A 62,962-nucleotide genomic window follows, 5' to 3' on the forward strand; every position below is an offset into this window, starting at 1 on the left:
TACTCCTCCTCCTCCTCCTCCTCCTCCTCCTCCTCCTCCTCCTCCTCCTCCTCCTGCAGAAACAAATGTGCCTCCCGGGTTCAAAAAGTGCTCTTAATAAGACGCAGTTAAATATAGATGGCGAGCCGCGCAGTGAGTGAGACCAGGATGTGAACAGAGAGCTCGTGGTGGGTGTTTGCGCATAACTGGAGACTTCGCGCTCTGCTGCCACCTGAGCCTGGAAATAACCTCCTCCTCTGCGCGCGCCTCTGCGCACATCCAAAACCTCTGCGCACATCCAAAACCTCTGCGCGCGCCTCTGCGCACATCCAAAACCTCTGCGCACATCCAAAACCTCTGCGCACATCCAAAACCTCTGCGCACATCCAAAACCTCTGCGCACATCCAAAACCTCTGCGCGCGCCTCTGCGCACATCCAAAACCTCTGCGCACATCCAAAACCTCTGCGCACATCCAAAACCTCTGCGCACATCCAAAACCTCTGCGCACATCCAAAACCTCTGCGCGCGCCTCCGCATATTCTATAAGTGCCTTTTACATCCTATAAGTGCCCTTTACATCCTATAAGTGCCTTTACATCCTATAAGTGCCTTTACATCCTACAAGTGCCCTTTACATCCTATAAGTGCCTTTACATCCTATAAGTGCCTTTACATCCTACAAGTGCCCTTTACATCCTATAAGTGCCTTTACATCCTACAAGTGCCTTTACATCCTACAAGTGCCTTTACATCCTATAAGTGCCTTTACATCCTACAAGTGCCCTTTACATCCTATAAGTGCCTTTACATCCTATAAGTGCCTTTACATCCTACAAGTGCCCTTTACATCCTATAAGTGCCTTTACATCCTATAAGTGCCTTTACATCCTACAAGTGCGTTTACATCCTACAAGTGCCCTTTACATCCTATAAGTGCCTTTACATCCTACAAGTGCCCTTTACATCCTATAAGTGCCTTTACATCCTATAAGTGCCTTTACATCCTACAAGTGCCCTTTACATCCTATAAGTGCCTTTACATCCTATAAGTGCCTTTACATCCTACAAGTGCGTTTACATCCTACAAGTGCCTTTACATCCTATAAGTGCCTTTACATCCTACAAGTGCCCTTTACATCCTATAAGTGCCTTTACATCCTACAAGTGCCCTTTACATCCTATAAGTGCCTTTACATCCTACAAGTGCCCTTTACATCCTACAAGTGCCTTTACATCCTATAAGTGCCTTTACATCCTACAAGTGCCCTTTACATCCTATAAGTGCCTTTACATCCTACAAGTGCCTTTACATCCTACAAGTGCCCTTTACATCCTACAAGTGCCCTTTACATCCTGTAAATGAGGCGTTGGGAAGGAGACCCAATCTTGCGACCTCTGAAGGACTGTATAATTTCTGGATATATATTTCCCCAATCTTCCCAGGTTGTCCGGCCAGAACAAAGGAGGACGTCAGCTTTGCTTATCACTCTTTATTTTGCTTGATGTTTGGGGTTAGGTTTATTCTCAAGGACCAAACACACAGGAAAAGCACACGACGAACGGGAAGCAGACGGAGGCACCGTGCCATACGAAGGGGGAAAAACAACACAACAACTTTGCTAAACACACAGAAGTCCCGTCAGGTGCTGAACTATGATTGGTGGAGAGTAAGAAGACGTGATTGGCTGGACTATAGGTGGAGATCAGGTTACAACTAGTAAATAGAAACGTAAAGGAATAGCACTAATAATAAACTAATAACTAAACCGGAGTGACTAACTAAATGATGAACAAATCAAACACTATATTTACATGCAAACACTAGATCCTTGTTAACACATCCTATATGTGCCCTTTACATCCTTCTCTTTACATCCTATAAATTACTGAAAGCAGTAGAAATAACCCAAAATGATTAAACTACAGATAAAAAGATGTAACAAAAACAACCACATTTAATGAGGAAATAAATGATTGTGAACATTACAACATGGGCCTATTTGACATTTGCATAAATATACTTTTATAAATATACTCTTCTTTTTTAGTGCAACTGTTTAAACTTCATAATCAACAAGAATACTTTTGGTAAAGAACTTTCCGAGAGTACATTTACACATTTTGTAAACAACAGAAACATAAACGTATGAAAGAAAGGCCAAACACGTGTAGCACTCAGAGCGGACAGCAGGGGGCGCCAGTGGATTTGAATACGCGGCTTGTAGCGTGGTTCTTGTGGTTTTTGTGGGTAAAGTTGATATTTCCAGACTCAGATGTGATCGGGGACCGTCTTTAGAGCATCCTCTGGGTCTCTGTCCACATCCACGTTCTGGAAAACACAAAGTCATCACACGTCAGTTCATTCAGCTGCTGATATGATATAATAATGACTTTAGCTCAAGTTTGAGAAGTTTCCCAAAGCGTAATTTGTTGGCACTTTTTCCACTTCTAGAAAGAAACAAAAACTTTATGTTGATTAGAAAAAAAGTTTGCGCAGAACCGAAGTGTATTAGAAACAAATATGTGAACAGCTGTGTAAACTTTTTGAGAAACAGATTTAAAGGGAATCTGGCTTTGCTTCGTTGCAAATATTAATAAATTACTACAGAATATTAATAAAAAACTATCTAAAAACGCCAATGTAAGATGAGCTTTTCTCGTTTTCTTATCAACACTGGTGGAATGAACTGTTATACTTCCCAAAATATGACTTATTCTCCAAAGATACATAAATGAATGTCAAACACTGCAATTTGATGATTCATTGTGTTTGTTTGTTTGTTTGTTTGTTTCTGTGTCTTTGTATTGTGCTTTCATATACAAGTCCCACATCGTTATAACTGGATAAAAGTTGCAGGTTGAAGGTTGTCTTTATTATGCTAAATAAGAAAACAACAGTATAGTACAACAGTAAAACACAGTACAACACAACACAGTGCAACACAAAACTGGCAAACTCCTGGTTAGTGGGCGGTTGAGCTGCCGGTGTAATACTCACCCCGGGCCTGTCTCGGTGCGTGTTGACGGCCTCGATGTTCAGGAAAAAGGACTCCACTTTGCAGCCTGTGATTAAAGCGAGCGGTCAGAACAAAAGGACACTCATGTTTTATTCAGTGTAATACCCACCGTAGGCTATAGGGGTCAGCTTCAGGGCCGTGTGCAGAGGACACCTCAGGTACGGAAGCTCGCCTGGACAAACATAAGCACATGAGACATGCTTTGACATCACGTTCACACTGACCCCATAACGATTGTAATGTTTTAAACCTGTTACCACCCACCTGTCCGCCGGCGAACATTTTCTATATCTCAAATATTCTCTTACATCATCACTTTTATTTCCGTGGTCAATACCAGCAAGTCATACATAATTTTAAAGCTTATTTTCTCAACAAAACGAATATGTCATTGATTTACATTGAATAATATGCCCCAAGAAGCAATTGCCAATAGTTTGTGAGAAAGTCTCAACTTTTACAAACGCATGTCCTACCTGTTTGCTGTTAATGACGGACGAAACGGCTTTAATTCTGTACATCCTTGTACTCAGTCTGTCCGTAAGGAATCATTGAAAAACAATATCCACTTGTATTTTTCCTGAAGTTATCCAATTTCGAGATATTGTCAAGTAAACAAACTTTTCTTCGTTTCTCGCCGGACGAGAATGCGCTTGTCCGGCGCATTTCTCCGTCCATAACAAATGACCTGTTTGACTTATACAATAGTGTTTGACATCGATCTCTTCCTTAGACTGTTACCTACAGAATGAGACCATCCACGATTTTTTCTGTCACTGGGTTTGTTTGCTACAGCCTCCGGAGGAAAAAAATTCGGCGCTTCCGAAGCGTGCGTCCATCTTTGTTTTTAGCCCTTAGCTTCTGCTAACAGGCACGCAGGAGACTTTGAGTGACATATTATTGTAGCCAATGAGGAGACCTTTCTCCTGGTAGGCGGGATAAAGGGCTTATTGACACAGAATCTTCTGTATTCTCGTGCGTAAGGCTCCGGGAAGGCTGTAAAGAGACAGATTTCTCGGCAGGATTTTGCGCATAACGTTTTCTGAGTTTATTAGCCTTTTGGACGTGCATTTTGTTAGATATATGTATTATTATACCAATACAAAAATAAAATAAAAATATTATTATTTTTTTTTTTTTTTAACCTCTATATGGGAAATTCATGGGTAAACTCATATTTACACATTTTCACATATTTTTTTTTTAGCGGTTATAATTGCTATTAGTGGCCTACAAAACATCAAAATGTATGTTTTATGATCATAGAGGAGCTAAAATTGTAATAAAACAGTTTGGCACAGTTGGCACATATTTGGATAACTTGTTCCGAATATACTTTTTGATACAAAAAGGTCAACAGCACCAAAATGCCTGTTCCTAGAGATCTGAAACTTTACACAGTTGTTGTCAACAAGATAAACATCATGTACAGTGAACAGCATATGCACACAATGAAGTATGTCCTGCTCAGGACCATTACAAATTGATAATATTCAGGCGAGACTAAAAAAGGATGTTTTGTTTATGTTTGGGCCTCTGTAGTGTAAGTTCTGAAGCCCTGACAGTGTTCATGTGCACATCTGCAGAAACTAGAAGGCCTAAGCTTTCTAATAATGCATCACACTTGCATGTGGAACATAAGATCCTCTTTTAATAAGCAATGCCATTTGGGTCCGACCATTGTGCACAGGGCAAAAATAGGTGGGTGGTAACAGGTTAATGTATGTGCATTTTACATATAAGATTTTTTAAAAGTCAGATGCCCAGGAAGGTTGTACTTCGGTTGAGACAATTTGGCCGACAAAACTCATAATAATACTCTTTTTTTTATTTGAAACCAAGATCTCGACCAAACCGAGATCTCGACCAAACCGAGATCTCGACCGGACCAAGATCTCGACCAACCAAGATCTTGACCAAACCAGGATCTCAACCGGATCAAGATCTCGACCAGACCAAGATCTCGACCAAACCAAAATCTCGACCAGACCAAGATCTCGACCAAATCAAGATCTCGACCAGCCCGAGATTTCGACCAAACCAGGATCTCGACCAGACCAAGATCTCTCGACCGGACCAAGATCTCAACCAAACCAAGATCTCGACCAAACCAAGATCTCGACCAGACCAAGATCTCAATCAAACCAAGATCTCGACCAAACCAAGATCTCGACCGAACCAAGATCTCGACCAAACCGAGATCTCGACCGGACCGAGATCTCGACCGGACCGAGATCTCGACCGAACCAAGATCTCGACCAACCAAGATCTCGACCAAACCAGGATCTCAACCGGATCAAGATCTCGACCAGACCAAGATCTCGACCAAACCAAAATCTCGACAAGACCAAGATCTCGACCAAATCAAGATCTCGACCAGCCCGAGATTTCGACCAAACCAGGATCTCGACCAGACCAAGATATCTCAACCAAACCAAGATCTCGACCAAACCAAGATCTCGACCAGACCAAGATCTCGACCAGACCAAGATCTCAATCAAACCAAGATCTCGACCAAACCAAGATCTCGACCGAACCAAGATCTCGACCGAACCAAGATCTCGACCGGACCAAGATCTCGACCGGACCAAGATCTCGACCGGTCCAAGATCTCGACCAAACCAAGATCCCGACCAGACCGAGATCTCAGCCAGACTGAGATCTCGACCGGACCAAGATCTCGACCAACCAAGATCTCGACCAAACCAGGATCTCAACCGGATCAAGATCTTGACTGGACCAAGATCTCAACCAAACCTAGATCTCAACCAGACCAAAATCTCGACCAGACCAAGATCTCGACCAAATCAAGATCTCGACCAGCCCGAGACTTCGACCGAACCAGGATCTCGACCAGACCAAGATCTCTCGACCGGACCAAGATCTCAACCAAACCAAGATCTCGACCAAACCAAAATCTCGACCAGACCAAGATCTTGACCAAATTAAGATCTCGACCAGCCCGAGATTTCGACCGAACCAGGATCTCGACCAGACCAAGATCTCTCGACCGGACCAAGATCTCAACCAAACCAAGATCTCGACCAAACCAAGATCTCGACCAGATCAAGATCTCGACCAGACCAAGATCTCAATCAAACCAAGATCTCGACCAAACCAAGATCTCGACCGAACCAAGATCTTGACCGAACCAAGATCTCGACCGGACCAAGATCTCGACCGGACCAAAATCTCGAACAGTCCAAGATCTCGACCAGACCAAGATCTCGACCAAACCAAGATCCCGACCAGACCGAGATCTCAACCAGACTGAGATCTCGACCGGACCAAGATCTCGACCAACCAAGATCTCGACCAAACCAGGATCTCAACCGGATCAAGATCTTGACCGGACCAAGATCTCAACCAAACCTAGATCTCGACCAAACCAAAATCTCGACCAGACCAAGATCTCGACCAAATCAAGATCTCGACCAGCCCGAGATTTCGACCAAACCAGGATCTCGACCAGACCAAGATCTCTCGACCGGACCAAGATCTCAATCAAACCAAGATCTCGACCAAACCAAGATCTCGACCAAACCAAGACCTCGACCAGACCAAGATCTCGACCAAACCAAGATCTCGACCGAACCAAGATCTCGACCGAACCAAGAGCTCGACCGAACCAAGATCTCGACCGGACCAAGATCTCGACCGGTCCAAGATCTCAACCAGACCAAAATCTCGACCGGACCAAGATCACCAAATCAAGATCTCGACCAGGCCGAGATTTCGACCAAACCAGGATCTCGACCAGACCAAGATCTCTTGACCGGACCAAGATCTCAACCAAACCAAGCTCTCGACCAAACCAAGATCTCGACCGGACCAAGATCTCAACCAAACCAAGATCTCGACCAGGCCAAGATCTCGACCAGACCAAGATCTCAATCAAACCAAGATCTCGACCAAACCAAGATCTCGACCGAACCAAGATCTCGACCGAACCAAGACCTTGACCGAACCAAGACCTCGACCGAACCAAGATCTCGACCGAACTAAGACCTCGACCGAACCAAGATCTCGACCGGACCAAGATCTCGACCGGACCAAGATCTCGACCAGTCCAAGATCTCGACCAGACCAAGATCTCGACCAAACCAAGATCCTGACCAGACCAAGATCTCGACCAGACCCAGATCTCGACCAAACCAAGATCTCGACCAAACCAAGATCCCGACCAGACCAAGATCTCGACCAGACCCAGATCTCGACCAAACCAAGATCTCGACCAGACCAAGATCTAGACCGAACTAAGATCTCGACCAAACCAAGATCTCGACCGGACCAAGATCTCGACCGGACCAAGATCTCGACCAGTCCAAGATCTCGACCAGAACAAGATCTCGACCAAACCAAGATCCCGACCAGACCGAGATCTCAACCAGACTGAGATCTCGACCAGACTGAGTTCTTGACCGGACCAAGATCTCGACCAAACCAGGATCTCAACCGGATCAAGATCTCGACCGAACCAAGATCTCGACCGGACCAAGATCTCGACCGGACCAAGATCTCGACCAGTCCAAGATCTCGACCAGACCAAGATCTCGACCAAACCAAGATCCCGACCAGACCGAGATCTCAACCAGACTGAGATCTCGACCGGACCAAGATCTCGACCAACCAAGATCTCGACCAAACCAGGATCTCAACCGGATCAAGATCTTGACCGGACCAAGATCTCAACCAAACCTAGATCTTGACCAAACCAAAATCTCGACCAGACCAAGATCTCGACCAAATCAAGATCTCGACCAGCCCGAGATTTCGACCAAACCAGGATCTCGACCAGACCAAGATCTCTCGACCGGACCAAGATCTCAATCAAACCAAGATCTCGACCAAACCAAGATCTCGACCAAACCAAGATCTCGACCAGACCAAGATCTCGACCAAACCAAGATCTCGACCGAACCAAGATCTCGACCGAACCAAGATCTCGACCGAACCAAGAGCTCGACCGAACCAAGATCTCGACCGGACCAAGATCTCGACCGGTCCAAGATCTCAACCAGACCAAGATCTCGACCGGACCAAGATTTCAACCAAACCAAGATCTCGACCAAACCAAAATCTCGACCGGACCAAGATCTCCACCAAATCAAGATCTCGACCAGGCCGAGATTTCGACCAAACCAGGATCTCGACCAGACCAAGATCTCTTGACCGGACCAAGATCTCAACCAAACCAAGCTCTCGACCAAACCAAGATCTCAACCGGACCAAGATCTCGACCAAACCCAGATCTCGACCAGACAAAGATCTCGACCGAACCAAGATCTCGACCGAACCAAGATCTCGACCGGACCAAGATCTCGACCGGACCAAGATCTCGACCGGACCAAGATCTCGACCAGTCCAAGATCTCGACCAGACCAAGATCTCGACCAAACCAAGATCCCGACCAGACCGAGATCTCCACCAAATCAAGATCTCGACCAGGCCGAGATTTCGACCAAACCAGGATCTCGACCAGACCAAGATCTCTTGACCGGACCAAGATCTCAACCAAACCAAGCTCTCGACCAAACCAAGATCTCGACCGGACCAAGATCTCAACCAAACCAAGATCTCGACCAGGCCAAGATCTCGACCAAACCAAGATCTCAATCAAACCAAGATCTCGACCAAACCAAGATCTCGACCGAACCAAGATCTTGACCAAACCAAGACCTCGACCGAACCAAGACCTCGACCGAACCAAGATCTCGACCGAACTAAGACCTCGACCGAACCAAGATCTCGACCGGACCAAGATCTCAACCGGACCAAGATCTCGACCAGTCCAAGATCTCGACCAGACCAAGATCTCGACCAAACCAAGATCCCGACCAGACCAAGATCTCAACCAGACTGAGATCTCAACCAGACTGAGTTCTTGACCGGACCAAGATCTCGACCAAACCAGGATCTCAACCGGATCAAGATCTCGACCGAACCAAGAGCTCGACCGGACCTAGATCTCGACCAGTCCAAGATCTCGACCAGACCAAGATCTCGACCAAACCAAGATCTAGACTAAACCAAGATGTCGACCAAACCAGGATCTTGACCAAACCAAGATCTCGACCAGACCAAGATCTAGACCAGACCAAGATCTATACCGAACCAAGATCTCGACCAGAGCGAGATCTCGACCGGACCGAGATCTCGACCGAACCGAGATCTCGACCAAACCAAGATCTCGACCAAACCCAGATCTCGACCAGACCAAGATCTCGACCAAACCAAGATCCCGACCAGACCAAGATCTCGACCAGACCGAGATCTCGACTGGACCGAGATCTCGACCGAACCGAGATCTCGACCAAACCAAGATCCCGACCAGACCAAGATCTCGACCAGACCCAGATCTCGACCAAACCAAGATCTCGACCAGACCAAGATCTCGACCAGACCAAGATCTAGACCGAACTAAGATCTCGACCAAACCAAGATCTCGACCAGACCAAGATCTCGACTGAACCAAGATCTAGACCGAACCAAGATCTCGACCAGACCAAGATCTCGACCAGACCAAGATCTCGACCGGACCAAGATCTCGACCGGACCAAGATCTCGACCAGACCAAGATCTAGACCAATCCCAGATCTCGACCAGACCCAGATCTCGACCAGACAAAGATCTCGACCGAACCAAGATCTCGACCGAACCAAGATCTTGACCGGACCAAGATCTCGACCGGACCAAGATCTCGACCGGACCAAGATCTCGACCAAACCCAGATCTCGACCAGACAAAGATCTCGACCAGACCAAGATCCAGACAGAACTAAGATCTCGACCAAACCAAGATGTCGACCAAACCAAGATCTCAACCAGACCAAGATCTCGACCAGACCAACTTTTGTCCATTTAATTATTTCATGTTTATCAGTGATGTGCGGATCAATACCAAATATTGATACACCAACACTGACTGAGGTACTAAAAATCATCAAACTCATAATATTCTTTCTTTCTTTGAAGCAAAATGCAAACTGATTTTCACGAGGAGCAAAACGTTCCACCGTGTTTGGAATATTAAAAATGCTGTGCGCCACCTGCAGGTTTGTCCAGGAAGTACGCGAGCAGACACCGCATCACGGCCTGATGACACACCACCAGAACGTTCTCCTGCCGCTCCAGCTCCATGATCACGGGCTCCAGACGGTGCACCAGGTCCTCGTACGACTGTAGTACACACGACACGCATGCTAGTACTGCTGTATCACAAGTACACGGACACGAGGAGGTCCCGAGTTCTGTTCCCGGCTCAGGTAAGGTTTTCTCTGCGTCTAAATGAGCCTTTGGTTGTAGTTTTAGTCGCGGTTTCGTCCGTCAGAGAAGGTACAGTCTCAAGGTACAGTCTCACCTCTCCTTTGGGATATCGGTATCGATACTTGTCCTGGTCCCTCAGAGCGAACTCCTCCGGGTGGTGCTCCTGGATCTCCTCGTACGTCATCTCCTCGCACACGCCCTGTGACACGACACGATGATGAGCACGACGCAACGGTGAACTGCAACGGCAGCACTCACGGCGTCGATCTCGTTGAGCGCCTTCCACTGCTCGTAGGGCATGCCCAGCGTCTCCGCCGTCTGGATGGTCCTCTTCATGTGGCTGGTCCAGACCTTCAGCTCGTGGATGTTCTGGTCTCTGATGAAGGTCTCCAGCGCGTTCGCATACTGCACAGAGAAACGTACATCGTGAAGCGGCGGGAGGTGGCGCTACTGCAAATGATTTTCTTGTAATGTCAAAAGTCTCAACAGTTTGATCGTGAACGTGAGAGTTTTATTGCTGCAGAAAGTTCTATATAATATAAGAGAGGGAACTAAATAGATCTTTTTGTTTGCTGAACGACTGTTATTGAACACTCGTCCTTCTCCGTCTCTGAGGTTAAGCCTGGCATGAGTGTGAGGCAATGCACACCAGGAGGATTAACAGTTGAGAGGAGACAGGAATATAAATATAAATCCTATGCTTGTAGAAGCCTTAAAGGACAAATATTGCATTATTTGTATTGTAATTAGCCTTTAGACATGCTCTCGAGGGCCTTCAGTTTGGCTTCTCATGTTTAAGAATAAAAATAAATAGTTTATAACAATTAAAATTACATTTGCTCTAAAATTAAAATTGCTCTGCTGTTTGCCACAGGACTAACTAAGTTTTGACACCATCTACTGGCTGCAGAGGGAATTACACACAATGTAAGATAAACATGATTTCAGTGCATTTTAAACGAGTCTGGAAATGATTTATGGAGTTAAAAACAGCAGAGGATTATCAGAGCCACGTCACAGATGGAGAGAAAATGTCCCTGATGAAGAAAACGTCACAGATGAACAGAAAACGTCAAAGATGGAGAGAAAACGTCACAGATGAAGAAAAGAAAACGTCACAGATGAAGAGAAAATGTCACAGATGAAGAAAACGTCACAGATGAACAGAAAACGTCAAAGATGGAGAGAAAACATCACAGATGAAGAAAAGAAAACGTCACAGATGAAGAGAAAATGTCAGAGACTGAGAGAAAATGTCATAGATGGAGAGAAAATGTCACAGATGGAGAGAAAACGTCACAGATGGAGAGAAAACATTGCAGATGGAGATGAAGAGAAAACGTCACAGATGGAGACAACATCAGTGTTTCTGAGGCTTGGCGGGAGAGGACTTTCTAATCAGGATTCCTCAAACTAGTGTGATTGAAGCTAAATGCTACTCCAGCTGTGTTTGTGATGAGGAAAAATGTTAGAACAGGGTTAAAAGAGAGAGAAAAAGTACATTTAGCAAAATATGTGTCCTTTAACAACAGGATTAGCATCTTTTATACAAATATGACTCGCCTCACAAAAAACAATGTTCCAAATTTCCCTCGGTCCATAAATCATCTCCGGACTCGTTCTGAGCGTTTCTCCCTCGAATCGCCTTCATTGCGACTGCGTGTTGATATTAGCGTGTCCGGGCAAGCTAGCTTTTGTTACTAAAAGTAAAGGTGCCAGAGCCAGGTCCCTTAACTCTCCGTCACGGCGTTACCTTCTGCCCTCGTGGAGACAGCCCCGAGTCTCCCCCGATGCGCCCGAGCAGGTTGAGCTCGCTCTCGCCGTGGCGGCTGAGGTAGATGGAGCGCGGCGTCACGTGGATGTTCATCAGGTAGTACACGATCCGGCTCTGGAGGTGGTCCTGGACGCGGTTCACCAGGTACCGGCTGCCCACGTCGTAGATCTTTATGTACGACAGGATTCTGACGGGTGGACAAACCGTGAGAAGATTAAACATTTCACAACGGCGCTGACTCGACGGCGAAGCGAAGGAGCACGTCAAGACTGAGACTAGAACCAGATCTCGACCAAACCAAGACCGAGACTAGGCCCAGATCTCGACCAAACCAAGACCGAGACTAGGCCCAGATCTCGACCAAACCAAGACCGACACTAGGCCCAGATCTCGACCAAACCAAGATCTCAACCAATTCATTGAATTATTTCATGTTGTTGGCCCTGCGACAAGTTGGCCACTGTCCAGGATGTACCCCGCCTAAGGCCCGAAGTCACTGGGATAGGCGCCAGTCATCCGCGACCCCGAAAGGGAAAAGCGGTAGAAAATGGATGGATGGATGTTGATTAGTGATGTGAGGATCAATACCAAATATTGACACACCGATACTGATTGAGGTATTAAAAATCATCGGTTCTCATGTAAAAAATAAAAGAAAATACAGTGACTACAAATACAAAATTGTATTTTCCAAAACCCAAACCAAGACTAATCATACCCAAACCAGACCCAAACCAAGACCCAAACCAAGACTAACCAGACCCAAACCAGACTCAAACCAGACCCAAACCAAGACTAACCAGACCCAAACCAGACCCAAACTAAGACCCAAACCAAGACTAACCAGACCCAAACCAAGACCCAAACCAAGTCTACACCAAGACTAACCAAACATAAAATAATAATAATAAGTCATTAAATATAGCCGCAAGCGGCAATGATCGGCCCTCGCCACGCCGCCGCCACACCGCCGCCACGCCGCAAGAGGAGGGGGCGCTAACGCGCCCCAATTGTCCTTTTATTACGCCTACTGCTGAATCTGAATCTTCTCCCCTTTGTTTTACCATCAAAAAGCTATTTTATTTTGAATTCTTGGCAAAATGTGCGGCTTTGCCGCACAGACACCGTGACTCTTTGAATGAAAATGTGGATAACTTTTGATGGTCCACACCTGAAGATGAGTCTCACCAAATTTCAGGTTAATAGGGCTGACGCCCTGGGAGGAGTTTGTGAAAGTCTAAAGTGTAAACATGTTCTGGCGATTTCCCCATTGGAATAACATGGAAGGTTTCGGTCATCGTTATGGCAACGCCATAACAATTATGACATGGGTCTCTTTGACTTTTTTGATGGGGATGCTAAAATTGAGTTGTGAGTCAAATTTCATATAATTTCGCAAAACTAAACATTTAACCTCCATATAAAATCTGTAGGGGGCGCTGTGGCGCCAAATGAATTTATTTCACTTCAAGTAGGTTTAGGGCAAAGAGTTTAACAACTGATTCTAATTTGACGCAATTCGGACTTTATCCGCGCAAACGGCAGAAATTTTAAATATGGGAGATTTCTGAAATTCTAGCTACAGTTTGCGGCTTCGCCGCACAGAGACCGTGAGAGGTATCAATGTAATTTGGATAACTTTTGATGTCCCACTCCTCAGTAGCATTTTCACCAAATTTCAGCTTTTTAGGGCCAACGCCCTGGGAGGAGTTCGTAAAAGTACGACGTTTGGAAAAACTCCGAAGTCATGTTTAGCCATTTTTGAAGCAATATGGCCGACATTTGGTTGGGCGGACGGCGTTGCCGTAATAATATTTTTTACTTCTCTTGTCACCATCTACCTCTGCGCCAAATTTTCATGATTCTACGATCAGATTTTTTTTGGGTCATTTCCCATCTCTCAATGCATTTTTGGTACATTTGGGGGCGCTGACGCGCCAATTTTTTTATTTTAGAAAAGGGAAATAGCCAGAATGTAGAGAGGCACGATTTTTAGAGGTGTGAACATTTTTGTGACTTTTCGTCAATGTTCACTGGGTGAAAAATAGGGGGGTTGGTCCCGAGAAGAAGAAGAAGAAGAAGAAGAAGAAGAATTAAAGCCGCAAGCGGCATCCAACGGCCCTCGCGGGCCGCCGGCCTTCCGACTCTGCGCTTTCGACTTGATAAAGATGGCGCCCTTATTGTGTTGAATTAAAAAAGAATTTGACAGACGGCGACACAATTGACATGGCAAATCCAGTGCAAATGAACACAAATGTCGGTCAAATGTGCGGGTCCGCCACACAGAGACCGTGACACTTGGAATAAAAATATGGATAAGTTTTGATGCTCCGCTTGTGTAGATGATTTTCCCCAAATATGAGCTTGATCGAGCTATTGCCCTTAGAGGAGTTTGTTAAAGTGTGAAGCGTAAATGTGAAAATTTCAGAGATTTCGCTGTTTTCCCATTTCTGACATATATTTGCGGGTCCGCCACACAGAGACCGTAGCACTTAGAATCAAAATATGGATAAGTTTTGATGCCCCGCTTGTGTAGATGATTTCCCCCAAATATGAGTTTGATCGAGCAATTGCCCTAGGAGGAGTTCGTTAAAGTGTGAAGCGTAAAAATGTGGCGATTTGAGCGATTCTACGATTTTCCCATAAGGATAACATGGGATGTTTCTGTCATCGCTACGGTTACGCCGTACAAAATATGACTTTGGCTCTCATACTTTTATGATCAGGATGGCAAATTAGAATTTTGTTCAAAATATCATGTCATTTGGAAAAACTCTATTGTTTATAGGCCACTCTGAAGGCCAAATAGTCAGAATTCTGGGAAACGTTTGCGGCTCCGTCGCACAGAGACCGTAAAAGTTATCCTTAAAATTTGGATAACTTTAGATGCCCCACTTGTCTAGAGGACGTACACCGATTTTGAAGTCGGTGGGCAAAACGCACTAGGAGGAGTTCGTTAAAGTGTGAAACATAAAAATGTGGATATTCGAGAGATTTAGCGGTTTTCCCATAGGGATAACATGGGAGGTTTCTGTCATCGCTACGACTACGCCGTAAAAATTAAGGCATTTGTCTGATAAGCTTTTTTGATCGGGACGGCAAAATAGAATTTTGGGTAAAGTTCAGAACATTTTGGTAAAACTAATTTTTGACCTTCAATGTTAATTTAAAGGTCACTCTGTAGGGGGCGCTATCACGCCCATTTCAATTTTGTCATCCTAAACTGGTCCAAACTAGAAAGTTTAACAACTGATTCAAATTTGGTCATAATCGGACTGGTTTTGATCAAATGGGAGCAATTTTTAGATCTGTAATATTCCAAAATAAGTTGTCCAACTTTGCGGCTGCGCCGCACACAGACCGTAAAAGGTATCTAAAAAAATTGGATAACTTTAGATGCCCCACTTGTCCAGAGGACGTCCGCCGATTTTGAAGTCGGTGGGCAAAACGCCCTAGGAGGAGTTCGTCAAAGTTTCACGTGAACAAAATGGCTAACACAGCGTGTTTTCATTTTCAAAGGAAGATGGCGGCCATAGGGTAAGTCTGGGGGCGTGGCCACAATAATAATTTTTTTTTGTCCTCACGAGAGGAATGCGTGTCCCGAATTTCGTAGCTTTACGCCAAAGTTGACCTCGGGGCGTCTCCCATAGGCGCAATGTATTTTGACTTTTGTCGGTGGCGCTGTCGCGCCATTTTTTAACAAAAAAAAAAATGGCCCAGAATTTTTTTTTTTTTCGCCGATTCTGAATTTTGGGCAAAGTTTGGTGAGTTTTTGAGCATGTTCAGGGGGTCAAATTAGAGATCAAAAAGCAGAAGAACAAGAAAAATAATAATAAAAATAATAATATTTTTAGCAAAAACAATATAGCCGTTTCCACTATAACAACAAATTATACATTGTTTGAAAGCTCTAAGCCTTCCCGATGCCGCCATGGGGTGGAATCATCATTACGAGCGCTTACGCGCTCGTCACTCCCTTTCCCGTCGGGGTGCCCCGCCCACTCCCCATAGACTTCCATTGATTTGAGCAGATACAAGCATGGCCCATGCCTGCGGCATGGATTCTCGCGTACAGGACGATGCCAGGAGGGTTTTTGGACGAATGCAGCGCTTCGCGCTGCTGTTGTCAACAATGAGTGAATGGGCTACGCCCATTCACTCATTGTTGACTGTTTCTGTCATAGCAGGAGTAAGTATGCATGATCCATGCCTTTGGCATGGGCTAGTTCACTGTACTTGCCAGGGGCGACGGGGCACCAAACATGCGGGCTGCGCCCGCATGTTTGGTGCCCCGTTGCAACGGGAGCAATAGGCCCTCCGCCCTGCTGGGGCTCGGGCCTAATAATATTCCGATGCGAAAACAATGTTTCCCATTTTTCAAATATCATAAACTATACATTTTCGGAAAGCGCTCGCGCTTTCCTACCTCATGGTGTGGGTCCCTGGTCACTGACGGGTACTTTCGTTAATTTTGAGTGGGCTCCGCCCACTTTGTGTTTTTGGCCCTCTATACAGTAATAATGTTCAATTTTTGCATTACATGCTTATATGCACGGAACATGCAAGAGATGGGGAACGTATTCGTGAGCTACTTAGCGCAAATGAGTGCTTTATATGGGGATGACGACCGCTTCGCGGTCGTCATCTCAATGTAAAGTGCTCGTTTAGTGCGCACTTTTGCACGGGCTTCGCCCGTTTACAACGGTAATGTTCCATTTTCCTACTACTAATTAGTATGCACGGGGCGTGCATGAGTGAAGGAGTGCGTTAGTGAGTGTTTGGAAGTGGGCGAGTGCTTCGCGCTCGATTTCGTGCGCACTACGTGCGCACTTTCGCAGCCGTGCTTCGCACGGCCTTACGAGATTAATAGGCCTCTCGCCAGCTTGTGGCGCTCGGGCCTAATAACAATGACTCTATCATGTACTGCTAAACTCAAATATGTCTACATCAACTTCAAACCCACTCAAAAATACAAAAACACATTAAAGGACCAGAATGTCTCCAAACCCTTTACAATATATTCAAAGTTATAATATTTGTCCGATGTGAGTGAAAGTAAAGCCTCGTTGTGTCACCTGTCCTTCTCGTCGTCGATGGGCGTGTAGCTGGCTCTGTAGCAGTCGATCCTCTGAACAAAGTCCTCCAGCGCCTCGTCGTATCCGCGATCCGCGTAATCCGGACTCCCAAATTTCACTTGCTGTGACGAGGAATCGACAAAAGTGACCTTTTTTTTTCAACAACGGTTTCATGATCGAGAAAGTGACATAAAAGCACATCACCTTTATGTTCTCCGCAATGATTTCAGGGTCTTCGCAAATCGATTCGACAAAAAAGACCTGTTCAACGCACAACGTTACGATATAATCAGATAAAGATCATATTTACGTTTAAAGTCCACGTGAAACATTCTTTTTTTTTTTTTTTATAATTCTGACTTAGTTTTGTGATGTAGAACCTGTGCTACATATTTATCACAGTTTTACTTCTGTTAAGTTGCAGTTTGTGAAGACATTTTGAAGAGTTTAAAATGGCAGGAAGTGGAGCTGAATCCCTTTGTGATGTCATCAGAGTGCGACACAGAGACAGTTTTACACTGACACACCTTTCTGACAGTTTAAACCATCGTTGGACTAAATAAAGGTGTTTTATGGTATTATTGTGTGTCAGGTCAGAACTGTTGTGTCGTTTATGTGGAGTTTGGCTCTTGTTTACAGCCTGGTTGCTAGGTAACAACTGCGGAATCACCTCTACCTGCTTCATATTTGTGCTCACGTCCAACCAGGAAGTACAATTATAAACTTTACAGCAAATGGATCAAACTGGGGACAAACGGGCAAAACGTGGAGTCAAATGTGAAATATGATTGTGTTTAATGCGTTTGAGTGACATGTGTCGTCCGAACCGTCGCGTCACTTTTAGACGTTTAACACTCGTTTAATACTCGCCTTGTATCCTCTCTCTTTGGCGAAGTTTAAAATGATGGACCGTCTTTCTCTGGTGGTGTTTGTCGCGTCGAACACCTGAAAACACAAAGGTTCAGTTTAGCATCGTGGAATACAAGAGTCGATAATAGTAATAATATTTTAAGTGAGTACAACAGGATTTTGACAGTTATCAGATGTCGCCCTTTAATCCTTATATTTGTAAAAAACGAACTAACCCTGGAATAAGCTCCGGAGCATTGACCAGAGGAAACTGTGATGTGCAAAAAGCAGGACTAAATTTAGCCAAACGGTGGCGTCCTGTAACGTCTCAGATTTGTGGACGTATCATGTGTCTGTGTCTGTGTCTGTCAGCTTTAATGATTAATAATAATAAGTAGTTTGTTGTGTGAGTGTTTTTACCTGCTTGAGGATGAAATGGATTAAAGTGAGCTTTGTGCAAACTCTGGTATATTTATGTAGAAGCTGTTGCTGACACTGTCCTAATATATACATTTTAACTGAATAAATGACAAATAAAAAACAAAATTAAATTAAATAAAAATAATACAAGTAATAATAATAATAAATAATTCAACAAAATAAATAGATAAATAATCCTACTAATCATAAAAAAATGAAATAGATCAAAATAAATAATAATAATACACCAAAAATAAATAATAAATAGATGGATAAGCATATTAATAATAAAAAATAATGAAATAAAAGAAAATAAAGAAAATAAAGAATACAAAGAAAAACAAACAGGAGATGGACTGTGTTCTGACTCACAGCTGCTTGTCCCTGCTCTTTGGAGAAGTAGATGGCGACGTCTTTGAGAGCGGCTGCTGCACAGGCCCTGGAGACAGTCAGGGTCATGTCAAAGGTCAAAGGTCAACACCGTAAATCACATCCAACTGGACAATAACGGCGTGGGGAAGAATACGCTCGAGACGGTCGTCAGTTACAGAACGCCAAACGCCTCAAACGTTCTGCTGTGAACGGAGAGTCTCGAGTCACTTTCTTTAAACGCCGTTATATTCTTATTAATTCATTCATCACTGATTATAGGAAAAAAACTCACTACAGGAGAGAGACTTTTCACTTTTTTCCTCACTAATGCCGTGCAGTTTGACGCCTCAGTTGTTTGATGAAATACAGTTTGATTTCAATTAAATAACTCTGGCAACTGCCCCAGAATGCACTTTTCGATACATATATTTAGTTTAATATCATACTGTGAAATGCTCCTCTTCATTTAATGTTGTTTTTTTAAAGGAGAAACATTAGAGCGGCCTCAGAAGACAATAGACGTGTAAAGGAAGAACACAGCAGCTAAAAGTCTGCTCAGATGTCTGCTTGTGTTTTTCAGATCGTTCCCTCGACACTGGGGAAGAACGAGCCCCGCCCGAGCTCCGCCCGAGGCTCAGGCCGTGTTCTGTGATCGTGTTACAGCCGCCACACGCTCATGTTTGATCTGAAAGTAAAACCAGATGGACAAGCTCTTCACATGTCCTTTTACTTGTCTCATTGGTTTTCTTGTTGTCGAAAGGCTTGGAGGTTGAAATTCTGCCACGCGTTAACGTTGTTTTAGATGATGTTTTTTTATTAAAGTTTTATTTATCTTGGTCGATTGAGAGCCACCGCAGCACAGTTCTATTTTTCTTGGGCAAGGCGCTGATGTCGATCGCAAATAACTTTTTGCATGTGTTTTAGACCATATATAAGTCAATTATTACGATTACACACAGTTTTCATAGTCGACCTATGACGATTAGTCCCTTAGATTACTGTCTTTTCTGCATTATAAGGCGCACTGGATTGTAAGGCACAATGTCGTTTTTGGGGAAAATGAAAGGCTTTTAAGTGCGCCTTATAGTCCGGAAAATACTCGTAGTCTCTCTTGATCTTTATGCATTCGTGCCCAAGAGCAAACAGTTTTGTCCGTGTCATGTTTTTTGAGACCTTTCTTTTTGTGATATCATAAAACCAGCATAATTCAGAATTCAAAGGAGACATACTGTGCTTTTTGTATTAGCATAAAAAACTGATCCAAAATGTCTTCATAATAGAAATGGGACTTTTGACTTCCTTTTCATATCTTATCATATCATATCTTTCATACCTTTTCATTGACTTGGTTTTATTGGTTGAAAAATGAACCTCACGACCCGGAGTCTACATATATATATATATATTTGTATATATTTAATCAAAGAAGGTATGTATGGGGAAGGGGGCGGGGAAAGGGGATAGGTGAGATGTTCTGAGCACTAAAGCTTCAAACGCAGGACAAAAAAACATGCTATAAGCTAACGCAGAGACCAGTGTTTCTCACAGATTCTGGTGGAAACGACGACACCGTTTCTATTTTACACAAATGTAGGATTATAAATGTCACTTAGTATTCTCCATTCAATCTTTAAACAGCTCATTTGTGAAATGTAGATTATTTTACGCTTTTTACAACAAAAGATGGTTGATTGATTGTTTGGTTTGTTTTGGCTACATTAGCCCACCAGAGTCTCCTGCATGAATGGGACACACTGAGTGAACACTGCTCGAACATAAAGGTTGAATGTGTCGCACTTGCGGATCCTCATGGCCTCTTCGTTGTCTGGCTTGAAGAACTCGTAGTTCTTGTAGGTCTTGACCGCCTCCCTCCGGTACTGCCCCACGTTAAACACTGCGAGAGGAGAAACGACACCATCAGCAACGGGGCCCTTTTCCCCGCTCGCGTTGGCGTCGGCGAGGGAGACGGACCTTTCGTCGGGACCCCGATCCAGTTGAGGTAGCGCGTGAGCTTCTTGGAGATGTAGGTCTTTCCCCGCGCGGGCAAACCCACCATCACGATCATGGTCGGCGAGTTGCAGAACTGAGGCACCGAGGCTGGAAGATGAGATGACGGTCGAATAGGGCGGGGCCAGAAAGTGCACACGTTTAAAGACAGAGAATTTAGCAAAATAATAATAATCATGACAATTTAAAAAGCAAAATTAGACTTCCAATTAGACAATCCATCGTCCAAAAAATAGACTTAAATGTCAATAACCTTTTTTATCAGGCTGTTTATGTCTAATTCTACTGTATTTTGTCTTACATTTTGTTAAACTTGAGGAACAGTCACGCGAAAATGAGAGAAAATTCAAGATTTCACTGTCGTTTGGTCTCAATAATCGTGAATAATCGTTAAATCGTGATGTTTTTCTCACAATAATCGTAACACCAACATTTGATATTGTGACGTGATGATGAGAAAGACATCGTGAAAGAGTTTCAACGGGCTAAACAACAAATATTAATGTCAAAAACGTAATATTTAGTTTGTACCTGATCTAAAAAATAATAATGATAAATAAAAAGTGAAAACATTGCACATTTATCACTGACACAGACTGTGTGTGGAGGATATTCATTGTTGTGTAGAGTTGAAGTGTCCTTTATCTCCCCCTGATGTTTAATCCAGATGAACTCTCCACAACAGAAACTACTTTCAAGTTCATTTGAGAAAAACAGATGCAGCACGGGCAAAAAAAGAGCAAAGAAACACATTTTTTCAGTTCAATAAAAACAATGTCATTGCACAACCTCAGCCACAGTTCAAAATGAAATGGGAAACGGGTTCACAGAAGGTCAAGATGTGGTTCTGTCTCTTTGTTTGTCATGGTCACGTGGACGGATCACATTCCAAAGGGATTATATTTAGTTTTGAATTGTCCTCATTTCTCAGCATTCTGAAACACGTGGATAAGTGATTCAAGTGATTTAAGTGATTCAAGTGATTCAAGTGATTCAAGTGATTCAAGTGATTCAAGTGATTTAAGTGATTTAATTGTCCTCTGCCTTTTCATTTTAACCATCAGACGGTGGCTTTAAATAGTCTGTGTGGATGATCGTAACTGTTTTTTACTTTTATTTGTATTTTAGTATTATTTGTCTCCATTTTAGTTGTATTTTTTAAATCTGTATTTAGTTGTATTTTCTATCTTCTTTGTTTATTTTATCTGTAGTTTATTTGCATTTTATTTGTGTTTTTAAATCCATAGTTTATTTGTATTTTTTATCTGTATTTTTTCTGTATTTTAGTTGTATTTTTTATCCGCATTTTAGTTGGGCTCAGTGAAACACAGAGTGACAGCTGTGACGCGACTTAGTCTGCGTCTAAGTCCGAAACACAAGCCTCGGGTGGAGCTCGGGTGGAGCTCGGGTGGAGCCCAAACGTGGATCGACTGAACATGATCTGAATCTTAATTAAAGACAAACAGAGCTCCTCATCCGTCCATTTAATTATATTTTTTGGGCTGTAAAATATACAGCATGTTGTTCATGTTGTTTGTGCTTCGCTTCTTATCACGTCTGCACTCGATTTGTCCTCCACAAAAACTGAATTTAGATGTTCTTTTTCTCTTTTAATCAGGGGAAAAGCACAAAAACAAAGTTCCAGGAGCTAAATTAAAGGTCCTGGAGCAGAACTAAAGGTCCTGGAGCGGCTGAAGTGGAGCAGAACGACCTGCTTTCCTCTCACGGTCTCGTTTCCTTCAGGCGAGTGCTGTTCGCTCGCCGCAGCTTTGGCAGCTTCGCTCTGGGTCACGGCGACCTGGCGGCTCTTACGCTTCTCACACTTTCTCTTCCTCGTTTTCCCCCATCGCTCCCCCGTTTATTTTCCATCTCTCTCTCGACTCTCACCACAGGAGAAGGAAACAGACGTGTGAAGTCCACTCTAAAGTCAGATGTTAATATTTGGAGGAGAAAAGAGATTTGATTTATAACGCATCATGTCTTCATTATTATCTCAGAACGTTTATTTCACGCCGTAGCAACAAAGGATTTCAGCCAATTCACTCCATTTCTATGGAACAAAACCATTTTTTTTTTTAAAATGGGATGATCTTTTTCTGAAATCAGGAGCCAAGCAGGAGCCAAACAAGACTCTCAGGAGGTCAAGGTTAGAGGTTTCCCCCATCGACCCAAAACATGCACAAAAGGTTACGTCCTCCAGTGAAGGTCCAGACCAAGCCAAAGGTCCTGACCAAGCCAAAGGTCCTGACCAAGACGAAGGTCCTAAGCCGAAGGTCCTGACCAAGCCAAAGGTCCTGACCAAGCCAAGGTCCTGACCAAGCCAAAGGTCCTGACCAAGCCAAGGTCCTGACCAAGCCGAAGGTCCTGACCAAGCCAAAGGTCCTGACCAAGCCAAAGGTTCTGACCAAGCCGAAGGTCCTGACCAAGCCGAAGGTCCTGACCAAGATGAAGGTCCTAAGCCGAAGGTCCTGACCAAGCCAAAGGTCCTGACCAAGCCAAGGTCCTGACCAAGCCGAAGGTCCTGACCAAGCCGAAGGTCCTGACCAAGATGAAGGTCCTAAGCCGAAGGTCCTGACCAAGCCAAATGTCCTGACCAAGCCAAGGTCCTGACCAAGCCGAAGGTCCTGACCAAGCCAAAGGTCCTGACCAAGCCAAAGGTCCTAAGCCGAAGGTCCTGACCAAGCCAAAGGTCCTGACCAAGCCAAGGTCCTGACCAAGCCGAAGGTCCTGACCAAGCCGAAGGTCCTGACCAAGATGAAGGTCCTAAGCCGAAGGTCCTGACCAAGCCAAAGGTCCTGACCAAGACAAGGTCCTGACCAAGCCAAAGGTCCTGACCAAGCTGAAGGTCCTGACTAATCCGAAGGTCCAGATGTAGTGGAGCTCAAAGATCTGGAGTTGGGTCTGTGGATGGTCAGAGCAGGTGCTGATCCGAGTGTTTCCTTTATACGTCCTCCAAGCATCTCCTCAGAATCGTCTCTTGTGAACCTGATGTTCGGGTTCAATCAATCAAACCAGAAAGCAGAACGTGCTCCTCACCTCCAGATCATTCAAACCAGTCGGAAATAAACCCAACTAAATCGTTTGACTCCAGGTAAAATGACTATTATTGCATTCATATTTTGTGCTCTCTAATATCTCTGCTGTTTTAGGCTGAAAAGTGTGTTAGAGCTGTAAATTCTCAGGTTAAATCATAAACATGCAGTTGTTTTTTTTCAATACATTGTTACATTAAGATGATAAAATGTTGATAAAATGTTTGGATTGAATTAATTTCTTGACATTTCATGAACACACAAAGCTCAATAATGTGAAGATCATCATTATCATCATTTTACCCAACGCGAGGAAAGTTATTCTGCAAAATGTCAAATTAAATGATGCAATATTTCTCACATGAGTAAATCTAAACCGAACGCGCTGGTTCTGACACTCACACCCGCGGCGCCGGCTCAGGTTGCAGCTCATCCACGGGACCCAGATCTTGAGCAGGGGCGTCTGCGTGAGCCCCGGTTTCTCCTCCGCGCCGGTGTCGCTGACCTCGGCCATGATCCCCGGTGTGTGGACGGGCCCCGGTGTGTGGACGGGCCCCGGTGTAAGCACGGGACACTGCTGGGTCCGGTCCGGTCAGAGAGACACCGAAGACGTGCTCTGAGTGAGGCGGGAGCAGCGGGAGCAAAGCCTGACCGCGCGTGCACTGCGAAACCTGGCGCTCCGTTTGGTCAGGGCTCTGCCGCGTGATTGGCCTAATTAAGACGCCAAATGTCCAGGAGCATTTACTCAGTTACATCCAGATTAACTTTAAATTCTTTAATCTCAGGGAGCGGATCACACCAGAAGCCAATGAACATTCTATACTTTTACAGAAAGAAACCAGTGCATTTGGTTGAGGTTCAGGTAAAAGTAGAATAAAAAAAAAATCTACCAATAGTAAGTAGTGAACGTGTTCAAATATGCCTTTGAAAGTGTAATTTAAGAGTAAAAAGTACAGGTAATTCTTTTGGATGGTTTGAGAATGATTAAAGCATCAAATTGTAATAAATCTTGATAAGGAATTCTGTTGATTTTTGGTGATTTTAGCAACTTTCCCAGGTTATTTAAAGCTCTTTTATTTGTTAAAAAGGAACTTTAAAAAATGCAGCCAAACGTCTCCATAAATGTGCTAAAAAACAAACCCTTCAGCCATTTCAGCAGCTCTAAAAACACAATTTTCTTTTACTTTTCAGTCCAGTTCAGTTCCTAGTGGAGGAGAAAGTACAGATACTTTACGTTACTACTCTGAAGTGCAGTAACTTAAGAGTGAGAAGTACCCACTGGAAAAGGATGTAAATTACAGAAGTTTTCTTTAGTACAGTACTACTTTCTACCACATGAAGTATACAGTATGTAACTTGATCAATTTCTCTGCAGCTTTTCCTCCTGAATACAATATTCAGTGTGCACATTTGCATAAATGCAAAAACACCCAGACTGTTTCTTTAATATAGCTTTATTCTGTTTTTTATATTATACATTATATTATATTTTTTATTTTAACTATGATAAATTGCATTGCTTCATGTCTGTTTTTTACACTCAACTTGTTCCTTTCATTAATTTATGTAAAATGTTTATTATGATAAAAATATCAGTATTTTATGTCGACTCCATTGAGCCATAATAACTATAATGTCATTTGTAGTTTTAGGCATTATTACTTTTCATTACGTTTTATTCTAAATGTGACACTGCAGAGCCTTTCCAGCTTTTGGATCCCGCGTTTAACTGGGTTTCAGTGCAGAATATCACACGACTGCAAACTTAACATTTGAATATTTATTTCATTACAAAGGTGATTCCTCCTCTCACCAATAGTGGGCAGTATCATAAATTCCTGACTGGCATTTAGTAAAACCTTTGAAATATAAAAGATAATGTCTGACTTACAGCATCATTTACACTGTACAATTATTTTATCTATTTCTTTATTATTTTTAAATATATTCATGTATTTATGCATTATATATATATTTTTTTATTTGATTTTAATCATATTTATTTGTGGTTAAGTGGCATGGACAATATTTACAATATTAAATACCATTTTTTTACTCTTAAGAGATTTCTCAAGATTTCATTTTATTTTAATTTTTGTCCTTTTTTAACATACAGAACAACACATGTACATGAGCAGACGAGCGATTTAAATAGTCCTAAAACAAATAAAATCACAAACGGTGAACCTGACAAAGTACATCGTTCTGCTCTTACAATGACATCACAACATCTGAACATTAAATGAAATGAATGAAACAAATAAAATTAATGAAATAGATTAAATTAAAAACAGACACAAGAAACAAAAACAAACAGGGCGAGACCAGAAGAAAAGTAAAAAAAACTAAATACGTTTTAAGAAAAATAAGGCACCCTAGGAAAATAAACGTGAATCCACACAAGGTCCAAAATAAAATTTAAACCGTATTTTTTCCATATTTGTCCATTTCCTCGTTGAGTCAATGTGTAACTTCATAGAGCCAGTTCTGGTGTCGGTGTCAGTTTGTGTCATCCATTTTATTAAGAGGTGATTGCCTTTTTCCCAGTAATACTTTCCAAAGTATCCATCTGTTGTCCATGGCAGGGGTTTTCAGGCCCAAATACATAGTTCTGAAATCAAGCGGGACGGCCATGTCAGAAACAGGACGGTCCCAGAACACGTGATAATGATGTTCCTCCTGCACATTCAGCCCTGAGCGATGAGAACTTTGACATGTTCTTCCCTCCAAACATGAGATTTTTGCAGTTTTCCATTGTGAAGTACGTGTATTTTCCCGCACCGGAGTTGGGTCCGGAGTTGGGTCCGGAGTTGGGTCCGGAGTTGGGTCCGGAGTTGGGTCCGGAGTTGGGTCCGGAGTTGGGTCCGGAGTTGGGTCTGGAGTTGGGATCTGGAGTTTGGATCTGGAGTTGACGAGCAGCCCGATTGGCGCTGTGTGTTTCAGCCGTGTCCAGAAATAGACGTTGACACATCAAATGGCCGAATGCGCTCAAACCAAATGTCATAAGTTCAGTCTATTTATAAAGACGCGAGTGAGATGGACACGAGAGATGCCACTAGAACAAGTTATTCCAAGGAACTCCAATTATTATACCACAGCAAAAGTATCTCCAATGCAAAAAGTGACCGGAATTCATTTTGTATTGATTAGTTTCGATTTGTTTAGTTTGTGCGCATTTTAGTTTCCGTGAATATTTTTTTTCAGTATAATAAAGAATTAAGTTTCATAAATGGTCATTAAATATATTCTTTATTGTATTGTTTTGGTTCTCTATGCACTTAATTACTGTACAATAACTCATCATATTATAACTTAGTTAACATGTAGGTGCATGTATGAAAACCAGTTCAAATATAAAATGTAGGTCTAAACTATTTAAGTTTTAATGTTTAAATTACTCAAAAAAATTTGATTAAAATCTACATCTAAAGCAAAATGTTTGTGCATGTTTTCTACGTTTAGTTATTTTTATTTCTTGCAGTTTTTAAAGAGTCATTTTTGTACCTCAATTTGTCTTAAAGTCAAATAAAATCAGTCATATTAAAGCAAGTAAAATAATTCAAGCCTAATATCTAAAAACAACTACTTAAATTGAGATACTATTCTGATTATACTACTCATCTGAATTATATATATATATATATTATTATTTTGAAAAATGCGATGGATTCGTGACCTGACATTTTGATCTCATTATAATTGACAATGTTAATGTTGAACTGCTCATATTTGACCGGCCCGAGCTCTGACCAGGTCAAGTCAATAAGAGAGTTCACTCCAGAGTTCAGTCGCATGCAGCACTCGCTCGTTACGCTCAGAGGACGCTCGCTCGTTACGCTCAGAGGACTCACCCAAACTCTCCAGTCGGTGCCTCATGCGCTGCTCCGGCTGCAGAGGCTCCATTGTACTGGCCAAGAGTCACGTTCAGTGTAAACTCAATCAAAACACAGCGATAACAGTAGCAGACGGAGAGCACTAACCCCAGCCCTTCGCGACCCCTCAGACATGCCTCCCCCACGCAGACATATGAGAACGCTGCACCCGGCCTGTCCTTTAATGTTTGCCAGAGTTCACTAAAGGCAGTATATGAAGGTCAGCGAAGCGCTGTTGTGGCACTATAGAAACCATATATGCTTCATATATGCTTCAGTCACTGTAGCCATCCACTGTGTGCATTAAACTCTGTCACTGTGATGCCTAATCCATTCTCTCAGTCTCTTTTTGAAGCCCAGCCCACAGATGAAGAATAATATTCAGACTAATTATTCATTTTTTGATGTTTCTGCTGTGTTCCCAAACAGCCTGCTGCTCGCTGCATCTGCTGCTCTTTGAGAAGGAGCAGCAGCTCTCCACTAAGCTCCTCCCGTGTGACTGAGCTTATTATCTGGTTGGTTCACCATTACTATTCGGTCTCTCTGTATCTGGAAGTCCCAGAGGACCTTGGCTCGGTCGTTCTCCACCTTTGGAGGTGTTTCCCACTTTGTCCTTGGGCCCGTACTCTGCACAGATGTTTCTGTATGTTATGACGCTCCATGTATGCTGTCCCTGCTAGCATCTTGCACCCTGCAGTTATGAGTGGGATGGTCTCAGGGCCCCTTTGCACAGCCTACACCTTGGGTCTTGTCTGGTGTGGTAGATCTGGGCCTCTATTGATCTGGTGTTCAGGGCCTGCTCCTGTGCTGCCATGATCAGGGCCTCTGTCCTTCAGGCCGGCTCTTTCTAGCCATTGGTGGGATTTCGTGATATCAGCCACTTCTGTTCTGGTGGTACATCCCATGTAGGGGCGTGTCCTCCCATGATGGTCCCTGCAGCACCTTATCATCCTCTGTTCCCCTGTGTCTGAGACAGTCACTGAGCAAATCATATGTAGGAGCCTTGTTCTTGATGTACTTATGGATGTTGGACGTTTCGTCCTGGATAGTGGCTCTTGGCTACGGCTAGTCTACAGTCTCAGGGTGCTCGATTGAGATGAATCCTTCCATGCATGGTCAGGAGCTTTCGTGTCTTAACATCTGTGGTCTATCTTTTCCTTTGGCCAACTAATTATTCCTGCAGGGTTTCGGATCACTGCCAAGGCTTGGCTGTTTATTGTCCGGAACTTGTTCTTGCCATTGAGCTGGTTTTCTGAGGACTTGCCTCACTCGTTTTAGGTAACCGTCCTCAATGTCTGCTATTGTTCCTTCTGGGAGTGAGACCACCTTCCCTCTCAGTCACCATTTGAACACAATTCTCTAGTCCGAATGACATTCCAATATCTGAGCTGTAGATACTGGTGGTGTGGATCAGGGAGTCAATATCCCGCTCGCTCTTAGAGTACAACTTGATGTCATCCATGTAGAGGTGACCGATTAGCGTGACCGTAGCTCCATTCCTGAGTCCGTATCCATAGCCACACTGTTAAAGAAAAAAAACTGTTGTTTTTACAGGTAAACGCTGGCAGCTGTGGTTACGAGAATTCCTGTAAAAAAACAGCAGCACAGTAAATTACTTTAACATAAACGTAATTTAATTTAAAGTTAATAAAATCACGACGGAACAACATTTTTTCCCTGTTAATTTTACATTGCAGGGTATATAAAGTTTCCTGATTTTTTTTTACATGAAATAAATGCTAAATGTACATTGATTACTGGTCAAATTAACAGGGAAATAGCATTTAAAAAAAGGTAAAACCACAGTAAAACTTTGTATTTTAAATTGGGCTTTTCTGCATATTACACGTTAAAAATATTTATATTATGCGGTATTTTTATGCTTGAATTATCAAATTATACTGTTAAATGTACTGAATGAACCTGCAAATTGATTTAATACTATTGTTGTAAATATTACAAAAAAAGGCATACATACTGTAAGGAGAGGCAAGACAAATATAACGTTTGGAACATTTATTCAACAGCCATTGTAAACAACATGTACTGAACACAAATTGTATGCAAAGAAGTTTAACATAAGTTATGACTACTGATGAAAAGTTGAAATACTCCAGAAAATTAGCCACCAAAAATCAGGACATTTTTTTTACTTTAACAAGCGTTTAAGTGCCAGGCGCATAACAACCACCCAATTAAACCTACTCTTTAGCAAAATAAAAACATTATCTTAATACTTGAAAAAACCTAACCTAACCACATATCATGCCATTATTGTCTTAATACACATTGTGGATTTAACAAAGGAAAAGCTTTTGGTACCTCTTTTAACAAGAACAAACAAAGAGTCCACAGAGTTCAGGCTTCACGCCACTCATGATCGGAGAGTTCCTGTATCAGAGTGAGGACTCAAGGATTCACGTTGAGACGGCGCTTTGAGTTTTTATTCTCCACTTTAGTTCCCTTTTCTGGGTTTATCAAGAAAAAACACCTGAAAAGTAAAAAGTTATTATAATTCACCAGTAAAAAACAAACAAGTTTGTGTGAGAGTGCGTGCGTGCGAGCGAGCGCGTGCGTTAGAGTGCGAGTGAGTGAGAGTGCGAGTGAGTGAGAGTGCGAGTGAGTGAGTGTGAGCGAGTAAGTGTGTGAGTGTGAGCGAGTAAGTGAGTGAGTGTGAGTGCGCGTGAGTGAGTGCGTGAGAGTGAGTGAGTGCGTGAGAGTGAGTGCGTGAGAGTGAGTGCGTGAGAGTGAGTGCGTGAGAGTGAGTGCGTGAGAGTGAGTGCGTGAGAGTGAGTGCGTGAGAGAGAGTGAGTGAGTGCGTGAGAGAGAGTGAGAGTGAGTGAGTGCGTGAGAGAGAGTGAGAGAGAGTGAGTGCGTGAGAGAGAGTGAGAGAGAGTGAGTGCGTGAGAGAGAGTGAGAGAGAGTGAGTGCGTGAGAGAGAGTGAGAGAGAGTGAGTGCGTGAGAGTGCGTGCGTGCGTGAGTGCATGAGAGTGAGTGCGTGCGAGAGCGTGCGTGCATGACAGTGAGTGCGTGCGAGAGCGTGCATGCATGACAGTGAGTGCGTGCATGACAGTGAGTGCGTGCATGAGAGAGCGTGCGTGCATGAGAGAGCGTGCGTGCATGACAGTGAGAGCGTGCGTGCATGAGAGAGCGTGCGTGCATGAGAGTGAGTGCGTGCATGAGAGTGAGTGCGTGCATGAGAGTGAGTGCGTGCATGAGAGTGAGTGCGTGCATGAGAGTGAGTGCGTGCATGACAGTGAGTGCGTGCATGAGAGTGCGTGCATGAGAGTGAGTGCGTGCATGACAGTGAGTGCGTGCATGACAGTGAGTGCGTGCGAGAGCATGCATGACAGTGAGTGCGTGCGAGAGCATGCATGAGAGCGAGTGCGTGCGAGAGCATGCATGAGAGCGAGTGCGTGCGAGAGCATGCATGAGAGCGAGTGCGTGCGAGAGCGCGCGTGCATGAGAGCGAGTGCGTGCGAGTGCGAGAGCGCACGTGCATGAGAGCGAGTGTGTGCGAGAGCGTGGTGCATGAGAGTGAGTGCGTGCGAGTGCGAGAGCGTGCGTGCATGACAGTGAGTACGTGCGAGAGCGTGCGTGCATGAGAGTGAGTGCGTGCATGAGAGTGAGTGCGTGCATGAGAGAGCGTGCGTGCATGAGAGAGCGTGCGTGCATGAGAGAGCGTGCGTGCATGAGAGAGCGTGCGTGCATGAGAGAGCGTGCGTGCATGAGAGAGCGTGCGTGCATGAGAGTGCGCGTGAGAGGGAGAGCGTGCGTGCGAGAGCGCGCGTGCATGAGAGTGCGTGCGTGCGAGAGCGCGCGTGCATGAGAGTGCGTGCGTGCGAGAGCGCGCGTGCATGAGAGTGCGTGCGTGCGAGAGCGCGCGTGCATGAGAGTGCGTGCGTGCGAGAGCCCGCGTGCATGAGAGTGCGTGCGTGCGAGAGCGCGCGTGCATGAGAGTGAGTGCGTGCGAGTGCGCGCGTGCATGACAGTGAGTGCGTGCGAGAGCGCGCGTGCATGACAGTGAGTGCGTGCGAGAGCGCGCGTGCATGACAGTGAGTGCGTGCGAGAGCGCGCGTGCATGACAGTGAGTGCGTGCGAGAGCGCGCGTGCATGACAGTGAGTGCGTGCGAGAGCGCGCGTGCATGACAGTGAGTGCGTGCGAGAGCGCGCGTGCATGACAGTGAGTGCGTGCGAGAGCGAGTGCGTGCATGACAGTGAGTGCGTGCGAGAGCGAGTGCGTGCATGACAGTGAGTGCGTGCGAGAGCGAGTGCGTGCGAGAGCGAGTGCATGAGAGTGAGTGAGTGCGTGCATGAGAGAGCGTGCGTGCATGAGAGAGCGTGCGTGCATGAGAGAGCGTGCGTGCATGAGAGAGCGTGCGTGCATGAGAGAGCGTGCGTGCATGAGAGAGCGTGCATGAGAGAGCGTGCATGAGAGAGCGTGCATGAGAAAGCGTGCATGAGAGAGCGTGCATGAGTGAGTGCGTGCATGAGTGAGTGCGTGCGAGAGCGCGCGTGCATGAGAGTGAGTGCGTGCGAGCGAGAGCGTGCGTGCATGAGAGTGCGTGCGAGAGCATGCATGAGAGTGAGTGCGTGCGTGCATGAGAGTGCGTGCGAGAGCGTGCGTGCGAGAGTGAGAGCGTGCATGAGAGTGAGTGCGTGCGAGAGCGTGCGTGCATGAGAGTGAGTGCGTGCGAGAGCGTGCGTGCATGAGAGTGAGTGCGTGCGAGAGCGTGCGTGCATGAGAGAGCGCGCGTGCATGACAGTGAGTGAGTGCGTGCAAGAGCGTGCATGAGAGTGAGTGAGTGCGTGCGAGAGCGTGCATGAGTGTGAGTGAGTGCGTGCGAGTGCGTGTGAGAGTGCGAGCGTGCGTGTGAGAGTGCAAGCGTGCTTGTGAGAGTGCAAGCGTGCTTGTGAGAGTGAGAGCGTGCGTGTGAGAGTGAGAGCGTGCGTGTGAGAGTGAGAGCGTACGTGTGAGAGTGAGAGCGTGCGTGTGAGAGTGAGAGCGTGCGTGTGCATGAGAGAGCGTGCGTGCATGAGAGAGCGTGCGTGCATGAGAGAGCGTGCGTGCATGAGAGCGTGCGTGCATGAGAGAGCGTGCGTGCATGAGAGTGAGTGCGTGCATGAGAGTGAGTGCGTGCATGAGAGTGAGTGCGTGCATGAGAGTGAGTGCGTGCATGAGAGTGAGTGCGTGCATGACAGTGAGTGCGTGCGAGAGCATACATGACAGCGAGTGCGTGCGAGAGCATGCATGAGAGCGAGTGCGTGCGAGAGCATGCATGAGAGCGAGTGCGTGCGAGAGCATGCATGAGAGCGAGTGCGTGCGAGAGCATGCATGAGAGCGAGTGCGTGCGAGAGCGCGCGTGCATGAGAGCGAGTGCGTGCGAGTGCGAGAGCGCGCGTGCATGAGAGCGAGTGTGTGCGAGAGTGAGTGCGTGCGAGTGCGTGCGTGCATGACAGTGAGTGCGTGCGAGTGCGAGAGCGTGCGTGCATGAGAGAGCGTGCGTGCATGAGAGAGCGTGCGTGCATGAGAGAGCGTGCGTGCATGAGAGAGCGTGCGTGCATGAGAGAGCGTGCGTGCATGAGAGAGCGTGCGTGCATGAGAGTGAGTGCGTGCGTGCATGAGAGTGAGTGCGTGCGTGCATGAGAGTGAGTGCGTGCGTGCATGAGAGTGAGTGCGTGCGTGCATGAGAGTGAGTGCGTGCGTGCATGAGAGTGAGTGCGCGCGTGCATGAGAGTGAGTGCGTGCGTGCATGAGAGTGAGTGCGTGCATGAGAGTGAGTGCGTGCGAGAGCGCGCGTGCATGAGAGCGCGTGTGAGAGGGAGTGCGTGCGTGCGAGAGCGCGCGTGCATGAGAGTGTGTGCATGCGAGAGCGCGCGTGCATGAGTGCGTGCGAGAGCGCGCGTGCATGAGAGTGAGTGCGTGCGAGTGCGCGCGTGCGTGCATGAGAGTGAGTGCGCGCGTGCGTGCATGAGAGTGAGTGCGTGCGAGTGAGCGCGTGCGTGCATGAGAGTGAGTGCGTGCGAGTGCGCGCGTGCGTGCATGAGAGTGAGTGCGTGCGAGTGCGCGCGTGCGTGCATGACAGTGAGTGCGTGCGAGTGCGCGCGTGCATGACAGTGAGTGCGTGCCAGTGCGCGCGTGCGTGCATGACAGTGAGTGCGTGCGTGCGTGCATGACAGTGAGTGCGTGCATGAGAAAGCGTGCGTGCATGAGAGAGCGTGCGTGCATGAGAGAGCGTGCGTGCATGAGAGAGCGTGCGTGCATGAGAGAGCGTGCGTGCATGAGAGAGCGTGCGTGCATGAGAGAGCGTGCGTGCATGAGAGCGTGCGTGCATGAGAGCGTGCGTGCATGCGAGAGCGCGCGTGCATGAGAGTGAGTGCGTGCATGCGAGAGCGCGCGTGCATGAGAGCGTGCGTGCATGAGAGCGCGCGTGCATGAGAGTGAGTGCGTGCATGAGAGTGAGTGCGTGCATGAGAGAGCGTGCGTGCATGAGAGAGCGTGCGTGCATGAGAGAGCGTGCGTGCATGAGAGAGCGTGCGTGCATGAGAGAGCGTGCGTGCATGAGAGTGCGCGTGAGAGGGAGAGCGTGCGTGCGATGAAATGCTATCACTATAGAAATCATCAGGTTAAACATTTTTGAACTTCCCTTTTAGCAATTTTGTGGCAACGTATAATGTAAATTCACAAATTTAGAAAATTTTAGTGACCCTAAAATTTACCATATTACAGAAAAATCTACAGAATGCTAATCCCTCATGAGGGAAATTAATTATGTGACCTTCTCCTTCAATGCCCCTGCCAGGACAGGAGCATTTGGTTAGTACTAAACAGAATTGTTACTTTGAATATACAGTAAATAAAAAAATATATAATTGTGTAGGCAAACCATCGGATTCACAATGCGATAATATAAAACAAAACTATATTTTTTTAAATGTATTGCCTCAGTTTGCATCGTTTCATGTTGAAACTTGCACAGTGACTTACTGTATTTTTTCAAACAACTGACAAAAACTATTGTTTTTATATTTTTTTATGTTATATTAACAAAATAATTTGGTATAGAGTATTACATTATTTCTCAGTTTTTTTCAACACAAGCTGTAATTTTAACAAATAAATTTGATTATATTAACACATTCTAATTGTAAAGTTAACATAAACATTCTGTTTATTAGTTTACAAAGGTTTACAGTGATTTAAACAAAATAGTTATGTTTTCCAGTTTACAATGCAAATTTGTTGTGATTTTACATAGTTTTTGTGTAAATTCCACGGTCATTTCTTACAGTGCAGTCTTGTTGATTATTTGGCTGAGGGGGTTCAGACCTCTGCAGAACAGCAGTGGGGATAGCGCATCACCTTGGTATATGAAATTTCCCCATGTGTGGACAATAAAGGAATATCTTATCTTATGCCACATTTGATGGTCACTTGTGCAAGTGTCTTGCCATTGGCCTCAAGGGTGGTTTTTCACAACCTCATTGAGTTCCCTATGAAGGCTCTTAGAGCCCCATTGATGTTGTACAACTCCAAGCATTCAATGATCCAAGTGTGTGGCATTGAGTCAAATGCTTTCTTGTAATCGATCCAGGCAGTGCTCATGTTGGTGTGTCGGGTTCTACAGTCCTGTGCAACTGTTCTGTCTACCAGGAGCTAATGTTTCTGGTATTTTTGCCGATGCCTTTCTGAGCAGTGCTCATGTATTGATCCATGTGTCCTCTGATCTTAGCCGCCATTATGCCCGACAGAAGCTTCCACGTTGTTGTCCTTCTTGATCAGGATCGTAGGCCCTTTGGTTAGCCATTCAGGGTGCGTCCCGTCCCTTAGCAGTGTGTTCATTTGGGCTGCAGGGCGCTCGTGGAGTAAGGTGAGTTTCTTGAGCCACAATGCTTGTATCATGTCAGGGCCCGGTGCTGTCCAGTTTTTCATGCCTGAGACTCTTTCCTGTAACTGAGTTCTGCTCAGGGATGTTGCTCTGGTCCTCTCTCAGAGCCATCAGCCACTTGGCATCTCGGTTGTGGGATACTTCCCTCTCCCATATATATGCCTTTCAAGTACTGTTCAGTTTCAAGTCTTGGTGGCAGGAGGCCGGTCCATGTTTAGTCCTGACTCTGGCACCAGCAGGAGGCCGGTCCATGTTTAGTCCTGACTCTGGCACCAGCAGGAGGCCGGTCCATGTTTAGTCCTGACTCTGGCACCAGCAGGAGGCCGGTCCATGTTTAGTCCTGACTCTGGGCACCAGCAGGAGGCCGGTCCATGTTTAGTCCTGACTCTGGGCACCAGCAGGAGGCCGGTCCATGTTTAGTCCTGACTCTGGGCACCAGCAGGAGGCCGGTCCATGTTCAGTCCTGACTCTGGCACCAGCAGGAGGCCGGTCCATGTTTAGTCCTGACTCTGGGCACCAGCAGGAGGCCGGTCCATGTTTAGTCCTGACTCTGGACACCAGCAGGAGGCCGGTCCATGTTTAGTCCTGACTCTGGGCACCAGCAGGAGGCCGGTCCATGTTCAGTCCTGACTCTGGCACCAGCAGGAGGCCGGTCCATGTTTAGTCCTGACTCTGGGCACCAGCAGGAGGCCGGTCCATGTTTAGTCCTGACTCTGGGCACCAGCAGGAGGCCGGTCCATGTTCAGTCCTGACTCTGGCACCAGCAGGAGGCCGGTCCATGTTTAGTCCTGACTCTGGGCACCAGCAGGAGGCCAGTCCATGTTTAGTCCTGACTCTGGGCACCAGCAGGAGGCCGGTCCATGTTTAGTCCTGACTCTGGGCACCAGCAGGAGGCCGGTCCATGTTTAGTCCTGACTCTGGCACCAGCAGGAGGCTGGCCCATGTTTAGTCCTGACTCTGGCACCAGCAGGAGGCCGATCCATGTTTAGTCCTGACTCTGGTACCAGCAGGAGGCCGTTCCATGTTTAGTCCTGACTCTGGCACCAGCAGGAGGCCGATCCGTGTTTAGTCCTGAATCTGGCACCAGCAAGAGGCCGGTCCATGTTTAGTCCTGACTCTGGCACCAGCAGGAGGCTGATCCATGTTTAGTCCTGACTCTGGACACCAGCAGGAGGCCGGTCCATGTTTAGTCCTGACTCTGGCACCAGCAGGAGGCCGGTCCATGTTTAGTCCTGACTCTGGCACCAGCAGGAGGCCGATCCATGTTTAGTCCTGAATCTGGCACCAGCAAGAGGCCGGTCCATGTTTAGTCCTGACACCTTATTTTGAACCGTCTCAGTGATGGAGTCCAAAACCTGACTGGAAAACATCAAAAGAGATGTTCACTTGGAGAAAGTCAGTGAGCTGTTGTCTTTTTCTAGGACTGAAAAAACTGCAGATTAAAAGCTGGACCAATAATGTTTAAATTCTGCGGCATCAAGACTGCTGTTCTTTGACAAACTCAAGAGCATCAAGTCATTTTCAAACCTATAACTCAAACCCTACACCAACAAATACACTCAGAAATGCTTTGTAAAGTTTGAAAATGCTTTGAAAATGCACACTATGCTCAGTTCGAGTACTTAGTAAACTATAACGTAATAAGTTTATATTTAATTGATTATCATTTGCAATATAAATAATACTATTAACAGGTTGTAGTATTAGTCCAATGACTGTGGGGTTATTCATGTCCCACTTCCAAAGAATGCGACGTTCAAAGTTGATACTGATTAAAGAATTGGATTACATTTTCAAACAGGCCACGGGTTTATTTAGTATATTTGATATGTTTGGGGCACCAGCCTCAAAGAGGCAATTATCAATGCTCAAATCAAATATCTAAATTTCAATATTCAATAATAGTTATAGTAGTCAATCTGAAGGTTTGTGAGCGTGTAACAATGACATTGACTTGTATTTAAGTTTTACTTCAATAAAATGTATTTGTTTGTGAAGATTTATTGAAGAAATATTCAAACAGACGGCATTTGAATACTGAGTATGCAAATGAGTCCTAAACTGATCTAAAGTTGAGACAAACGATCTGTCTGTGAAACATGCGTTAATACGACCAAGAGCAAGAGCTGTGTGATCTAGAAGAAGGAGGGTCTTTATGTTGTAGGAGCTGACGCCTCCAGGGTTCAGCTCTGGCTCTGGCTCTGGCTCTGGCTCTGGCTCTGGCTCTGGCTCCGGCTCCGGCTCCGGCTCCGGCTCCGGCTCCGGCTCCGGCTCCGGCTCCGGCTCCGGCTCCGGCTCCGGCTCCGGCTCTGGGCTGTGGGAAGGGCTATAGGCTGTGTGCAGGGACGGGGGGTAAGTGGAAACAGACATTTTCTGACGAAAATACAACTCAGAGTAAAGTAAAGACGAGGGTTTTAAAGAGCTGATTTTGGGCGTTACATAAATAAATAATTATTGTTTAAATAACAATAACAGCTCCTTTCACTGGACTCTCCTGGTGCTCAGGCATTTGCTTTAGATCAGTTTTAAAAATGCCTTCCAGATGTGTGTCTGGTGTGTGTCTGGTGTGTGTCTGGTGTGTGTCTGGTGTGTGTTTGGGGGAGGGACAGGAGTGAGTGGGTGGGTTGAATATGCATTATATGACTGAGCTCGTGGGATGCCCCTCAGGTCCACGGGCCACTCAGTTGCCTCTGGTGCAGCTCTGATTCCACCGCCAGGATCAAGATTGTGAATGTAAGTTTTGTGTGTAGATGTTTCCGGTGTTGCGGGTTGTCTGGGGCTAGTTTAACTGGTCAGGGGGCGTGTCTTGTGATAGTTCTGCTCTTTGCTGTGGACGTAGAGGCTTTAGACAGAGCGGCGCGTCTCGAGTGGAACCAGAACAAATATTCCACGTGATCGACTGTTTCCTTGCAGGACCCGCACGCGTAAGTTTATTTTTCATATTATCTGAAGCGTGTTTTTGTGCTTCAACATCCCGGGAACACAATAAAACCACAGTTTGTTTATACAATTCAATACTTGTGTGTTTTTTCCACGTGGGATGTAAAACGTGGATGTTTACCCCAAGTCAACGTGCACCTTGTCCTCTCTTTTTGACCAAACAGCTCAGAAGAACACACTTTTACTGCGTGGGATTTAAATGCAACACGTGACAAAGAAATATCCCATTCCAGCTTCATCATGAAGCTACAGCCAATGCAACAGGGACATTTGTTAAAAGTACCTTCATGTCTCCTATGCACATGTCTAAACTTTACCGTGAACTGAATAAAGTGATGTAAGAGAAATAGTGGTAATAAATCGCTTTGCAACTCAAATAACTTATGGCAAATGTATTATAAGAGAAGCAATATAGAGTGTTTACAGCGCACAAAAGCTCCCTTTGGTGATTTCACATGAAAGCTGAAGTGTGAGTTTTGTTACAGTGATGTGGACTTGACCGTGAATTACGTGTGATCGTTACTATGTTTGAAGTACATAAAGATACGTGTGATATAATTGAAATAAATAGGTAAATATCAAGATCAGATTTAATTTTTTACAGTCTTGTTTTTCCTGTTGCGACAGACTAAATAATAATTAATTTGAACAAGAACTGAATCTGTGGCATGTAGAAGAGGCTTTGGTTCACTTTTTCATTAACATTTTACAAAACTAATGTTTTACTAAACTCTCAGACAATGGTAGCTTATTGTGTAATACAAAGTACGCGCGGCAAGGACTTTGGCATGTTCACAGATACTAGTTATTATGTAACTGTTTTCAGGAGAAACCGTGGAAAAACTGTATGTGCTGTTTAAAGTGGGGAAATGTGAGATTAACTTTAAACACTCAGCGGAAAATGAAATAAACATGACGAATTATCAATAAAACACATTTTATCCATACATTGCTTTTCATGCCGAATGATAGTCCCTATGGTTAACCCTGACCCTTCGACCCTTCTACCCTTCTTCCCTTCGACCCTTCAACCCTTCTACCCTTCGACCCTTCTTCCCTTCGACCCTTCAACCCTTCTACCCTTCGACCCTTCTACCCTTCTTCCCTTCGACCCTTCAACCCTTCAACCCTTCGACCCTTCGACCCTTCTATCCTTCTATCCTTCTACCTTTCTACCCAACTGCCTGACCCACAGTTACATACAGTGACAACCCTACATCTACCTGACGGAACCTGTGTGAACCTCTGTGAACCTGTTTCTTAGAACTGTGTGTTCCTTTTGGGTCAACAAAGTGTGCCTTTCCTCACTTCACCCGTGTTTGTGTCCAGGATGGGTCCGGCTGCTCTCCTGCTCCTCCTCTGGGCCCTGCCGCTCTGTGACAGCGGTAAAATCCTGGTCTACCCCATCGACGGGAGCCACTGGCTGAACATGCGCGTCCTGGTGGAGGCGCTGCACGCTCGGGGGCACGAGGTGACCGTGCTTCGCTCTTCCACCAGCTGGTACGTGTCGGAGCACTCGCCTCACTACACCTCCATCACCATCGAGCAGCAGCGGCAGCAGAACCTCGAGAGCCAGGGCTTCATGAGCTCCTTCCTCCAGAGGTCCATCGAGATCAGGAGAAACCGTGGCTCGCTCTGGGCCTTTGTAGACTTCTACAAAAACCTGTTCGACATGATCGGACAGAACCAGGAGGTGGTGGCTGAGTTCGTGGTGACTATTTTTGAGAATAAGACTCTGATAAAAGAGCTGACAGATGCCGACTATGAAATGTTTCTGACTGACCCTGCGTTTCCAGGAGGAGTGCTGCTGGCCCACTTTCTAAACCTGCCCACTGTGTTTAATGTGCGGTGGCTTTTTTACGGAGAGGCCCACTTTGCCATCGCCCCCTCCCCTCTGTCCTATGTGCCCCAGCTCTTCTCTCAGTCCACCGACAAAATGGACTTTGTCCAGCGACTGTCAAATGTTGTTTACCACAGCATCCTGGTCTATATGCTTCACTTTGTGTCCAACCCTCCGTACCAGGCCGTGTGTGACCGGTACTTCGGCCCCAGTGTGGACGTCTTGTCTCTGATGCAGGGAGCAGACATCTGGCTCATGAGGGTTGACTTCATCTTTGAGTTTCCTCGGCCCACGATGCCGAACGTGGTGTACATCGGAGGCTTCCAGGGAAAGCCTGCCAAAGCTCTGCCCTCGGATCTGGAAGAGTTTGTTCAAAGTTCAGGAGAACATGGGGTGATCATTATGACGCTGGGGACGTTACTCGGAGACCTGGGCCCTGAGAAGTCTGAGATCGTGGCTGCAGCGTTTGCCGCGCTCCCTCAGAAGGTGATCTGGAGACACTTGGGCCAGCGGCCGGCTTCTCTGGGAAACAACACGAGGCTGGTGCAGTGGATGCCTCAGAATGACCTTCTAGGACACCCTAAAACCAGAGTGTTTGTGACTCACGGAGGGACCAACGGCCTGTACGAAGCCCTGTACCACGCTGTCCCTGTGCTGGGCATCCCACTCATCTTTGACCAGTTTGACAACATGGAGCGCATGAAGGCTCGCGGAGCAGCAGAGTTTGTGGAAATCACATCCTTAGATACAGACACTCTAGTGAAAACTCTGAAGGATTTATTAGACCCCAAAAAGCTGTATAAATCCAACATGGTTAAACTCTCACAGCTGCTTCATGACAAGCCCATCAAACCTTTAGACAGCGCCATATACTGGATAGAGTATGTCTTGAGACACAAGGGGGCGCCACACCTGCGCACAGAGTCCTACAAAATGCCCTGGTATGCGTATCACTCTGTGGACGTGATGGCAACTATACTAGCAGCACTTCTGCTGACTTTCTATATGTTTTATATGTTTTGTAGATTTATTATTCGAACTTTGATGAGTGTTAAAAAGTCTAAGACTGAATAGGCTCAAATAGATTTTAGAAATTAAACTTTTTTTTAATGGAAACTTGATTGAAAATACAAATAAGTCAAAGTGGCGTGGAAATTCTAGAAAATATTTTTTGGATTAAATGATAGTACTCACAAGTACTCCACTTGGTTATACACGTACATGAACTCGAGGGGTCCAAAGTATTCAACGTTCTATGCAGCATCAAGATACGTATACGTGCAACAATCTAATGACACTGGTTTTGAAATCAAGACATGTCGAATCCGGAAGTATCATTTTAAACCTTTGCTGCCGTGGAATACTCAGGGAATGAATGAAGGGATCAGACCCACTCGTTTAGAACAATGAGTTTGAATTTTTGAATCCTGTTCACCGACAATGACAATAAACCATTTTCTGATTCTGAATAACATAAAGGGGAATATTGTTTCCCGTTGTAGAGCATTCATCGGTCTGTTGAGTATTGGTCAGAAAACTGATCTTGTAGCTTATTTGTTTAGATTTGATGAATTGTGTCTGTGTTCTTATAGAATGTAGAACCTATATTGTTATATTATTTCTGCTTTTATGGATTTTTTGTGTATGTTTTGTTCATTTGTGTCATGACATGCTGAAGTTTAGAATGTTTTAAAATGAGTACTTGTAAGTGATGTACAAACATGATCAGTCCCGTCAATAAAGGGCAAATTCAACATTTAGTGGAGTATTTCTTCTTTCATAACACTTTATCTCTCATAACGTTCATATATTCAAACACAGTTCAGTGTAAACTTTTATCCAAAAATAACCAGACTTTCAACAATAACACCACATTTTGAAAAAATACTCAACAAATGGCATCATTGATAATATACTAGTTTTTATAAACACAGAAAATATTACAACCGGAAAACGCTATCACTGGCATTAAAAAGGATTTCGCCGAGCGCTGCTGAGTAGTCATACAGAAGGAGCATGTGACCACTCGCTGCAACTGTGGACAGGGCCAGACCTCCGTGAAGGCCCCCCATCAAATGCCTTAATATCTCAAAAACTACAAATGAAGGTTTTTGCAGCACTGAGTTCCCGAGTCGGTAACTTTACAACAGGTGGCCCTCATGTTGGGTGAAATGGAGCGTGACTTCACTGAGAGCTAAGGTGAGAGCGGGGAACAACAAACAAGGCCTGACCAAATCGATATATATATATATTTATCTGTTTTAGACCCATTTACACAGATCACCAGGTTATAAAGGGGTTTTGGCGTTTGGTTGCCCTGAGCGCCCCCATCATAATCCTTCTGCCGACCTCCAGATACACAGACTAAAAAGTCCTCTTAAAGTCCAGGGGATCAGTGCAGTGTTGACTTGTTGGTCACATGAACATTTTACTCAAATCAATCTACTTTAGAGCATATTTTAGCAGCCAGACTTTTTCTTCATTCTCCATAAGTGAACGGAGTCTCAAGTTCCCGCTCGAAGTGTCACTACAACAGAAGTGTCATTACAACAGAAGTGTCACTACAACAGAAGTGTCACTACAACAGAAGTGTCATTACAACAGACGTGTCACTACAACAGAAGTGTCATTACAACAGAAGTGTCATTACAACAGAAGTGTCACTACAACAGAAGTGTCACTACAACAGAAGTGTCATTACAACAGAAGTGTCACTACAACAGAAGTGTCACTACAACAGAAGTGTCACTACAACAGAAGTGTCATTACAACAGAAGTGTCACTACAACAGAAGTGTCATTACAACAAAAATGTCACTACAACAGAAGTGTCACTACAACAGAAGTGTCATTACAACAGAAGTGTCACTACAACAGAAGTGTCACTACAACAGAAGTGTCATTACAACAGAAGTGTCATTACAACAGAAGTGTCACTACAACAGAAGTGTCATTACAACAGAAGTGTCACTACAACAGAAGTGTCACTACAACAGAAGTGTCATTACAACAGAAGTGTCACTACAACAGAAGTGTCATTACAACAGAAGTGTCACTACAACAGAAGTGTCATTACAACAAAAATGTCACTACAACAGAAGTGTTGATGTGGTTTAAGTGACGTTCCCATGGGGTGGTGTGTGACAAGAAGAAGTCGCGGACACTGTTCTGTACTTTTCGAAGATGTTTAATACAGATAACAGCATCAGATAACAGGACAGCAGAAAACAGCGCCCTCGGTCCGCTGGTGATCAGGAAGACGAACCCCGTCTCTGGGCGCACCCCACCTTTATATACTGAAAACGCACAAAGACCGATAAACAATATCTGACAGGTATGATATCACACATGTAAAGGCCGGTTAGCCAATAAGAGATCAGATGTAAAAAATATCCATATTTGGGTAGGATGAGGACCGAAAAGCCCTCCTCTCTAAACTGGAGAACTTACAGAAATGAGATCATGAGAAAACACAGCTGTATACAATGCATCTCAAGGCCTCGCAGCCAATGGAGACATCTCCCATTCGGTAGTTAATCAGATGTGGGCCCCTTACATTCCGTGGAATAGACATTTTGGTAGAAACACACATATTCCTAAAAGCCAGTCTCAGAATGAGGCCTAACTTTGCATGGACCTAGTTTTAATACACTTCAGTGTCATTAGTCATTACAACAGAAGTGTCATTACAACAGAAGTGTCATTACAACAGAAATGTCACTACAACAGAAGTGTCATTACAACAGAAGTGTCAATACAACAGAAGTGTCATTACAACAGAAGTGTCACTACAACAGAAGTGCTGATCTGTGGCAAACTGAGGCAGAGGTGGGCGAGGCGGAATAAGGTGAATAGTAAATAGTAAATATACAAAGTTGCAATGCACATGTTTTTGACCAGGAAACACAAACACAATAATACGGTTATAACATAAGTTCATCAGGAGCTTTAGATTGAAAGTTGTCATATTTTTTTTTGTCATTGATTTGTAAATCCTTAAACCCGGTTGGTGGCGTTCGCTGGTGGAGCGTTCCCGGTGAAGGAGGACATTTTATGGCTCTGCAGGACACGTCGAGTCCGGCCCAGCAGCGCCCGGAGCCCAGAGGAGAGCTCCTCACTCACATGGAGGTACACCAGAGGGTTCAGGGCCGGGTTCAGACACACCAGGCCGCGGCCCACCTGATGAGCCACGTAGACGGCGTTGGACCAGGCGTAGCACTGCCTCCGCTTCAGCAGCACTCTGCTGCACAGGTTGAGGTTCCTGAGGACGTGATAGGGAATGTAACACACAGAGAAGAGCAGGATCAGAACCAGCAGCAGCCTGAGGCTCCTGCGCCTCAACAGCCGGTCTGTGGAGCCGGAGCCACACAGCGTCACGATCACATGACTATAACAGCCCACCGTGACCAGGAACGGCAAGCAGAACCCAGTCAGCGTCCAGCCCACACTGTATCTCAGATAGTCCTCCACAAACTCTTTGGACGTGGTGTCAAAGCACTTTTGTGCACCTTTTTGGTAAGTTTTGGGGAAGAACATGTCCGGGAGGCTTTGAACGATCACCAAAACCCAAACTAAAACTGAAACAACCACAGAATGAGTCACCGTCAGCCGTCCAATCACGCGCACCGGATGGACAATGGCCAGATACCGGGACACGCTGATGCAAGTGAGAAATCCGATGCTCCCGTACAGGTTTATGTTGAAACAGAACCGCGTGATTTTGCAAAAAGTGTCTCCGAAAATCCATTTGCTCTTATTAAAGTAATAGACCACCAAGAAAGGCAGCGTGAGAAGGTAAAGGACGTCGGCCAGTCCCAGGTTCAAGACAAAAACATTGATGATCTTGAGCTTAGTCCAGTTCTGCAGTAAGATCTTGAGTCCTATGACGTTTGCGGTGAGCCCGACGATGAAGACCAGGATGTAGACAGGAGGAAGGAACCTACCTGCGAAGTCAAAGCTAATCTGAGGACAGGAGCTCCGGTTCATGACTTCTCCTGCTCGCACAGCTCTTTTAGTGTGACTCCGTTTGGTGTGAGGCAATGTCGTTTTAGCTGACAACATCATTACAAGAGAAACGCTTCCTCTTCGGCCCAAATATGGATTCAGAAATGATGACTTTCAGAAGCAAAATGATAACCAAGTGTCACAATCAGAATCAGAATCAGAAAAGGTTCATTGCTGTCGCCAATGAAGAGAATTCACAACCATAGGACCTTGCTTAGGTGATTCGGTGCAACATAAAATAATGAACAACGAAAACAACATATATAAGTCAAAAATAAAAACTATTCAACTCTACTATAGGATACAAATACAAATAAGCCTATTATGTACAGAACATTTACAGTTAATTTAGAGTTATGTTTATTAATAGTATGAAGTTTGAGCTCACATTCCTCTGGCGAGGCGTCATCTGCTGGATAAAAACATGTTTTCTTGGAGAGTTTGGAAGAATAGCCAAAAGTTGAAGGAACATTATGTACGTTCTCTGATCTCTGTCTTCCATCTCTCTGTCTCTGTGATGTTTCCAGTGGCAACAAGAAAACTGAACATTTGAAGTACAAAAAAACAGCATGCATTAATGTAAAGGCAACGAAGTCGGAAATTGAAGAAAGCATTACAGCCCCGTCATGGGCCCTATCCCGGAGAGTCCTCCCGGAGCGCCCTCCCGGAGCGCCCTCCCGGAGAGCCCTCCCGGAGCGCCCTCCCGGAGAGCCCTCCCGGAGAGCCCTCCCGGAGAGCCCTCCCGGAGAACCCTCCCGGAGAGCCCTCCCGGAGAGCCCTCCCGGAGCGCCCTCCCGGAGAGCCCTCCCGGAGCGCCCTCCCGGAGTGCCATTTCTTGTGGCCCGAGCCCTCTTTGCTTCTGCGGCGCTCCTGGTTAACTCTCATGATGGCCCTTCACTTCCTCAGCCTGTTTTCCCGCTGCCCGGACACTATTTCCCGCTGTGGAGTTTCGGAGGTTCATTTGGTTCTAATTTAAAGGGGCAATATTAACTAGTTTTGACCACTTTTGTGCTTCACCCCCATCATTTGTTAATTGGTTTGCCCAGGGGAGGGACTCACTACAGTTCTTTCCCGGTAAATAAATAAATAAATAAAAAGACTTAAATAAATAAAATAAATAAATAAAGTAAAGAATAAAGAAAAAAAAACATCATTCATCTAGATTTTAAAGAGCAGCCAACAGTAGCCACAGCGACACGCTCATGACTGATCACATGTTTCACAAAGATGGAACAGTCCGAGTTGTACACGGAGGAAAGAGAAGGTACTGCAGCTTTAATTAAAGACTTGATTCTGATATTATCTGATTCAAAGTTGCCAGTGCTGTGCCCGTGACGCACTTTCACTTCTCTTTTTGAGGCTCTTGTGAAATCCAGACGTGATCAACTCGAGGTTGAAAAGATTTACACTGAAAACGAAAAATGTTCCAACAATCACGCGGAAAATCATATTCTGTCTGTAAATGTCAGACTTAAGTCATTAAAACAAATAAATAAATACATTAAATAAACAATAAAAAACAGTTTGTGGGTACATATTTAAAGGTGGTATGGATGATTTTTTTCATCAAATTTTTTATTATATTTCCTCGTGGCGTGGATAAATCATTTGTCCTACCACGTATCAATCATAAAACGCACCTATCGCTCACCTGCAGCCGCGTGCGTTTTTTCCCCACGTTTCCACGTGCCTAAGCGCATGGATCTATCATAAAATAGTTCCCTCAGAGTACGGGGAAAAATGAAGACGGAGAAAGACAGTTCGAGCTGACGCAGAAGTGGACAGAAATCTACGGGAGACAAGAGATGTGATGCGCTCCGTTGCTCTAATAAACAAACGGACGTGTGTGTTGTATCAGTCCACACGGGGGAGTGGCATGTGCACTTCCGCCTGAGTTCTCAAATCGCCGAAAAATCGTCCATTGCGCCTTTAATCCGTCCATCTTTGTCACTTTTACATTCATCTAACCAATCGGCATAAGAGACATATGTGGCAAAGTGGACCGGCGCATCCACTATTTTACTCTATTTTGTACACTGTTTACATACACAAATTTACCAACAACGCCTCCTGAGGTTCTGGCTCAGGACCAGGTTAAGGCACGCACGTTCGTCGTTGGAACGACAGAGGCATGGTTTAAGTTAATAATAATTTATTGACACAATCGTCGATAGTTTCAGTCCGTTGTTGTCATAGTCCATTCGGTGTGAGACAAGTTGTAACACATAAGGGTTCACAAAAAGGGTGGACAAAAAGGCAAGACAGGGTCTTCTCCGGGCACCTGACACGGGATGGCTGCAACACGGCGCAGCTAGCGCGTTCAGCCACCCGGCCTACAGCACGCCGCACATCCCGGAGGTCGCACACCACGCGGGCCCATGGCAGCACCGCGGCACATTAAATAGTGACACTAGTTAGACATACAATCTTTTCTCATTCACATACAACTCAAAATACCTGGACTGAGGAGCGATGTGGAGCACCCAGCAAACAGGAAGTGTGTGAGGTCAGAGGCCGACTGACGTCGCTAGACGGCAATTTATGGAGCTACGCTGGATCGATTCACCTATCAGGGGCGTGCGTCTAAGCAGTGGCAGGGGCCCGCCTTCAGGCTATCCTGCCACACATAGTATAATCACGACCAGTGTTCAAACGCACGATAAATAATTACAACAATGGGGGGCTTCGTCAAGCAGAGAGCCATTTCAGGACATTCACATCATAAAAAAGTAAATAATTTATCACTGATGCAGACTTTGGCATCGTAGTTGGACTGATTCCGTCCTTAAATAAGACGTTTCTGAGTCCATGTGTGTCCTGAATGTAGCGCACGAGCTAGCCAGCACAGTGGGGGCACAGTCGAGCCAACAACAGAGAGAAACTACAAAACAAAAGCTTGGGGTTTTTATGTGAAACAACGACAACAAAAGGCACACATCTTCCATCTGAACGCCTCTGCAGGCCCTGCAGCGAGGGAGGCGTCAAACCACAGCTCGTCAGGTGCTTCAGCAGGATGTCAAATCTCTGCATTTCCTCATCACTTTCTCATCACTTTCTCATCGGCGTGCGAAACACCTCGACACCAAATGGAGCTCAGCAACACGACGACCAAAGGTTTCTGCCTCTTAGAGGACATCACGTTCTCCGATCGGTTCCTCCCTCCCGTCTACGTCCTCGTCTTGGTCGTCGGCGTGGTGGCCAACGTCTGGGGACTCGTGTTCTTACTGCGAAACTGGAAGAAAGTCGGACACGTCAACGTTTTCGTTCTCAACTTGGGACTCGCCGATATTCTGTACCTGCTCACGCTTCCGTTCCTGGTCGTCTACCATTTCAAGGGAAGAAAGTGGGTTTTCGGAGACACTCTTTGCAAAATCACCCGGTTCTGTTTCAACGTGAACCTGTACGGGAGCATCGGCTTCCTCACGTGTATCAGCGTGTACAGGTACTTGTCCATCGTCCACCCGATGAAAGCTCTGGGCAGGTTAACGCCGTCTCATTCCAGAGTCATCTCAGCCCTGGTTTGGTTGTTTGTCGGTGCTCAAACAATTCCAGATATGTTCTTTACTAAGACGCATAGACACAAAGCGGGAAAGTGCTACGACACCACGTCCACGGACTTTGTGGAGGACTATCTGAGATACAGTATTGGCTGGACGCTGACCGGGTTCTGCTTGCCGTTCTTGGTCACGGTGGGCTGTTATGGTCATGTGATCGTGACACTGCGCAGCCCCTGCTTCACAGACACTGGTGGGTAGAAAAAATGTTTGGTCCTTTAAGAGCTTTTTACAGTGTTTGCCTCATTCACTCACTCATTCATGCGTGTTAGCGTGATCCTCGTTTCTTATACGTTTGTGTTAGCGTCCACAGCCCTGAACAAATCTTTGTAAAATTCAAACTCCGGTTCATATGCAAATGTTCCGAAAAGTTGCATAGCTAAAAATATAACAACCACAAAATAAGAATCTAAGGCAGGATGTGGACAGGAAATGATTATTATTGTTTCATCTGCGCAGCTGGTGTAACTTTAACACTTTAAGATAAAAGAGAGTTTGATTCATGTAAAGATAATACTACTTAGTCCACTGCCAGTTTAAAGGTGGAATGGACGATTTTTTTCAGCAAATTTTTTATCATATTTTCTCGTGGCGTGGATAAATCATTTGTCCTGCCACGTATCAATCATAAAACGCACCTATCGCTCACCTGCAGCCGCGTCAGGCTCATCCCCAAGTTTCCGCGTGCCTAAGCGCATGGATCTATCATAATATAGTTCCATCAGTGCATGGGGCAAAATGAAGACGGAGAAAGACAGTTCGAGCTGACGCAGAAGTGGACAGAAATCTACGGGAGACGAGAGATGCGATGCGCTCCGTTGCGCTAATAAACAAACGCACGTGTGTGTTGTATCAGTCCACACGGGGGAGTGGCATGTGCACTTCCGCCTGCGTTCTCAAATCGCCGAAAAATCGTCCATACCGCCTTTAAGTGTTTAGGTACAAATCTGAATTGATGCTCAGATATCAGTGAAATTAAGTAGAAGTAAAACTGCTCTGTGTCCACAGACCGGCTGTTGAGGCGCAGGAGCCTCAGGCTGCTGCTGGTTCTGATCCTGCTCTTCTCTGTGTGTTACATCCCCTATCACGTCCTCAGGAACCTCAACCTGTGCAGCAGAGTGCTGCTGAAGCGGAGGCAGTGCTACGCCTGGTCCAACGCCGTCTACGTGGCTCATCAGGTGGGCCGCGGCCTGGTGTGTCTGAACCCGGCCCTGAACCCTCTGGTGTACCTCCATGTGAGTGAGGAGCTCTCCTCTGGGCTCCGGGCGCTCCACACTCAGGCTCAGCTCGCCGTCTCCCGGATCGCCTCAAGCCCTCTGCGTCTACGTGACAGATGTAGTCACATGTAGACTTGTTACATTAAAGATGCACCGCGTAACCTTTCATGGTCTGTCACCGTAGGGGGCCGTAACTCCGTCATACTGCTGTTGTGTCCTTGGGCAAGACACTTAAGCCTCTTAAGTGTCTTGCCCACACTACACTGATAGTGCACCTTTCATAATGACACAGGGTCCTTTGCTTTCCTTGCTAAATATTACATGTTGTTTATATTTTATTTTTATGTAAAACATTGTGTAAATAGTTTTTATTTAAAACCGAAAAAACAATTAAAAAATGTCTAAAAGGTGTTTAAAATCTGTAAAGTTATTTAAAGATTCTCATTATGAAGTGTGATTTACAGACATATAATATACAGTGAGTTTAAGCTATTTTAAGCCTGAACAAAGTATTATCCCAGTTCTATCTGTACAATGTTCTTACAAAAGAGGATGAAAGACTTCAGAAGTTAGTGTCAATAATGAGTCACAGAAGTTACTTATTCAAACTTTTACATCTCAGATCTTATCGCACGGCAAATTCCCCTCCGCGGGAAAGAAAGTCCTGGTTCAGACCCGGTTCAGTCCTGGTTCAGACCTGGTTCAGTCCTGGTTCAGTCCTGGTTCAGTCCTGATTCAGACCCGGTTCAGACCCAGTTCAGACCCGGTTCAGTCCTGATTCAGACCCGGTTCAGACCTGGTTCAGTCCTGGTTCAAACTTGGTTCAGTCCTGGTTCAGACCTGGTTCAGACCCGGTTCAGACCTGGTTCAGTCCTGGTTCAGTCCTGGTTCAGACCCGGTTCAGACCTGGTTCAGTCCTGGTTCAGACCTGGTTCAGACCCGGTTCAGACCTGGTTCAGTCCTGGTTCAGTCCTGGTTCAGACCCGGTTCAGACCTGGTTCAGTCCTGGTTCAGTCCTGGTTCAGACCCGGTTCAGACCTGGTTCAGTCCTGGTTCAGACCTGGTTCAGACCCGGTTCAGACCTGGTTCAGTCCTGGTTCAGTCCTGGTTCAGACCCGGTTCAGACCTGGTTCAGTCCTGGTTCAGACCTGGTTCAGACCCGGTTCAGACCTGGTTCAGTCCCTGGTCAGAGTTTTGTCACAGTTCAGTCCCCGTTCGATCAGCAGGTGTGATGTAGAAACCACCACTTCCTTTCACTCGTTCTGAGAAACATGTAAAAAAATTAAAGTAATGAAAACTGTTTTATTTGTAACACCAACCAACAATCTTTTCTACATCGGATTGAAAAATGTAACTCTGGACAAAACACAGTAGAAAATGTCTATAGCGCACCTTGACAATTGTAAAAAAACAAAAATAAGAAAAAAGTTCATATATAACGTGAGTCAAATGACATATCTCATACATAAATACAAAAGTTATAAATTCTCTATAATGCTATTTACAGAAAGTGCAATTAAGGTTACACGCTGCATATGAAATACACAAAAATAAACTGCAAAAACATCTATACAGTACATCATTTACAATAATCGAACCGTTCTTTTACAGTTATCTCAACAAATATATAAATCCCTTCCCTCTTTGGCACGTGGATCGTTATGAGCTGTAGATGTTGAACAAAACGCTCTGTTGTGGCCACGGGACACTCACACACGATGCTCATGGTTTGTGGGGACTTGGTACAGCTGCATTCGCTTCCTGTCAACTGAGCCTAGTCTTAACCTCAATCTGACCCTTTACTGTAAACCGTGTTGTTGCTCTGACGTTGACGGGTTTATTCCAGTTTTGGTCCGAGCAAAACGTCTCCATGAACGGAGTATTTACAAGTATAAGTATTGCGAGTGTTGAATTAAAATGCACTATAAAGAATTTTTACCTTTGTCGTCACTATCTTTGTTTCACCCCAGCTTGAGATCATGGAAAAAAGTTAAATTGGACTCAGACTAAATTGGATTAATATATTTTGGACACAAAATATATTTTTTAAAATGTAAGTGTCACTGTTTTTGCACAAGAATCAATACTTGATACCTTGATACCGCAGTCAGTATCGTATTGGTGTCGATCCCTAATAATATTAATGAATACCCGCCCGTCATATGTTATTCAAAGTTAGGCTATGTGTGTGAAGTGCTTTGCTCGAGGGCACGGTGGCAGGATCCACTGTGGGACCAAAAGGTTTAGAAATGTTTTAAAAGCTTCAAAACGTAAAAGAAGGTGTGGTCAGTGTTTTGAGCAGCAGTATTTATCCTCTCCTGTGCTCTGATTGGCCCAGCCCAATGGGAGGAGTTTTGACTGAAACTTGCCCTGTCCTTGGTTAAAGGTCTTACCGGTCCAATCCTATACTTTGAGTTTATTGAGGTCTGGCCACCTCCACCTCAGTGCTCTGCCTCATTAGCCTTTGACTGGTTTGATTTTCATGGTCTTATGACACTGTTGTAGACTGAGGGGAGGTTGTAGCTCGACCAATCAGATTTGAAGAACAGGGTTTCTCAACAAAAATTGCCTCGTTCAATTCTCTTTCAAATCATTCCTTCTCCTGCTTAAAAAGAAGGGCTGGAAACTCCTCCCATTGGGCAGGACCAATCACAACTCAGTAAACTGTGTGGATGATTATATTTTAAACCAGTCGGGATGATTGAGGGATCGACCTACAAATCATAAATTAAACGTTCTATTCACACGTGCGAATAGTGCAGAGCAGATGTCTGTCTGTACAGTTCTTGTCCTGGGTTCCTCTGGGTTTCTCGGGGTTCCGCAGGGTTCCTCAGGGTTCCTCGGGGTCCCTCAGGGTCTGTAGCCCCACAGCGCAGGGTTCCTATAGGGAGCGTATGGGCAGTGTTGGTGGCACGCGCAGGACTGGATGACCATCACGGCCCTCTGCAGCAGTCGGCCTCCCGGGCACACGAAGGCGACCCGGGCCGTGGAGGTGTGGTGCGGCGTGCAGCACCGCGAGTCCGAGCACACGCCACAGTACCTGAGCCGGAAGGTCTTCGTGCTGGAGCAGCCCTCGTGAAGCAGCCGCACTCGCCCCGGGGACAGGACGGAGGGCTGGCACGCCCCTCGCTGGCCCAACTGTGGAGGACGGAGTCACACAAAATGAGATGAGGAATACGCTGGGTTCATGTCTAATCCTATAGTCTCAAACTGAGCTGGAGACAGGTCAGAATACTATGGTCACTTCACAGGTCACTTCACTGTTCAACTGTCGGGTCACAGATTTGTTGATCTGATTTCTGGTTCATATCTCTGTCATTTTTATATTTATCCCGGTGAAAGCAAAAACAACCCAAACTTCTTGCTTGCAGCAGAAATGAACCAAAGTGAAAGCTGCATTCAGTTTAACATTGAGCAGAGAAACCGTTCTGAAACCAGGAGCTCCAACAGTCCATTATCTCCTGTGATGGACCTGCAGATGATGCCCCACACGCCCTCGACTCCTAAAGTCTCTAGTTCAAATCCAGACTCTCTTGTGTGTGATTATAAACCACATCACAACATCTGCGGATTAGTCATTCTACTCTGTCATGTTCCACTGAGTCGTGAGATGTCTGAATGATATCTGCAGATGTTTGATAAATTCAGCAGGATTATGGACCTTGATTAGGTTCATAATCCTGGACATTTCTTTCCTGCAGCTCCTCCAGCTCCTGCTCTATCTGTACGACACACACTACCGTTTCAAACCATCAGATACACATGTCCGTGCTCACCGCTGGAGGTGCGAGCCGGGGCGGGGGGCCGCAGGGCCGCACTTTGCACAGCCTCGTCTCCAGCTGCAGGCGGCAGCTCGGGTTCTGGTTGGACACTCGAGTGGACACGCCGGGACCACAGCTCTGAGAACAGACGCTCCACTGGGTACTCTGCTCGGCACAGTGAGGCTGGGGCTGAGGGAGGGGCTGGGGCCGAGGCCGGGGCTGGGGCCGAGGGCGGGGCTGGGGCCGAGGGCGGGGCTGGGGCCAAGGGCGGGGCTGAAATCGAGGTAAAGAGGGCCACAATCCTCCAGACTGCTGAGCTAAAGACAGAGACAAGAACAGGATGTTAGTTTAGAGAAAACGATGTAAATATTTAATGATGATACATGAATGGGTGTAAAAATATTACAACATAACAACAGGGGGGTTGACTTTTCAGACAAAGACTGAAATAGACACGCCTTTGGCCGTTCCCCCAGGCAAGAGCGATGCAGCGCCCTGGGAACCCTTTTCCACGCCTTCAGGTTCGACAAATGCTGAAGTTTTAGTCTTTTGTGAACCATCTTATAACCCGCGGTCCAAACAGGTCGGGCAGGTTTTGGTGACCGTCGGCCGTCTGTGTTTAGTGCGAATAAAGGCAAGGGACCTCAGGGAAGCTGGTGGGGCTGGTGGGGACTGGTGGAGACTGGTGGGGGCTTGTGGGGGCTCGAGGGACCTCAGGGGGTCTTGTGGGAGCTGGTGGGGGCTTGTGGGACCTCAAGGGGGCTCGTGGGTGCTCATAGGGGCTGGTGGGGGCTCGAGGGACCTCAGGAGGGCTTGTGGGACCTAAGGGGGGCTGGTGAGGGCTCATGGGGGCTGCTATTTGCTGATTTGTCTGTAGAACGTGTCTCCAGCCGCGCTCGGACTGGCCCCAAGCTCCATTCACAAAATTCCCTTTTCAATGACATTCAACTTTAAACCTGACAACTCTAAACACGTGAAGATAATGCACTGCGATTAGCTTTCCTCTACTTTAGCGCTTCCTACTTTGGCCAAATAATAATGTTATGATCAGTCCGTTCTCCCCATGTTTGTGACCCGTGCGCTCAAGGCAGCCGTGAACTCCCTGAAACATTACTACATATTAAACCATTATTCATAAATTCTCTGAAACATCAGGCCGTCCCCCGAAATAGAACGGCGCACCAGAGCCGAAGCCCGACTTTAACACAACTCCAGATGTTTAAAGGTCGTTCCTTCGTCTCAGATTTAAATGAGCGGAGCTGCGTGTGTGCGAGTGCAATTGTGACGGCGTGAGACATACTTGTGGTCTAATAAACCAGGAGCGCGCGGAGCTGAAAATATGCTCGGATTCTTTTTAGGGGATATGTTCGGAAACAGACTGTTCCTTTGGGTCAGACACACCCAGTTTAACACGAGACGGTCCAGTAAAAGGTCCAGACGACCGCTAGTGACACGGTTTGAAAACAAACGGGATCACGGCGGAGTGTGGAGCGGTCAGACGTGAGATACAACGGTGAGTAAAGGTCAACAGGAAAATAGTTTGTGAGTTTTGCCAATTTTGTTTTTGCGGCGTCGGGACTAAATAAATGAGTCATTGCGGAAGAAAGTGCTGAAACGGGTTGTTTACTAAAGGTGTTCTTTTCCCGGAACAATTATGAAGTTATTTCATAAGAGCTAAAAATACTCCTGGTTGGAACATATTCTGAAAGACGTTTAAATATTTAAAATGTTTGTACATCAAGGAGTGGAAGTGTAAACAAAGGGATTTAGAGACACACTATTGCATTACTTAATCTTTTGTCTATATATTTAACCAAATCCAGAGTTAATATTTGGGCCTGAGATATTGTAAATAAACATTTCAAAACTACTTTATGTTCACTGAATATTTTTGAACCCGGGTCAATACTAGAACTTTCCATCTCAAATTTGAAGAAGTTTAGATGTGAACTGGACTAGACAGGACTGAACTGGATTAAACTGGACTGGACTGGACTCGATTGGACTGAACTGGACTGAACTGGATTAAACTGGACTGGACTGGATTGGACTGAACTGGATTAAACTGGACTGGACTGGACTGGACTCGATTGGACTGAACTGGACTGAACTGGATTAAACTGGACTGGACTGGATTGGACTGAACTGGACTGAACTGGATTGAACTGGATTGAACTGGACTGAACTGGACTGAACTGGATTAAACTGGATTGAACTGGATTGAACTGGACTGAACTGGACTGACCTGAACTGGACTGAACTGGATTAAACTGGATTGAACTGGACTGAACTGGATTGAACTGGATTGAACTGTACTAAACTGGACTGAACTGGATTTAACTGGATTAAACTGGACAGAACTGGACTGGATTAAACTGGACAGAACAGGATTGAACTGGACTGAACTGGATTAAACTGGATTGAACTGGACTGAACTGGATTGAACTGGATTGAACTGGACTAAACTGGACTGAACTGGATTGAACTGGATTAAACTGGACAGAACTGGACTGGATTAAACTAGACAGAACATGATTGAACTGGACTGAACTGGATTGAACTGGATTGAACTGGGTTGGCCTGGATTAAACTGGATAGAACTGGACTGACTGAACTGGACTGAACTGGATTAAATTGGATTGAATTGGACTGAACTGGATTGAACTGGATTGAACTGGATTGAACTGGACTGGATTGAACTGGATTGGATTGATAAAGATAAGATAAGATATTCCTTTATTGTCCCACATGGGCAAAATTCATTGATGCAACGCAAATGAGTCAAACTAAATCTGAGTGATGTAGGAAACAACAATCAAACAACTTAATATTGTCATCATAAGGTTTTTGTCACTTACAGACTCAAACAGTGGGGGAAGAAGTAACACTCCATTATGTTCATTTGTAAGTTAAAGTAGAAGTATCACATAAAAATCTACTTTTTGAAGTACTTTTACACAAATCCAGGGGGAACAAGGAAACACTGAAACAGAACCATGTGACCAGGCTCGTACCCGCGATGGCGTCTTGGATGACGGTGTTGTCCAGGTTCTCACAGACCCACTCGGGGCAGCACTTCCCAGGCAGCCGCAGGTACTGAGGGGCGGGGCAGTCCGGGGAGGGCAGACGGCCGGTCAACGGGCAGGCGTGGACGCAGCTCACACCGCCCCCTCGGCAGTGGCAGAACGCGTCGCAAGACGGACGGAACTCCTGGCCCTCAGAGTACGAGACGCCGTTGAGCTCACAGCCCACGTCCTCCAGACCTGAGACACGAGACAAGTTAGATTGTGTGGAAATGAGAGCGGGACAGACACAAGACAAGATAGATTAAGTGTGGAAATGAGAGCGGGACACAAGGACTGGTGCTCGGACCAATCTTCTTCCCCAGAAAGACACTTTTACAAGACAGTCCTGGTTCAGTCCTGGTTTAGTCTTGGTTTAGTCTTGGTTTAGTCTTGGTTTAGTCTTGGTTCAGTCCTGGTTCAGACCTGGTTCAGGCTTGAGTTAGATTAAGCGTGGAAATGAGAGCGGGACACAAGGACTGGTGCTCGGACCAATCTTCTTCCCCAGAGAGACACTTTTACAAGACAGTCCTGGTTCAGTCCTGGTTCAGTCCTAGTTTAGTCTTGGTTCAGGTTTGAGTTAGATTATGTGTGGAAAGCGTGTGTATGTGTGTGAGAGCGGGACACAAGGACTGGTGCTCGGACCAACCTTTTCCCCAGAGAGACACTTTTACAAGACACAAACGGGTCGAGATGCTCCAAACCTTCACCCGTTCATCAGAGCACAACGTCAGGCCTCTTTAGTGTTCGTTAACAATAACTGGCATGAGATGAATCAAACTTTAATTATGCGGCGTAACATGTATGATTACAAACTGCTTTGGAAGCTACTTTGAAGAGGGAGATATTCTGTTGCTCTCGAGTTAAAAGGCCGTGAATAAACATACACAAACAACATCTACAGCTGTTTTAATACGATCACGGTCACAAATAAGTGAAGGTTTGAGAAACATTTGAAACAATAATCCAAACTCTCAAACTCACTGGCACTTTTCGCTTCAATCTGACACCAAAGCAAGTGGCGATATTGCAATTTCAGACCGATACCGATATCAACTTCTTTCTTCTTGCTTTTAAATTCCTTTACTATTCATGATTTGACTTGGACGACATTATCTTTGCTCCACTGCAACATCAGCTGATCTAAGAATGAAATATATACGTGTAGATAAACTCAAATAAATCAACGTATTTCAAAAATGAATCAAAAAAATGCAGCGAAAAACTCTAAAAACCTTCAATTTTGCACGAGAATCTGTACTTTTTGATCTGTCCGTCAGTATCGAAGCGGCGATATTTGGGATCTGACCGTGTAGCGGGACGGAGGGGAGCGGGAGTGCACTTATATGACCCTGTGACACTGACCCACGCACTGGCCAGGCTCCCCGGGCAGACTGGCGCTGCGGTCGCACTGCAGGCCTCCGTCGCATGGCTCCAGCTCCGTGCACGGCTCGCCCCTTGAGCGTGCGCACACCTGACAGCAGCCGCACCCGTCCCGCACCAGAGGGACGCCCACTCGGCATGCTGGGAGGTCCGCCGGGCACCGACAGGGCGTCCGACACAGCTGGCACCGCACCTGCAGCAGAGGTTTAGAAGGAGCGCACATTTACAAACCACTTCAAAGCAGCAAATGCAGAAGTTTTAGTCTCGTTAGCACATGTTTTTATGGGTTTTTTGGTTCTTTTGCGCCCTCTGCTGGCTATCGTTGTGTTTGGCACCGCTCGGATATCCGGGTTGAAGACTTTTCTTCAACCCGAAGTGTTTTCTTTTTTTCCAGTGGCTGTGAAACGTGGAAAACACTAACAATATTGAGGTTTCCAGAGAACGATGCGACGATATTTGGGATCTGACCGTGTAGCGGGACGGAGGCGTAATGGACGATTTTTCATTGATTTGAGAACTCGGCGATTTGAGAACTCAGGCGGAAGTGCGCACGCGCACTCCCCCGTGCGGACTGATACAACACACACGTGCGTTTGTTTATCAGCGCGACGGAGCGCATCACATCTCTCGTCTCCCGTAGATTTCCGTCTTCTTCTGAGTCAACTCGAACATTTTGTCCCGTACACTGAAGGAACTATATAATGATAGATCAATTCACTTAGACAAGCGGAAACATGCTACTCTCGTGGGGACGAGCCACACGCAGCTGCAGGTGAGCGGTAGGTGCGTTTTATGATCGGTATGTGGCAGGACTAATCGGCAGTCCACGCTACGAGGAAATAAGACTCAGATTTGGGCCAAAAAAATCGTCTATTCAACCTTTAAAATCACATCAGCTTCACATTTTTATTTCTATTTCGTTTTTATTCAGCTCTTTTTGTAGCATTATAAACAATGTACTCGATACTGAAAATTTGTACATCTTTAAAAACCCTCAAAAAAACATTCACAATATTATACAATGTCGAGAGCTTGTCCAACTATTGTTTCAAATGTGTAGGATTTATTTTCATTTCTATTCATATATTTAAGGCTGTGACAATATTAAGGATGAAAAAAATGAAGGACAAAAAAGGACAAAAAAGGACAAAAAAATAAAAAAAATATCAAGGACAAAAAAACCAACAAATATTTTTTTTTAAAATTAAGGACAAAGGAAATTAAGGGCGAAAAAAAAGGAAAAATCAGGACAAAAAAAATCACGACAAAAAAAGAGGGAAAAAAAAAAAGAAATATTAAGGACAAAAAAATTAGGACAAGAAAATAAGTAAAGAAATGGGACAGAAAAAGGAAGAAAAAAAACAATTAAGGACAAAAAAATAAAGAAAAAAAAGGACAACAAAATTAAGCACAAAAAATTAAAGACGATTTTTTTTGTGAAAATGTATGAGACTAAAATAGTATGTCAGACCTGTACCTGCTGCAAATATCCATAATAAAAACATAAAATAAAGTGTCAATAGCCCTATTACACAGTTACCAAGAGCCTCTTCTCACGGACTCACCTGTGATACGGCCCCAAGCAGCAGCAGCAGCAGCAGCAGCACAATCCAGCCTTTCATTACTCTGGCGTTAGCTCCCATGTCCAGCCTCGTTTCTCCCGTTCCTGCTCATTCCCTCCGCTGCGTCTGGCTCCCTCGGATTTATAAAGTCCACTCCGGTGATGTCATGGGTCGTGTAAACATCCAGAGCAGCAGCAGCAGCAGCAGCAGCAGCAGCAGAAGAAGAAGCAGCACAAGCATCACACATGGTTCACATTCCTCAGGCTGCACTTCCAGACAGAGACACGCCCACGTCCAGGACCAACGAGAGCCGACGTTTCTCCTGCTCCCTCTCTCTCCATCTCTCTCTCTCTCTCTCTCTCTCTCTCTCTCTCTCTCCATCTCTCCATCTCTCTCTCTCTCTCTCTCTCTCCATCTCTCTCTCTCTCCATCTCTCTCCCTCTCTCCATCTCTCCATCATAAATGAATGGATTATCATGAATGAGAGGTAACGGGGCTGAAGTGGCGGGATCGGTTTCTTGTTAGCGAAGGAAAAGTGAGTGAGGTGGTTTCCCTCTACTCATCCAAGTGTCTTCTTCGGTTCATCTGACGAGGTTCTGGGAAGGGACACGCCCCTTATCTGTCTGAGGGGAGGAGCTAACTGCAGTGTTTACAGAAAATGCATATCTTGTCTCAGTGTAACCGTTGAGTACATCACACGTTGATGTTATGTCCCTCTGACGGGCATTAATCCAAGTATAGAAGAGGAAAAGCCTGTAATAGTAGTAGTAGAATAGTAGTAGTAGTAGTAGTTGTAGAAGAATAGTAGTAATAGAAGTAGTAGCAGTAGTAATAGTAGAATAGTTGTAGTTGTAGTAGTAGTAGCAGTAGTAGTAGTAGTAATAGTAGAATAGTAGTGGTAGTAGTTGCATCAGTAGTAGTAGTAGTAGTAGAATAGTAGTAGTATTAGTAGTAGTAGTAGTAGTAGTCCGACTACTACTACTACTACTACTACTACTACTACTACTACTTCTACTACTACTATTCTACTACGACAACTACGTCGTAGTAGAATAGTAGTAGTAGTAGTAGTAGTATTAGTAGTAGTGGTAGTAGTAGAATAGTAGTAATAGCAGTAGTAGTAGTAGTAGTAATAGTAGAATAGTAGTAGTTGTAGTAGTAGTAGCAGTAGTAACAGTAGTAGTAATAGTAGAATAGTAGAATAGTAGTAGTAGTAGTAGTAGTAGTAGAAGTAGTAGTAGAATAGTAGTAGTAGTAGTAGTAGTAGTAGAAGTAGTAGTAGAATAGTAGTAGTAGTAGTAGTAGAATAGTAGTAATAGCAGTAGTAGTAGTAGTAGTAGTAATAGTAGAATAGTAGTAGTTGTAGTGTGTGTAGTTGTAGTGAATGAGGGATTACACCGACAGTAGTTGTAGTAGTAGTAGCAGTAGTAGCAGTAGTAGTAATAGTAGAATAGTAGAATAGTAGTGGTTGTAGTAGTAGTAGCAGTAGTAGTAATAGTAGAATAGTAGTAGTTGTAGTAGTAGTAGCAGTAGTAGTAGTAGTAGTAATAGTAGAATAGTAGTAGTAGCAGTAGTAGTAGTTGCATCAGTAGTAGTAGTAGTAGTAGTAGAATAGTAATAGTAGTAGAATAGTAGCAGTAGCAGTAGCAGTAGCAGCAGTAGTAGTAGTAGTAGTAGTAATAATAATAATAATAACTTTTATTTATATAGCGCTTTTCAGTGACCCAAAGACGCTGAACATAATAAAAAAGGGGGGGTATTAGTAGTAGTAGTAGTAGTAGAATAGTAGTAATAGTAGTAGTAGTAGTAATAGTAGAATAGTATTGGTAGTAGTAGTAGTAGTTGCATCAGTAGTAGTAGTAGTAGTAGTAGAATAGTAGTAGTAGCAGTAGCAGCAGTTGTAGTAGTAGTAGAATAGTAGTAATAGTAGTAGTAGTAGTAATAAATATTCACAATTATTAGATTGCAATTGCGACCGAACAACAGTGACATCGTTCATTTTCTTTCATTCTCGTGGCTCTGACATGTGACTGTTCCTCCAGTTTATGAGCGTCTTTACAATTATTAACTCTCTGAAAAACAAAATAAAGTACAATTTGACCAAAACAGCCGGATGAAAAAAACTTTTTTTACATTTATCCGCTATTTTTGGGCGGGACATTGAACACAAAATTTGCTTCTGAAATTGTCTCGTTTATTATGTTTTGGTTCTTACGATTATACTGTGACCTGAATAAACACGATTATCAATTAATTGAATAATCCTTGACATCCCTGATTGACAATCAATATAAGTTATGTAAAAACAGAGAAATGTCGAGTGACCAAGCGCTCGGCGCCGGAGGTGAAAACGCCACATTCTTCCGTGGACCTTCTCTCCAGGTGGGAATGAGGCCTGGGTTATAAATAGCCGGACAGAGGAAAGAATGCGTGTCTTCGTCAGGTGGGCGGGGCCGGCGGTGTGGGCCGGTGAAACCAACCCCGGTCCAGACTTTTCCTCAGAACTGGCACTCGTCTGCGTCGGTCGAACTCCAAGAATGACACAGACGGGAAAGACTGAGCGCGAGAGGGGTTTTCACTGTAGCGCGTCCAAGTTTGGAGAGGTTTGTGTTTTCGGTGTTGGAACGTCTGGTGAAGGAAGTCTGGTGTGAGTAATGCTGTGAAGAACATCTAAAAAACACTGACAAAACAACTGAAAAAACACTGACAAACTGAAAAACCGACTGAAAAAACAACTGAAAAATTTAAAAACCAACTGAAAAATTTAAAAACCGACTGAAAAACCGATTGAAACCAACTGAACATCACAACGTGTTGAAACTAAGAAAGATCTGACTCACACCAGCATTAAAAAATGATTGGAAAAGAGACAGGACCTCATGTGCTGACTTGAGGGTCCTGCAGGGGGCGTAAGGGCGGGGCAGGTCACAGAGGTGCGAGGGGGCGGGGCCACGTCAGTAAACCAAACACTGGCAGTGCGTGAAGTGTGGATGAGATTAGCCAAATGGACTGAAACGTCATTGTATTCTCCGAAAGACTCCAGGACTAAACCAGAACTAAACCAGAACTAAACCAGGACTAAACCA

The 62,962-nt window shown here is 45.1% G+C and overlaps 5 protein-coding genes and 1 pseudogene across 6 annotated transcripts in view; 2 read left to right on the forward strand and 4 right to left on the reverse strand.

Annotated features, from left to right (window-relative positions):
* itih6 (inter-alpha-trypsin inhibitor heavy chain family member 6) overlaps positions 1 to 12 on the reverse strand; it is a 24,719-nt gene extending 24,707 nt beyond the window's left edge. Inside the window, exon 1 of the mRNA XM_072448643.1 lies at positions 1 to 12. This exon is cut by the window's left edge and continues 242 nt beyond it. The gene's annotated coding sequence lies outside the window, so the exon portion shown is untranslated.
* Positions 13 to 1,465: 1,453 nt separating this feature from the next.
* Positions 1,466 to 27,795, reverse strand: pfkfb1 (6-phosphofructo-2-kinase/fructose-2,6-biphosphatase 1). 2 transcript variants are annotated; one of them, XM_072448856.1, is made up of 14 exons: positions 27,644 to 27,795; positions 20,725 to 20,850; positions 20,551 to 20,647; positions 18,754 to 18,820; positions 17,983 to 18,057; positions 17,317 to 17,373; positions 17,113 to 17,234; positions 12,017 to 12,224; positions 10,522 to 10,668; positions 10,358 to 10,462; positions 10,047 to 10,176; positions 3,108 to 3,170; positions 2,980 to 3,044; positions 1,466 to 2,310 (listed from the first exon to the last, which is right to left on the reverse strand). In XM_072448856.1, exons 1-14 carry the CDS (start codon positions 27,693 to 27,695, stop codon positions 2,251 to 2,253), a joined length of 1,374 nt encoding a protein of 457 aa, XP_072304957.1. In that variant the 5' UTR covers positions 27,696 to 27,795; the 3' UTR covers positions 1,466 to 2,250. The 2 variants fall into 2 exon arrangements, with proteins under 2 accessions (XP_072304957.1, XP_072304956.1); XM_072448855.1 differs by lacking the exon at positions 27,644 to 27,795 and adding an exon at positions 24,195 to 24,416.
* An 11,996-nt stretch (positions 27,796 to 39,791) lies between these two features.
* Positions 39,792 to 41,429, forward strand: LOC140362711 (UDP-glucuronosyltransferase 1A5 pseudogene; annotated as a pseudogene).
* Positions 41,430 to 43,524: 2,095 nt separating this feature from the next.
* Positions 43,525 to 45,354, reverse strand: LOC140362712 (P2Y purinoceptor 1). The gene has a single exon (XM_072448868.1). The coding sequence runs from the start codon at positions 45,317 to 45,319 to the stop codon at positions 44,330 to 44,332; it is 990 nt and encodes a 329-aa protein (XP_072304969.1). The 5' UTR covers positions 45,320 to 45,354; the 3' UTR covers positions 43,525 to 44,329.
* A 3,069-nt stretch (positions 45,355 to 48,423) lies between these two features.
* LOC140362561 (P2Y purinoceptor 1-like) lies at positions 48,424 to 50,240 on the forward strand. The gene is made up of 2 exons (XM_072448644.1): positions 48,424 to 49,084; positions 49,900 to 50,240. Exons 1-2 carry the CDS (start codon positions 48,424 to 48,426, stop codon positions 50,238 to 50,240), a joined length of 1,002 nt encoding a protein of 333 aa, XP_072304745.1.
* A 1,186-nt stretch (positions 50,241 to 51,426) lies between these two features.
* Positions 51,427 to 60,560, reverse strand: ccn5 (cellular communication network factor 5). Its single transcript, XM_072448867.1, has 5 exons — positions 59,880 to 60,560; positions 58,297 to 58,507; positions 56,884 to 57,132; positions 53,885 to 54,186; positions 51,427 to 53,246 (listed from the first exon to the last, which is right to left on the reverse strand). Exons 1-5 carry the CDS (start codon positions 59,955 to 59,957, stop codon positions 52,959 to 52,961), a joined length of 1,128 nt encoding a protein of 375 aa, XP_072304968.1. The 5' UTR covers positions 59,958 to 60,560; the 3' UTR covers positions 51,427 to 52,958.
* Between the last annotated feature and the right edge of the window lie 2,402 nt (positions 60,561 to 62,962).

Source organism: Eucyclogobius newberryi, unplaced genomic scaffold (assembly GCF_026437365.1).
Source record: "Eucyclogobius newberryi isolate DKJ021-1_F unplaced genomic scaffold, fEucNew1.0.hap1 SCAF_17, whole genome shotgun sequence".
Lineage (NCBI taxonomy): Eukaryota > Metazoa > Chordata > Actinopteri > Gobiiformes > Gobiidae > Eucyclogobius > Eucyclogobius newberryi.

Bases quoted from the DNA above. Each gene is read 5' to 3' on its own strand.
- pfkfb1 (XM_072448855.1), bottom strand. From the start codon at position 24,306: ATGGCCGAGGTCAGCGACACCGGCGCGGAGGAGAAACCGGGGCTCACG. The intron at 20,648-20,724 runs GTCCGTCTCCCT...CTCCTCTCGCAG, and splicing joins GATCGGGGTCCCGACGAAAG to TGTTTAACGTGGGGCAGTAC. The intron at 10,177-10,357 runs GTGAGACTGTAC...TGTGTACTACAG, and splicing joins ACCGATATCCCAAAGGAGAG to TCGTACGAGGACCTGGTGCA.
- LOC140362712 (XM_072448868.1), bottom strand. From the start codon at position 45,319: ATGAACCGGAGCTCCTGTCCTCAGATTAGCTTTGACTTCGCAGGTAGG.
- LOC140362561 (XM_072448644.1), top strand. From the start codon at position 48,424: ATGGAGCTCAGCAACACGACGACCAAAGGTTTCTGCCTCTTAGAGGAC. The intron at 49,085-49,899 runs GTGGGTAGAAAA...CTGTGTCCACAG, and splicing joins CCCCTGCTTCACAGACACTG to ACCGGCTGTTGAGGCGCAGG.
- ccn5 (XM_072448867.1), bottom strand. From the start codon at position 59,957: ATGGGAGCTAACGCCAGAGTAATGAAAGGCTGGATTGTGCTGCTGCTG. The intron at 58,508-59,879 runs GTGAGTCCGTGA...CCTCTGCTGCAG, and splicing joins TGCTTGGGGCCGTATCACAG to GTGCGGTGCCAGCTGTGTCG. The intron at 54,187-56,883 runs GTACGAGCCTGG...CTCTGTCTTTAG, and splicing joins CATCCAAGACGCCATCGCGG to CTCAGCAGTCTGGAGGATTG.